Source organism: Sciurus carolinensis, chromosome 11, assembly GCF_902686445.1.
Source record: "Sciurus carolinensis chromosome 11, mSciCar1.2, whole genome shotgun sequence".
Taxonomy (NCBI): domain Eukaryota; kingdom Metazoa; phylum Chordata; class Mammalia; order Rodentia; family Sciuridae; genus Sciurus; species Sciurus carolinensis.
In genome coordinates, this window is record NC_062223.1 from 72,049,051 (window position 1) to 72,121,139 (window position 72,089).

The 72,089-nt window shown below is 36.9% G+C and overlaps 4 protein-coding genes across 4 annotated transcripts; 1 reads left to right on the top strand and 3 right to left on the bottom strand.

Annotated features, from left to right (window-relative positions):
• Window positions 1-900: 900 nt before the first annotated feature.
• On the bottom strand, window positions 901-1,866 carry LOC124960139 (olfactory receptor 52N4). The gene has a single exon (XM_047518704.1). It carries the CDS (start codon window positions 1,864-1,866, stop codon window positions 901-903), a length of 966 nt encoding a protein of 321 aa, XP_047374660.1.
• Window positions 1,867-14,163: 12,297 nt separating this feature from the next.
• On the bottom strand, window positions 14,164-15,123 carry LOC124960477 (olfactory receptor 56B1-like). Its single transcript, XM_047519263.1, has one exon. The coding sequence runs from the start codon at window positions 15,121-15,123 to the stop codon at window positions 14,164-14,166; it is 960 nt and encodes a 319-aa protein (XP_047375219.1).
• Window positions 15,124-37,820: 22,697 nt separating this feature from the next.
• On the top strand, window positions 37,821-38,756 carry LOC124959535 (putative olfactory receptor 52P1). The gene has a single exon (XM_047517951.1). It carries the CDS (start codon window positions 37,821-37,823, stop codon window positions 38,754-38,756), a length of 936 nt encoding a protein of 311 aa, XP_047373907.1.
• A 13,792-nt stretch (window positions 38,757-52,548) lies between these two features.
• On the bottom strand, window positions 52,549-54,206 carry LOC124959536 (putative olfactory receptor 52P1). Its single transcript, XM_047517952.1, is given in 3 exon segments — window positions 52,549-53,493; window positions 53,495-53,524; window positions 54,096-54,206. Coding segments are annotated over 3 exon segments (1,086 nt in total).
• Window positions 54,207-72,089: the final 17,883 nt, after the last annotated feature.

Consider the following 72,089-nt stretch of genomic DNA (forward strand, 5'->3'; position numbering starts at 1 on the left):
TAAAGTCTTCAAACTCATAATAGTAATGACTTCATGTGGTGTATTTCATCTTCTTCTTCAGTAAGAAGTCATTGAAGAAAGGCATTTAAAAAAACTATAAAAAATAGAAGAAAGATTGGTAGAGTAGATGTAAGTTTACAGGAGAAGGGAGGAGGTGAGGGAAGGAGAAGTACTGGGGATTGAATTTAGAGCAAATTATATTTCACGACCGTATAATCATGTCAAAATGAATCCTAATTTTTGTATAACTAAAAACAAATAATTAAAAAAAAAAAAAGAAATATGTAACTGGGTATGTTGGCACACACTTGTATTCTCAAAAGCTCAGGAGAGAGGCTGAGGCAGAAGGATTGTAAGTTGAAGGCCGGTCTCAGCAACTTAGCAAAGCCCTAAGCAACTTAGTGAGACCCTGTCTCAAAATAAAAAATTACAAAGGACTGGGGATGTGGCTCAGTGGCAAAGTGCCCTGAGTTCAACCCCATACACCCCCCAACCCACCAAAAAAAAAAAAAAAAAGAAAAGAAATATGTGGCACATATTTCCAGAAGAATGTAACTACTGGCCATCAATCTGGAAATTGCTATTTGAAAATAAGACTCAGATTATATTATTCCATTTTATTCATTTTTCCTTAGGCCATTTTAAGGGGACCTTGGTATACTTATTAGACTACTTCTTCACGGGTGTCAGAAGGTGAGAAATTCTTAGAAAGGCTGCTGGGAATGCCAGTGACATTAAAATTCTCAAGGCACTTTTGGAAAATGCACAATTCTACAAGCTGCACTTTTTTGTGTGTGGTCAAAACAGACATATTATTTTCTGGAGCTAAAGAATTTACCATTTCCTGCATAAACAGCAAATTTTAGATGCAGTTATTTTCTTCTCTTCCCCTTTCAGTGTTTATATGTTGTGAGATTTAGTGTCCTTAGAACCTGAAAGGATCCTCATGACACAGTCTCTTATCTGCTTGGTTTTCACCCCATAGACAACAGGGTTCATGGTGGGAGGCAAAAGCACATAAATATTGGCCATGATAATGTGACAAGATGGAGGGATTGTGTGGCCCCCAAAGCGGTGGGAAAAGAAGGAGAAGAAGGCAGGGCTGTAGGAGAAGACAATGGCACAGATGTGGGCGGTGCAGGTGCTGAAGGCCTTTTGCCGAGCATCTGCGGAGGAGAGGCTGACCACCGCCCGGAGGATCATGGTGTAGGAGACCGTGATGCACAGGATGTCGAAGCCTCCGATAAGGAGGGCAACCATCAAGCCATAGATGGCGTTGACCTTGACATTGCCACAGGATAATTTGGCTACAGACATGTGGTCACAGTAGGTATGAGGGATTACATTGCCTCTGCAATAGGGAAGGCGCTTAGTGAGGAAAGTGAAAGGAACAATGAGCAACACCCCTCTTAGGAAGGTGGTGAGCCCAACCTTCGCAATGACAGCATCGGTGAGGATGACTGAGTAGCGCAGGGGGTAGCAGATGGCCACGTAGCGGTCCAGGGCCATAAGCATGAGCACCCCAGACTCCATTCCTGTGAAGGTGTGGATGAAGAACATCTGGACCAGGCATTCATCAAATCCAATGTCCTGGAGGTTAAACCAGAAGATGCAGAGGGCTTTAGGTATGGTACTAGAGCACATGACAAGGTCAGTGAGAGAAAGCATAGCCAAGAAGTAGTACATGGGCCTGTGCAGGGAGTCCTCATAGCGGATGAGGTAGAGGAGTCCGCAGTTCCCAACCACCGCCACAACATACATGGAGCAGAATGGGAAGGAAATCCAGCAGTGCATGTCCTCCAGGCCCGGGATCCCATTAAGAATGAATGAGGTTGGGGTCTGATCTGTTTTGTTCAGGATCAGCATGATCAGGTGAGTATGGTTATGAAATGGCTGAAAGTTACATGCGTTTTCCTAAAGTAGGAAAAAAGAAGAGAAAGCATACCTTAAGGTTACTGTCTCTCCCCACACCCGCTTTCGAAAAGTACACAATACATTTTAATGATCAGACAACCAAATTTTTCTGAGTGCCAAGAAAAAGCTTTGTTTGCTTATTATTTGTTGTTAATTCATTGATTTGTTTCATAAATTCTTATTATGCAGAATGATTTTTGTCACCAACACTGAATCTACATCAATTATTTTAAAAGACTGATTTACATCCTCATAATTCATAATCAAGTACAATAAGGAATTACCTTATTTAACTATTAATTTTTATACACACTTACTGTGAATGTGGTCTTAAAGAAGAATGCTTTGATCCTATTACTGATGAGCCAACAAACACAACGACTGATACCAAGCATGATGTCAGTAATCCAGCTACTGGGGGAGGCAGGAAGATTGAAAGTTTGAGGCCAACCTCCTCAATTTATGGAGGCCCTAAACAACTTATTTAGACCCTGTCTCAAAATAAAATATAAAAAGGGCTTGGAATGTGACTCAGTGGTTAAGTGCTACAGGATTCAATCCCTAGTATCAAAATAAAATTAAAATTAATGACTGACATTTATTGTTGGTTACCAAGCACTGTTCAAAGCATTTTAGAATTATTAAATGACATTCCTCAAAGGATCCTAGGGTCTCACAAGTCAGTAATATTTTAGATTTAGTCTTCTCATTTTTTACGATGCATGGTTCTTGTCCTTTTTCAAATCTAGTCTAAGTGCATTTTAAGAAAACTTCTAAATTTTTTCTCAAATTAAACTTGTAGTCATAATTGAAAATTGACAATGGTGCTTAGGATGGTGAATCTATGAATGGTAACAAATTGTTTCTTTCATTCTTTCTGTAAATCTTCATGTATTATGGTCAGGCATTGACCACTGAGAATAATTTATTAAAAATAATGGGACTGGGTTGTGGCTCAGTGTCAGAAAGCTGGTCTAGCACATGTGAGTCACTGGGTTCAACCCTTAGCATCACATAACTATTAAAATAAAGGCATTCTGTCCATCTACAACTACAAAAATTTTTTTTAAATTAAAAATAAATAAAATCATAATGCTGAGGAAAATAAAAGACTTTGTTAAAACACACTGCCATCATTTAAGTGCTGAGGATGCATATTTGTATCTTCTTCTCCTCATAAAGCAACATCTGGAGGCTGAGTGAGACTTATCACAAGGTAACTTTTTTCAAAAATTGTGAAGAGGAGAGATCCAAGAAGGCGGGGTAAAGGGAGGCTGCCTTCCTTGTCACTCCATAACTGGGATTTCAAGCACAGGAAAATCTGCTTCTCTGTGGGGCAGTCTTTGATGCTCATTGATCCCCTGATGTTTACCCCATCTGTCCACCTGGATCAGCGGTAGTCTGCCAGCATATCGACTACTTTTGGAGTGCAGATTGCTCACTGATTGCCACATATCACCCACCATTTGCCGGTTTGCCTGCTTGCCTACCTCTTGCCTGCCCATTGCCTGCCTTTCACCTACCCATCACCCACCACCTGAGGTCCACCTGCAGGACACCAGATACCCACTGTTGCCTGGAAGTCCACTGTCACAGTACCCGCAGTTTTGGGTTACATGTAGCTGCTCCCATTTTGGGACAACAATCAGGACCGGCAGGACCCTTGGCCCAAGTGACTGAACCCCCACATGAACTCAGCACCCATGCCCAGAGCTGCAACTCCCCATTTGCCAACACATTTGGAAGCCAGTGCAGCCATCTTGGATTATCCTGGAAACAGAAGCAGCCATCTTTAGGTGGGGCCAATCCCATCCTGAGACACCTACTGGAGACTATTTCTCATGCATCAGGCTACTAAAGACTGAGATGTTTGAATACTATATGACTATTATAGTGTAGGTTTTTTTTTTCCTCCTTTCTGAAAAATTTTAAGTTTTTATTTCTTTATTTTTCTCTATTTTCCTTTTGTTTACCTGTTTCCTTAGAGTCTCTTTCTCCCTTTCCTCATACTAACAACTAACTTCTTTTGATTCCACTTTCATTCTTCCTGTGATCTAGTACTTCTATATACTCTTTTCTTATCCCATTAACAGTTACATCTTACACCCCTCCCCATCATCTTTGTCCACCATTAGAAACTGTAGACTTCATTGCAAATCTATTTGTTATACTGTATATAATAATTGAACTTATTCTCTCTGTTTATTATGACAATATTGCTAACATCTTCATAGGGACTATTGGGTTTAGGGCTACATTTTTCTGTACTGAGTGCTGCTAATACTGATCTCCCCCTTAAGAAAGGTTTTGGAAACCTTCAGGGTCACTATAAGCCAATAGGGGGGAAACTGCAATAACCCAGATCTGCACTGCTAGAGAGGAAGATACATGAACAACATGAAAAAAAAAAAAAAAAAAGAGAAGAAAGTGTTCCAAATTCCAAAGAAACCAAGATTCTATATTAATAGAATCCAATGACAGTATGGTAGAAGAAACATCAGTAAAGGAGATCGGAACATAATTAATTAAAATGATTCGTGAAGCAAAGGATGAGATAAGAGAGCAAATGCAGGCAGTGAACAATCACTCCAATTAACAGTTAAAAGAGCAAAAGATCATTTCAAAAAAGAGTTCAAGATTCTGGAAAAAAAAAAAAAAAAGAAACTCAATGGAAAGCATTTCCAACAGAATAGATCACTTGTAAGACAAAACCTCAGAAAATGAAGACAAAATATTTAATGTTGAAAATAAAGTTGACCAAACAGGGAAGATGGTAAGAAATCATGAACAGAACCTTCAAGAACTATGGGATATCATGAAAATACCAAATTTAAGAATTATCAGGATTGAGGAAGACACAGAGGTATAAACCAAAGGAATGAACAACCTCCTCAATAAACTAATATCAGAAAATTTCCCAAACCTGAAGAATGAAATGGAAAATCAACTACAGAGGCTTACAGAACACCATATGCACAATATTACAACAGATCCACACCAAGGCACATTATAATGAAAATGCCTAACATCCAAAATAAAGGTAGAATTTCAAAGTCTGCAAGAGAAAATGATCAGATTACATATAGGGGGAAACCAATACCAATACCAGCAGATTTCTCAGCCCAGATCCTGAAAGCTAGAAGGAACTGAAAGAATATATTTCAAGCTCAGAAAGAACATGGTTGCCAACCAAGAATCTTATACTGATCAAAACTAACCTTCAGATTTGAAAACAAAATAAAATTCTTCCATGATAAACAAAAGTTAAAAGAATTTACAAATAGAAAGCCTGCACTACAGAACATTCTCAGCAAAATATTCCATGAGGAGGAAATGAAAAACAACAAAGTAGGTCAGCAAACTACCCTAGGGAAAAGCCAATCAAAGGAGAAACCAAGTCAAGTTAAAAACCAAATTTCAGGAATCAAATATACCACAACACAATAATTCTAGGTGACTTTAACACACTGCTGTCAGAACACATGAGGAAAAGCTTTCCCCTCCAGAGTCCTATCAGTAGAGAATGTTAGCTAAACTTCAGACTTTTGTCAATGGAGAGAGAGAGAAAATGGTCTTTCATCCACAGTTTTAATTTACATTTCTCTTTTTTAATGAGTGAATTAAACTATCTTGTTTATTAATAGCAAATTATATTTCCTTTTTCTATGTTTTGAAAGTGTTATGGTTTTTGTCAATTTACATGTTAAGAAGGATAGTTCTTTGTAATATGAGTTGTAAATCTCTCCATTAGTTGTCTTTTTAAAAAAGTTTATGATGCTTCTTTCCATAAAAAAATGATTTTTATGTAACTAAAAGTACCTATGAAATAATTTATGACTTGGGAATTTTCAGTCAAAGGCTAGATAGTTCTTGCTAACTCCAGATTTGTAAAGAAAAAAAAGTCAAGTTTTCTTCTTATTGTTTAATGATTACGTTACTTTAAAAATATCATTGGTACATATGGAATTTATCATGGCGTATGAGGTAAGGCAAGAATGTTACTTTACTTATCCCTATAACATTTACTGACTACTTCTTTTTCCCAGTGATTTGAGATGATGTACTCTTTATATATTCAATTTCTATATGTATCTGAGTGTACTTACATCTGGGCATTCTTTTTGCTAATAGACAAGTATGATACTCTTAAATCATTTAGGCTTTAAAAAATGCCTTAATGATTTTAGCATTGGTCTCACTTCTATGTTTATTTTTTTAATAAATTTAGCATCAGGTGATATAGCTTAAAAATGTTAAATTTTCATTGAGAATTTGTTAATTTTACAAATTAATTTATACAATAATATGGTCCTTCTATTTGTAGAAAGATTTTTATTTTACTTCAGTGGTATTTTAATTTTTATTTTTAATAGGTTTCACATTTTTATTGACAAACATATTAATATATTTTTTGTTCCTGTTATATATGAAAACTTTTCTTCCATTAAATCTTCTAAAAGATTGTTTGACTATATGTAAACTACTAAAAAAAAGAAAGAATTTTATTAAGCAGGTGAAGAAAGGCAGTACTCACTCTTCAATAGCTTTTTTAGGTCAATTTCTCTGTCTCTCATTGATAAACCTTTGAGAATTATATGAATCATCACTTATGAAAAAAGAGAAGAAGAAGAAGAAGAAGAGAAGAAGAAGAAGGAGAAGGAGAAGGAGAAGAAGGAGAAGAAGGAGAGGGAGAGAGAGAAGACCACCAAGTTACTTGGTTGACAGAAGATCCAGAAGACTGACCACTGACATTGTGTAGAATTCTCAGCACAAGAAGACTGGGGACATAACCCAGTGTTAGAGAAGCATCTTTAGCATAGGCAATGCCCTGGGTTCAGTGGCTGGCATCCAAAATAAATAAGTAAATAGAATGACCAGCACTTGATAATAAAAGCAGAAGGACTTTTAAAAAAAATTGTGAAGAAACACAGGTTGTACACATTAATTAGCACACTCTTCAAGAGCTTAATTTTAAGCTATTACAAATTCTTAGAGCTATACTGGTGTCAAAGGAGCACTTGTGTATCTAAACTAGTCTCAGGAGAAGCTTTGAGTGAAATGTTTCTAGACCTGAAGCATTATGGCAATCCTGACATATCAAAATGGGAGGGATGGTATTTCCCTTTTGCTGTTTCCTACTTACATAAACTGGTATTCTTGGCTTTATGAAGGACAGTCCTCAATCTTTTGGTGTTCCCTTGCCCACCCTCCTCAAATGTGGCTCATTTGTACTTAGTATTCAAACAAAACCATCATCAGGAAGACTCAACTGTCCTTTGGACTTGATAGCAATTCATCCTCTAAATGCTCCAAAAATAATGTGGTTGCCAACAACCTGATTAGTGGTAACAAATTCATTGGTTCAAAAAATTATTCTCTTCAGTTCTATTTACCTTATGAATAAAAATTAATTCATATTTATGAATCCTTCACAGTTTGATAAAATCATTTATGTTAAGACAGTGTCCAACAAACCATCAGTGTCTAGCATATCAAATCACACATAGTACATACTCAATAAATGCATTTTTTAAATAAACAAATACACGTAGGTGAGTAATGAATGCACGACATGTCAAAGTTCACTTCGAGAATTACTAAACTATAATCTAAGTATTGTCACTTAAAGTGCATAAACGACACCAGTAGAAGGAAAAATGCAGATTATATTCTGTAAGATTATTGGGAAAGATAAATAAATAGAGCCTCACTGTCATAAAGTACAGAGACAAAGAAAATGCAAAGAAAGTGGAAAGAAAACATAAAAAGACAAAGTCAGGGCAAATATATTAGTTTGGAAAAGAAATAGTAATCTTTCAAACTTTCCATTACAAAACATAATTATTTTTCAATTACATATGCAGCATGAAAGAGTGTATAGAATAAAAACTGCACACAGGTTTAAAAATGTATACAGACGATTTTTTAGGTAAACAGTATCCCAAAGTATCAGGGTGGTTATATTAATGTTAGACAAAGAGAATTCAAAGCGAAAACATTTAGGTCAAGATTGCTTTGGGGAAATAAAATGCTTGCCAGTTTGCAATTAAAGTTAACTGTACCACATTATTTGATTTCCAGGCCTCATAAGATATTTTCATAATACAAATGATGAAGGACACATTCTTCTTTTGTGAATACAGAAAGAAAGTTAAAGTATGGACTTGTTATAAAATGACTCTCAATTTTCTATTTAAGATAAGTGGATTAGTCATATGCTAAAATGTTAGCCTTGGAATTTAAGGAGTATATTAAGTTTTATTTTAGAATAAAGCATAAAATTTGGCCTTTTCCATATAGGAAATACTTTTCCTTGAAAACAAAAATTACAAACAAGGTTTTGTCTTTAAACTTAGTAAATTTGTAAACTACATTTGTAGTCAACATATTTTCAGGTTTCATAAACATATATTATTAAGATAAGCCTATATAGTCTGTGCATGCATGTATATGTATACATACACACACAAACATATAAGTAATGTACATTTAATTAAGATTGCAATAGGAACTTAATAAAATCATGCTTCAATAATTTATAACTATTTAATATGAACTAGTCAATAAGGTCACTATTCTTTTCTCCCTCTACACCACTTTAATGCATTGAACAGTACCTCTTAATTGTAAAGTTCAGCACTTGCTACAAGCTGTACATTGCATTGTAAATATCAGTGCACAAAGCACATTCATAACTTCTCTTGGAGTTAAACCATTTTATGCAAAGAGTGGAAAATGTTAGATTAATGATAGTTGTGCAGAAAAAACAAATGCCTAGGGTGGAGAAAAAGATACTGTGGACATATACCTATATCCAAGTACAAGCAGGTAGTTCTATTACACTTAAAATATGTATCCATATATCAGAAACAGGTAAAAAAATTAAGGGAAAGTTCTGGTTGATGGTGAGACTCTCAGGAGGCTAAAGCAGGAGGATCACCAACTTAATGAGACCCCATCTCAAAATAAAAAAAAATAAAATAAAATTGGCAGAGGTGTGTAGCTAAGTGGTGCAATTGCTCCTGGGTTCAATCCCTAGTGCCACACACACACAAACACAGAAGGAATAATAAAATAATAAATACCTCCTAAACAGAAAATATTTTTTGATTACTTGTTCATTTTTCTGACATGCTTTTTAAATACTAGGTAATCATTTTCTCATATTTACTTGTTACATGAACAGCTTCATCACTAGAACTGACCTTAAGCTTCCGCAAGTTTGTCTGCTCTTCAATACATTCACGAAGCTCTCCAAGGTCTAAATTACAGACTCTAGTATTAAACTATAAATGTAAGCAGTTGCCTTTGCCAAACAGACATAAAACAATTTCAACACATCATCATTTCCTTTCTTTTGGAAAGAAATTTGATTTCAACTATGCTGGGCTGTGGGCAGAAAAACTGAATTAGTAATATTTATGCATGAGTCACCATTTGAAATATAAATTTGCTGTTATCTGCTATTTATTCTCATTCTTAAACTATAGGTAATACTTTTCTTCTTTCAAACCATCTTCAATTATTTATGTCATTCTTATTTTCATATGAAGTGGCTTGTTCTGTCTAGATATTGGTCCACAAAATGAAGGAAAGACATCCTTCATACTTTTCAGAAAATAACCAAGGAAAATTAGACTGTGATTTCAAGGAATAAGGGGACAAGAGGTAAAAAGTAAACCATGTAATGTAACTGTTCTCTAGATTTTCTTTCATTTCTTTGTTTCATGGGAATGATCCACACCTGACTTCCATCACTACCAAATAAGTGTGTCTTATTTGGACACAGAATTATCATAACCATCCAAAGTCCACTAAATTTTAGTGCTAGATTTGGGAAAACACTTTCCAAGAGAATCCAACCTCATGCAATATTTCTGCCTTCAAATTATGTGAATATCATCAGATTTATTTCTGGAGAAAGAATAAGCAATTTGTTATATATCCAATACTCCACTCCACTTTATCATACAACCTACAAAAACAATCTCATCATTATTGCCTCTTTTGTAGTTTTGAATACCTTAATTTTTGCTTAGGGCGACAGTGAGCAGAATATAATCTAGTCCAGGAGTTCAGGATCTTGGTTAAAGAAAAACGTAATCCTAGAGTAAATGTGCATGCACAGATGTTAAACTCTGACTTCCTTTATATCTGTGGCTATTGAATGGATCCTCAAGAGGAAAATGTGTGCCGTGTGTCCCTCAGAGGATATTTCAGCATATCAGAAACACAGATGATGCCATGGAAATCAAATTAAGCTCTATGGGGAGAGAAGAAAGAATGAGATTTTGAGTTCATAGTGCCCACATAATGATAAGAAAGGGAATAACCTTGTGTGTGTTGTGTGTGTTGTGTGTGTGTGTGTGTGTGTGTGTGTGTGTGTTAGGAAATATACAAGAGGAAGGAAGAAAATAAAAGTGTATAAGTTATTTTAGTGAAAAGATTTAATCCTATGACAGATGTTTCCTTTTTCACACTGCTCTACGTAAAATAGATCAAAAGTACTTAAGTAGAGAATGTTTCATGCCCTAATTCATTTATTAAATTTATTTCATTATTAAAGCAGCAGTTTATCCATTTAATTAATGTTTATAGAGAATTTTCTACTTTCTGAGCTAGGCTAGTAATTGTGTGAACGTGGTCCCTGGTTGAAAAGTTTTCTTTCAAGTAAGGGAAATGAAGGATGGATATTATAGTGCTCTTAAATATCATCAAAAGTTTATTTTACTTAGATATTAAATTAGGAAAAATTAGATAATATCCAAACCTTGAAATATTATGATGAGAGAAATATTTTTTAAAAACCTGATTCTAATTTTACACCTATTTACAAAAGATAATAAAAGTAATAACAACATGTGTTGAATCATTTAGAAAAATGGAAAAGTGTTTTAAAGAAGATTAAAAAGCACCCGTAGTTGTACAACTTAGTGTGAATTTGTGGTATATTTCTACATTAATAAGTATATGTGATTATTGATAGGCATTTAATATGTTTTCACAAAATATGATCATGCTGTTTTACAAAATAGTGACTATTATTTTAAGTTATGTAGTTAGTACATTCCAAAAAAGGATTGTTGTGATTGAATAAAAGTACATGGCAAATGTGTATAATTTAGTTACACATGGCATATATATATATATTACATATATATAAACATTTCGAGAAGAAATGCTATGATAAATGAGCATCAGTGTGAAACTTTGACATTTCTGATCTAATTATTTCTCAAAATAAATTCCTATTGCATATTAGATTCTCCATCCTTTCATGCCAATAGTTATCTGCCAATTCAAAAATAAACTATGGTCTACTTGTCATTTATTATGCTATTGATTTCTGAATAAAAATGCTGTTTCAAAATTTTATATTGCTAGCTGGGCTCAGTATCACATGTCCATAATCCCAGCAATTTGTGGGGATGAAGCAGGAAGATTAAAAGTTCAGAAGCAACTTAGAGATACTGTCTCCAAAATAAAATCTTAAAAAGGGCTGGGGATGTAGCTCAGTAGTAGAATACCCTGTGTCAAATCCCAGTACTGGAAAAAAATTATATCACCAAATTTAATGCATTGTGATGGAAGTTGCTTTTATTATTTCTCCTTTTGGGACTTGATGGTAATTGGGCAATTTCAGTAACAATATAATCTGATTTTCTTATTTTAGATATGCTTAAGAAGAGTATATCTTGTCTATACAGAGATAGAAATGTTAATCATTATGATCATGTGATCATTTCATAACTAATAAGTGAAACAAAATATCACATTGCATACCTTAAATATGTATAAGGGGTTTTTTCCTTCTTTTTAGTAGAATCTATTTTGATATACTGATAGAAGCATGAAATATCTCATTCTAATTAGGATTCCAGTCTTATGCATGAACACAATGTTGAGATTCACTATAGTATAGAAATGACAGTGGAATGAATCTGACAAAACTTTCCTATGTGAATATATAGAAGTTTTATTGATTAATCATACTTAATAAGGCTGGGGGAAAATCAAGATCAAAGATCATATTACAACAAGAAACGATAACTAAATGAAATGTTTGGTCTTGAATTGAATCTCAAGCATGGACATAATTGCCATAAAGGATATTATAGAGATGTTTGTAAAATACAAACATGTTCTATGGATTAGTTTATAATATAGTATCAGTGTAATTTCTGTAACTTTGTTCATTTTATGGTTATATCCATCATTGCTTGATTCTCGGAAAATACATAGTGAATCATTTATGAATGAACAGGCAGTGTCCATGACTTACTTTCAAACAATTCATAAAAATAGTGCCTAAACACATATACAGATGTACACATGGAAATGAAAAGAAAATCATAAAATAGTGGAGCAAATTGTAAATATTTGATGAATCTCTGTAAAGAATATTCATAATTTCTTTTTCTAGTCTTACATAACCATAAACTTAAAATAACATCAACATATAAACAATTTAAATTGTATTATAGATAATTTAGCAGACAAGTTATTTAAAATATTGTTCTTTTTTTTCAGGATTCCTTGATATCTCCTGGCAGCTTCTAAAGTTGTATTCTTTTTTCATTTAAAATAAATAGCTGGTTATTGTCAGTTTTGTATTTTCTTTAAGAGAACCCTTCAATTGGAATGTGCTTCAAACTCTAGAAAAACTGGGTCTGAACCTGGCAGCCTCCATGGACACAGAAAAAAACCAACCTGCATGAGAATAGAACAATCCTCCCCCTACCCCACCTCTCTCATATAAAGACACATGTATGCACATAGACACACACATACACACAGAGACCCACACACAAGAGAACAGAGACCATATAGCTTAAAGAAACAGCATATAATTTAGTTCTTATGAATTTCAAACTGCCAAATGAAGAAAATGAATTGTACTTCTCCCTTTCTCTATGATAAACCTCCATATCCGGTTTAGGTTGTAAACCTTTGACTGAGATGGGATGAAGTGAGATGGTGTTCCTTAAGTCAGAGAAGCTTCTTGATTTCCACACTTAGGATGGTGGTATAGAATGAGTGCTCCTCATTCTGCATCTCCAATAAACACTGGGGTACTCTTTACTTGCTTTTCTTTTCTGTGACAACATCATGGATTACTTTGAAAATCCATGGTTTATACTCCTTACCTCATCTCATGATTTGCAACATTTTATTGAGAAGTTCTTGCACATATTCATGACAGTTTTGATTCTGCTAGACTGTAGCGCTGTAGCATGTACACTGTTTCTGCTGGGATATTGTGCCATCGCTGGTTATAATGTGTGAATAAACAATATAGAGAAACTCTGTCATCTCTTTTGTATTTATTTCTCTTAGATCCCCCATTCATCATGGTAATACTTGTTTAGGAGCAACTGAAAATATCAAATACTTATTTTCTTAAATTATCTTAATGTCCTGAAATACATTGTCATTAAAGAAAATGGTTTCATGAATCCATAAAGCATCATGTCTTTCGCCTGAAAAATATTCAGGTCTAACAAAGAAAGAAATTAAGGCTAAATAAAGGAAACTCTTCACATTATTTTCATTATACCTGAGATCCAAATAGAACAACCTTTTAAATTTAACTGAAAGGAGAGTGACAATGCATAATGTATGATAGAATTTCTAGCTCCTGGTAGACCTGAACACCAAAGTAATATTCATATTTCAATATATACCCTATAAAATATCACAGCTACTTTATGATAGACTCTGAGTCTAGATCCAAAAGAAAGCAGCCTACATCAGAGTCCAAAGCAAAGAATCATGGATCAGATTGAACTACGAGACAAAATATGTTATGCCTTATTTCTTCTCTTCATTGGCTTTAAGATTATGAAAAATTGGTACAATAATGCTCTGAGAGGATGACGTATAATTCACGCACCTGTCACTTATTTCCTAGGCTGAATATGAGCAAATCTCCATATATGTACTTGTGATTTGATTTGTTCTTAAGGAAAGGATATCAATCACATTTGGTTTTTTTTTTTTTTTTTATCTAATTTGTTTTGTTTAGCAGGCAGCCCTTCCATAATCTTTCATACATTTAACTTTGGCCAATTTTGGAATGACTACAAAAGTTTTTCTTTCTTCCCTCTTCAGAAGCTTTCACAATTATTTATGTACAAATATGAAAAAAGGGATCTAAAGGCATGCACTCGCTCCCCTGTCATCTTTGAAATTCTTTTATACAGTTAGAAGCTAAAGTTCATGGACATTAAGGAGAAGATTTCTAGTGTCTTACTTCTTTCGTAAACCTAAGCAAAACACCTTTTGGAAGCCTTCCCTAAGCTCTTTGTTCCTAAGTGCATAAACAATAGGGTTGAGGGAAGGAGGGATGATGTTGTGCAGCACGTTGAGTAGAACTGGAATCAAAGCATTCTTAGTCTCTGCCAGGTGAGTTACTGAAACCACTACAATAGCCGTGTAGAAGAAGAAGATGAGGATGAGATGGGAGCTGCAAGTGCTCAGAGCCTTGGAGACGGCTTCAGCAGAGCTCAGCCTGAGGATGGAGCGCAGGATCAGGGCATAGGACAATATAATAAGACAGAGATCACTCCCCATTAAAAGCCATGCCAGGACCAATTGGAAAACACTATTGGGTCTCCTATCATCACAAGCCAGGCTTGTGACACCAAGATTAGAACACAGGCAATGTTCAATGTCATTCCTGGAACAATAATGACGCTGCGCTGCAAGAACAGGCACTGGAATGACACACAAGCCATTTCTAAGCACCATGAACAAGGTAGCTTTGATGATAAAGGAATCGGTGACAATCAAAGGGTAGCGAAGAGGATGACAAATAGCTACATATCTATCAAAAGCCATGCAGAGGAAGACACCAGACTCCATGCCTAGAAAGCAGTGAATGGCATAAATCTGAGCAAAGCACTCTGGGAGGCTAATGGCCTTGGCATCAAACCAGAAGATGGCCAGGATCTTGGGCACGATGGTGGTGGCCAGGCCCATGTCCACCACAGAGAGGATGCCCAGGAAAAGGTACATAGGCTGCTTCAGAGCAGGGTCCTGGTAGATGGTGGTGAGGACGAGGATGTTTGCACCAATTGTTGAGAGATAGAGCAGTGCCAAAGGCAAGGAGAGCCAGTGCTGCCAGCTGTGAATGCCTGGGAGGCCCATCAGAATGAACTCGGAGACCTGGAACTTGGAGCTATTGGAGCCTTTGAAAGATGCAGACATATTTTCCTATGAGAAAAAAAAAATTCAATGTTGCTATCTCTGAGCATAATTACTATTAAACATTCTTTTTGAGCTCTCTTCATATAGATTGGGGCTATAACAAAATGACTGTTGTAATCCATCTCTTATAGTAATTTAAGATGAACCATAAGAAAGTTCTAGGATTTTAGAAAAAGAAAGGAAACTTAAAAGTCACAATTTTGGACTGTGTGTGCACTTTGGTGTCAGAGTGCTTGCCTAGCATGCATGAGTCCCTGATTTCAATCCCCAACATTGCCAAGAAAAAAGAAAAGACAATTCTTATGTTGACTATCCAGAGAAATTTTAACAGAAATCTCAAATGTTCTTTTATACTCAATCATTCCAGCCTAGAATCACCACATAAATATGATTCTAGCCTTTTCAAACTTTTTTTTAGAAATTTTTGCAATCAAGTGGATGTGCTTGTTTTATTCATATTTATGCCACAGTTCCTTAACACAGATGTTTATTAACTAGTTACTAAATTTTTAGTGTGGAATTATGAGTGAGGGAATTTTTTACCCATTCCATTCCAAATTGATAGAAATATCCATTGATTTTTTATTCTGGCCTGCCAAAATTGTGTTATAATGAACTTCAAAGATTTGCAGAAATAAACAATGCCACAGATTGTAGTTACAAATATTTCTTCCATACTATTTTGTGTGTCCTTCTAAGGAGATCATAAAATAATTGCTTGACCAGAAATTAAGCGATGGTAGATGAATATTTCAAGTAAGAGTCATATAATGAACATAGATCTTAGCACTTTTTTCCCTATTTGAGTCCTAAAGAACTTCAGAAGTGGAATTTAGTGTAAGCAATGTGATTTTTAAAAAATTATTGTACTAAGAACACTGAATATGATTTCCACCATCTTAAAAATTTTAGTACATGACACAGTATTGTTAGTGATAGGTACCTTGTTGAACAGAAGGTCTCTGAAATTTGTAACCACTGAGTTTATCCTGTCTAACAAGTAAGAATGACTTATCTATCACATTGAGGGAAATGTCAGGGGATGCTCAGCATCACCTTCAAAATTAGAATTATTATGTTTCCTCAAAAATTTCTAGCTTTTCATGATGTCTTTATTCTGTAAGTTCAAACTGTCAAACTGTCAAACCCGAAACAAGTTTTGAGGTAAAGCAGTTTTGTTTTGTTTCAACTATTAGATGAGAACATCAAAAGAGAACTGGAATGGAATCAAAAATAGCAATATTTGCTACTTTGGGGAAACCCTCAATTATCACTTTATAGCCTCATATCACATAGCCTTTTCTCTTTGATGTATCCCTGTGTTCTTTCTTTTTAAGTTACATGTTTGATTTATTTACTTATATTGTTACATACAAATTGCATATTTGTGGGGCACAAAGTGGTGTTATAATTTTTAATACAATGTGAAAAGATTAAGTTTAGGAATGAATCTGAGCTTGCAGAAAAAGCATTGCTTGCCACTTTTTAATAATTAGATTCTAACAGGACATAAAATGTGATTCTGCTATGAAAGCATTTAATGCACTATTAATACTGAAGACAATATGAAAGTTATTTGACAGACAGGTAACTTCTCTTATGCCATGTGATCCTCATATATTCTCATTCCACTATTAGCCCCTTTTGCAGAGGATTTACAAGAATCTGTATCCTACTAGGGCAGAGAGCAAGGTCAATCTGTTTTGCAGGATGTTACCAAAACAGCACTCTGTTTAGACTGAGACATCAAATGATCTGAGGTTTAACCAGTGTGCCCTTGATTTGGTTTAGAACTTACTGTGGTTATGAGCAGAGACACAGTCTAATGTCTTCACACTGGAAGCAGTTTCTTACTGGACAAACAGAGCATTTTGAGAAAAGATTTATTCTGAGGTCAAGATGTATTCTCAAAAGAGATATGATACAAAAATTATGAACATCAAGAATTTATGGGAAGTAGTAAACAGCTAAGTGATCTAAAGGTAACAGGCCTCCTTTGGAGGCATGAGGAGAGAAAGGCCCACAGAGAAAGGGAATTCCTAAGATGTTAAATCCCAAAAGTGAAACAAAGTAATTAGCTCAGAGATGTGTTTTTATTAACGCAACCTGAGAACCTACACAAATAGAAAAATAGTTCCACTCATGAAACCAAGGTGTTCCTGTGATAGATGGGAAATTTTGAATTGTTCCTATGGATAAAAATTCAGAGGAATTAAAATTCCATGGTTAGGAGGTTTCTTTAAATCTTTCTAAAGAAGAAAGTATTAATTCATTCCAAAATGGAGGGAAAGTTTTTACTGTTGGAGAACATGGTTGAGTTTTGTAAAGTCATTGTTACTGATCTCCTGGAAATTGTGGTCTAGTAGGGAAGAAAGAAAAGTATTCTTCAATAGAAGAGTATTTTATACTCTACTAATAAAAACCCAAGCAATGGAGAATATAGACTGAGGTAGTGCTTTAAATGAAAGTGCCCTCTAATATGAAAGCACATAAGGAAGGGAATTTTAATCTCATTGTCAGAATTTCCTGAAGTAGTACCATCTTTATGGAAGGCCAAAGACTTGAGTAGGATTTCAGTATCATTAGGTTCGAGGGGTGAAAAGTGAAAGTATTCCAAGAACTTAGAAATGCTAAGTGAGAGGCTGCTTGTCACAGTCAATGCAACAAAAGACAATAAGTGTGGCTGGAACCCCCACGATGTGGGGGAAATGGGCTACAGTGTGAGATGATGTTCTTGAGGAAACAGGAGCCAGAGAATTTTAAACAACCTATGTCAAATAATAAGGTGCCACTGGAAGATTTCACATGTCAGTCAGGCATAGCAATACGGTGGAAACCACATTTCATGTGACAAGACTAAGGATGCGTTGGATAGGCAGCTGCAGGAGTAATCCAAGGAGAGAGGGGTACGTCTGGAACTGAGCAAAAGGGCAGTGAAAGACGAAAAATAAGGTGGATGGACTTAGAAGGCATGTACGGGTGAAATTGATAATCCTTATGACCTAAAAGTAATCCTAAGGTGCTGGAACATGCAGTGGGATGCAATGAGATGTTATTCATATGCCCAGGTGTGGTTAGAGAAGGACCAGGTGTAGAAGAGAGTATTGCAGATTAAGTTTTGATGAACATGGGATGTGTGACTTGAAGCATCCAAGTGAACAACTGGAACAAGCAGAAAGGTAGTTGTAAAGAGCAAGGAGCAAGCTGACAGAAAATGAGGTGATCAGTATCTTAGGTTGAAATCACTGGAGTTGATGCTATTGACACAGATCTCCTAGCAAGTGAGGACAGTGAGAAAAAGAAGGGGAAATAGCACCTGGTGCACCTGATTTCCTACATTTAAAATCTACGTAAATATGAGAGAGAAAAGGAAACCCAGATGTAACTGATTCAGAAAGAAATCACAGCAAGGAAATAGATTTCTAATGTTACTATGGTCACAAATCAATTAAGATGGGAAGAATTTTATATGGATTGTTTCTTGGAGGTTATAGCTATTTTTTTGGAAACAATAATTAACTTTTATTAGTTTATTCTTTTTTATTTAGATTCATTGTACACAAATGCAGTACAACTTCATTTCTCTGGTTGTACACAAAGTGGAGTCCCACCATTTGTGTAATCATACATGTTTATAGGGTAATGATGTTTGTCTCATTCTATTTCCTTCCTCACTGCCCCCTTCCCACAACTCATTTTCCTCTATACAATCCATCCTTCCTCCATTCTTGCCTCCCCCTTCCCATTATGTGTCATCATCCACTTATCAGAGAAGTCATTTGACCTTCGTTTTTGAGGGATTGGCTTATTTCTCTTAGCATGAAATTCTCCGACTCCATCCATTTACCTCCAAATGCCATAATTTTATTCTTCTTTTTACTGAATCATATTCCATTGTGTATATATACCACAGTTTCTTTGTCCATTCATCAATTGAAGGGCATCTAGGTTGATTCCATAATCCAGCTATTGTGAATGAAGCAACTATAAACATTGATGTAGCTGTGTCAATGTAGCATGCTGATTTCAGGTACTTTGGGTATAGGCCTAGGGGTGGGATAGCTGGGTCAAATGGTAATTGCATTCCAAGCTTTCTGAGGAATCTCCATACTGCTTTCCAGAGTGGCTGCACCAATATGCAATTCCACCAGCAATGCATGAGTGTACCTTTTTCCCCACATCCTCGCCAACACTGATTGTTGCTTATATTCTTGATAATAGACATTCTCATTGGGGTGAGATGAAACTTAGGGTACTTCTGATTTTCATTTCTATAATTACTAGAGATGTTGAACACTTTTTCATATATCTGGTGATTGCTTGTAAATCTTCTTCTGTGAAGTGTCTGCTCATTTCCTTAGCCTATTTATTGACTGGGTTATTTGTATTCTTGGTGTAAAGTTTTTTGAGTTCTTTATAGATTCTGGAGATTAATGCTCTATCTGACGTGCTTGTGGCAAAGACTTTCTCCCACTTTGTAGGCTCTCTCTTCACATTGTTGATTGTTTCCTATGCTGAGAAAAAGCTTTTTAGTTTGAATCTATCCAATTTATTGATTCCTGCTTTTATTTCTTTTGTTTTGTGAGTCATGTTAAGGAGTCTGATCCTAAGCTGACATGATGAAGGTTTGGACCTACTTTTTCTTCTATTAGGTGCAGGGTCTCTGGTCTAATTCCAAGGTCCTTGATCCATTTTGAGTTGAGTTTTGTGCAGGGTGAGAGATAAGGGTTTAGTTCCATTCTGCTGTATATGAATTGCCAGTTTTCCCATCACCATTCTTTGAAGAGGCTGTCTTTTCTCCATTGTATGTTTTTGGCACCTTTGTCTAGTATGAGGTAACTGTATTTATGTGGGTTTGTCTCTGTGTCCTCTATTTTGTACCATTTGTCTATATGCCTATTTTGGTACCAATACCATACCGTTTCTGTTACTACTTCTCTATAGTATATTTTAAGATCTGGTATTGTGATACCTCCTGCTTCACACTTTCGCTAAGAATTGCTTTGGCTATTCTTGGTCTCTTATTTTTTCAAATGAATTTCATGATTGCTTTCTCTATTTCTATGAGGTATATCATTGGGATTTTAATTGGAATTGCATTGAATCTATATAGGACTTTTGGTAGTATGGGCATTTAGACAATATTAATTTTGTCTATCCAAGAACATGGGAGATATTTCCATCTCCTATGGATTCCTTTAATTTCTTTCTTTAGTGTTCTGTAGTTCTCATTGTAGAGGTTTTCACCTCTTTTGTGAAATTGATTTCCAAGTATTTTTTTAGACTATTGTGAATAGAGTAGCTTTCCTAATTTTTCTTTCAGAGGATCCATCACTTATGAATAAAAATGCATTAGATTTATGAGTGTTGATTTTATATCCTGCTACTTTTCTGAATTCATTTATGAGTTCTAGAAGTCTTCTAGTGGAATTTTTTGAACCTCTATATATAGAATCATGTCTTTGGCATATAGTGATAGAGTTATTCTTTTTCTGTTTGTATCCATTTAATTTCTTTGGTGTAATTTCTCTGGCTAGAGTTTCAAGCACAATGTTGAATAGAAGTAGTGAAAGAGCATCCCTGCCTTGTTCCAGTTTTTAGGGAGAATGCTTTCAGTTTTTCTCCATTTAGAATGATGTTGGACATGGGCTTAGCATAGAGAGCCTTTACAACATTGAGGTATGTTCCTCCTATCCCTATTTTTTTTCTAGTGTTTTGAGCATAAAGAGGTGCTGTATTTTATCAAATGTTTTTTCTGCATCTATTGAATTAATCATATGATTCTTAACTTTATTCTGTTGATGTAGTGAACTACCTTTATTGATTTCCAGGTGTTGAACCAACCTTGCATCCCTGGGATGAAACTATCTTTTTAAAGTGCTCTTGTATGTGATTTGTTAAGAATTTTTGCATCTATGTTCATTAGGAATATTGGCCTGAAGTTTTCTTTCCTTGAGTGTCTTTGTCTGGTTTTGGTATCAGAGTTATATTAGCTTCACAGAGTGAGTTTGGGAGGGTTCCCTCCTTTTCTATTTCATGGAATACTTTGAGGAGTTTTGAATGAGTTCCTCTTTGAACTCAGCTGAGAATTCATCAGGTCCCAGACTTTTCTTTGTTGGTAGGCTTTTGATGGCTTCTTCTATTTTGTTGCTTGAAATTGATGTGTTTAAATTGTGTATGTTCTCCAGAATCACTTTGGGTGGATCATATGTCTCTAGAAACCTGTCCATGTCCTCAAGATTTTCTATTTTGTTGGAGTATAGATTCTTAAAATAGCTTCTAATTATATTTTGTATTTCAATAGTGTCTGTTGTGATATTTCCTTTTTCATTACCAATTTTAGAGATTTGAGTTTTCTCCTTCTATTTGTTAGCGTGGCTAAAGGTTTATCAATTTTGTTTATTTTTTCAAAGAACCAACTTTTTGTTTTGTCAGTTTTTGAATCGTTTCTTTTGTTTCAATATCATTGATTTCAGCTCTGATTTTAATTACTTCCAGTCTTCTATTACTTTTGGTGTTGATCTGTTCTTCTTTTTCTGGGGTTTTTAGCTATAATATTAGGTCTTTTATTCATTGACTTTTTCTTCTGTTATTGAATGTGCTCCATTCAATGAAATTTCATCTTAGTACTGCTTTTATATTGTCCCAGAGATTATATGTTGTATCATCAATCTCATTTACCTCTAAGAATTTTTTATCTCCTCCCTGATGTCTTCTGCTATATATGTATTGTTCAATAGCATATTATTTAGTCTCCATGTGTTGGAGTAGTTTCTGTTTTTTATTTTATCATTGATTTTTAATTTAATTCCATTATGATCTGATAGAATACAAGGCAGTATCACTTTTTTTTTTTTTTGTATTTGCTAAGAGTAGCTTTGTGGCATAACATGGTCTATTTTAGAGAAGGATTCATGTGCTGCTGAGAAGAAAGTGTATTCACTCATTGATGGGTAAATACTCTATATATGTCTGTTAAGTCTAAATATTGTGTTATTGAGTTATATAGTTTCTTTGTTCAATTTTGTTTGGAATATCTGTCCAATGGTGAGAAAGGTGTTTTAAAGTCACCTAGTATTATTGCATTGTGGTCTATTTGGTTCCTGGAGTGGAGAAGGATTTGTTTGACATACATGGACGCACTATTATTTGGGGCATTAATATTTATGATTGTTGTGTCTTGCTGATTTATGCTTCCCTTAAGCAGTATGAAATGTTCTTCTTTACTCTTTCTAACTTTGACTTGAAGTTTACTTTACCTGATATGAAGATGGAAATCCCGACTTTTTTACTGAGTTTGTGTGTGTGGTAAGTTTTTCCCATCCTTTTACCTTTAGTCTGTGGGTATCTTTTTCTATGAAATGAGTCTCTTGAAGGCAGCATATTGTTGGATCTTTCTTTTTATTCCAATCTTCCAGTCTACGTCTTTCGATTGATGAGTTTAGGTCATTAACATTCGGGTTATTATCGAGATATGACTTATATTCCTGGTCATTTTGGCTTACTTTTGGTTTATAACTTGACTTCGTTTTGCCTTTGATTGGCTATTCCTTTAGGGTAATTCCTCCCTTTGCTGATTTACATTGTTGTTTTTCATTTCTTCCTCATGCAATGTTTTGCTGAGAATGTTCTGTATTGCAGGTTTTCTATTCATAAATTCTTTTTTGTTCTTTATTATTTTTCTCTTTTGTGGTACCAGGGATCTGACTCAGGGCTTAGTGTGTGCTAGGGGACTGCTCCACCACTACGCTATATCTCCAGCCTCTGCATTCAAATTTAAATATCAACCAATCAGAAGTAAGGGCTTTCCTGGCTTGGATCGCTCATTTTCATAGAAGACCAGAGTGGGAATCTGGGCTGGAACATTCTCTGTATAAGCCAGCCCCTTTCTTTATTCCTTGGGAGCACACTTTTCTACTGAAGACAACTTCTTTCTTTTATTAAAATATATTTTATTTTTACAGACACATTTTGATTCATTGTACACAAATGGGGTACAACTTTTCATTTCTATGGTGGTACACAATGTATTCATGCCATTCATGTAATCATACATGTATATAGGGTAATACTGTCTGTTTCATGCTACTGTTTTTCCATTCCCACTCCCTCCCACTCCTTTTTCCTCTACACCATCCAAAGTTCCTTTATTCTTCTCTTCTTTCCGCCACTCCTCCATCATTATATATTGTCATGCACTTATCAGAGAAAACATTCAGGCTTTGGTTTTCTGGGCTTGGCCTATTTCACTTAGCATGATATTTTCCAACTTCATCCATTTACCTGCAAATGCCATAATTTTATTCTTCTTTATGACTGAGTAATATTCCATTATGTATATATACCACAGTTTCTTTATCCACTCATCTGTTGAAGGGCATCTAGGTTGGTTCCACAATCTAGCTATTGTGAGTTGAGCTGCTATGAACACTGATGTGGCTGCATCACTGTAATATGCTGATTTTAGGTCCTTTGGTTATAAACCGAGGAGTGGGATAGCTGGGTCAAATGGTGGGTCCATTCCAAGCTTTCTGAGGAATCTCCATACTGCTTTCCAGAGTGGCTGCACCAATTTGCAACTCCACCAGCAATGTATGAGTGTGCCTTTTTCCCCACATCCATGCCAACACTTATTATTGCTTGTGTTCTTGATAATAGCCATTCTAATTGGAGTTAGAGGAAATCTTAGGGTGATTTTAATTTGCATTTCTCTAATTACTAGGGATGATGAGCATTTTTTCATATATTTGTTGATCACCTGTATATATTCTTCTGTGAAGTGTCTGCCCATTTCCTTAGCCCATTTATTGATTGGGTTCTTTGTATTTTTGGTGTAAAGTTTTTTTAAGTTCTTTATAAACTTTGGAAATGAGTGCCCTGTCTGAAGTGTGTGTGGAAAAGATTTTTCTCCTACTCTGTAGGCTCTGTTTTCACATTATTGATTGTTTCCTGTGTTGAGAAAAAACCTTTTAGTTTGAACCTGTCCTATTTATTGATTCTTGCTTTTATTTCTTGCACTATGGGGGTCTTGTTAAGGAAGTCTTGCCCTAAGCCAACATGATGGAGATTCGAGCCTAATTTTTCTTCTATTTGGTGAAGGATCTCAGGTCTAATTCCTAGATCTTTGATCCATTTTGAGTTGAGTTTTGTGCAGGGTGAGAGATAGGGGTTTAATTTCATTTTACTGCATATGGATTTCCAGTTTTCCCAGCACTATTTGTTGAAGAGGCTATCTTTTCTCCATTGTAAGTTTTTGGCATCCTTGTCTAGTATGAGGTTACTGTACTTATGTGGGTATATCTCTGTGTCTTCTATCCTGTACCATTGATCTACCTGTCTATTTTGGTGCCAGTACCATGCTGTTTTTGTTACTATTGCTCTATAGTATAGTTTAAGATCTAGTATAGTGATACCTCCTGCATCACTCTTCCTGCCCAGGATTGTTTTGGCTATTGTGGGTCTTTTGTTCTTCCAGAACATAAATAAATTTTTTTAACTTTGATTTATCAAAAGAATTTTATCACATAAGGCCCTGGATTCAATCCACAGCACCGCAAAAAAAAAAAAAAAAAAGAAGGATTTTATCAAAAGGAAGGATTTTATTTATCAAATGGAAGGATTTTATTTTGTTGTCAAATCTGAAGGTAAATTTTGTTGAGTATAAGATTTTTGGTTGGCATCCATTTTCTTTCAGAGCTTGAAATATGTTATTCCAGACCCTTCTAGCTTTTATGGTCGGGGCTGAAAAATCTGCTGATATCCATATTGGTTTCCCCCTATATGTAATCTGATGCTTTTCTCTTGCAGCCTTTAAAATTCTACCGTTATTTTGGATGTTAGGTATTTTCATTATAACATGCCATGGTGTGGATCTGTTGTAATTTTGTTCATTTAGTGTTCTGTAAGTCTCTTGTATTTGATTTTCCATTTCACTCTTCAGGTTTGGGAAATTTTCTGATATTATTTCATTGAATAGATTGTCCATTCCTTTGGTTTGTATCTCTGTGCCTTCCTTTATCCTGATAATTCCTAAATTTTGTCTTTTCATGATATCCCATAGTTCTTGGAGTTTCCATTCATGATTTCTTGCCATCTTCTCTGTTTGGTCAACTTTATTTTCAAGATTAAACATTTTGTCTTCATTGCTGAGGTTCTGTCTTCCAAGTGATCTAGTCCATTGGTAATGCTTTCATTGAGTTTTTTATTTGGTTTATTGTTTCCTTCATTTCAAGGATTTCTGTTTGCTTTTTTTTATGATCTCTATCTCTTTTTTGAAGTAATCTTTTGCTTCCTGCAGTTGCGCTTTCAACTGCTTATTGGAGTGATCTTTCATTGCCTGCATTTGCTCTCTTATCTCATCCTTTGCTTCATGAATCATTTTAATTATGTATATTCTGAACTCCTTTTCTGACATTTCTTCTACCGCACTGTCATTGGATCTTTTAATATAGAATCTTGGTTTGTTTGAAACACTTTCCTCCCTTGTTTTTTCTGTTGTTCACCTATTCCTTTCTAGCAGTGCAGATCTGGGGTGTTACAGTTTCCCCACTATAGGCTTATAGTGACCCTGAAGGTTTCCATAACCTCTTCTTTAAGGGGGAGATCAGTATTAGCAGTACCCAGTATAGAAAATATCCAGCCATAAACCAAATAGTACCTGTGAAGATATTAACTGTATTATCTTAATAAACAGAGATGATGAGTTCACTTATTATTTACAGAATAAACAATAACTTCACAATAAGGACCAAAATTTCTAATGGTGGAGAAATAGGATGGAGAGGGGTGTAGGATATAATGTTAATGAAATAGCAAGTGAGTCTGTAGAGGTACTAGTTCATAGGAATAGTGAAACTGGAATTAACAGAAATTGTTTGTTAGCATGAGAAAAGGGAGAAATAGTCTCCAAGGAAACAGATATATAAGAGGAAAATATGAAGAGTGAGAAAAAAATAAATAAAAAGTAAAGTAGGAATAATAGTAGATATAATAGGAATATTTGTAATAATACTACTAATATAAAAAAAACTACAATAAAAGTATACTGTGCTGTTCAAACCTCCTAGTCTTCAGTAACTTAATGCCTGAGAGGTACTTGATATTGCGTTGTCCCCAGAAGGGAGCTTCCCCACGAGGGTTGGTGGCTTCTAGGTTGAGAATAATCCATGCTAGTGGGCAGAGATGACCCCAAGTGTTGATAGATGATCAGTGGTGCACTTGAGCGCTAGACCACAGTGGGTCATGTGGGCTAGACCACGGGTTGGGCCATGCCTCTCTCTGGAGACCACAGGTGGTGGGTCAGGCAGCAGTTGCTAGAAATGCATGCGGGAAGTGGCCCGAATAATTGACTTTTGTAGTGCATAAGCCAATGTCATATTAGGATGGGTTAAAGAGTAAGTTCAAAGTTATAAAAAAGAAAAATTGGCGCATATGGAAATTTGGGGAAAATCTACCCAAGCAAGACCATATAAAACCCAAGTTGGATAAGTTCTTAGGGTTTGAAGTTGTTTGAAGGGTAAGTAGAATAGTTTCCACAGGCAGTGGGGAAGAGTGGTGTGAGATGTGTACAGGTGTTGACAAAAGGGTTCCAAGTTTCAGTTGGACAGGAGGAATATGTTTTCTAGATCTATCATACAACACTGTGACCATGGTCATTAATCATATTTTGTATTTTTCAAAATTGCTGAAAGGATAGATTTTAAATGTTTTCACCATAAAAATAAACTATGTATATAAAATTATGAATATGTAAATTACGTGATGTAATCATTTTACAATATGCACATACATGAAAATATCGCATTCTAAAACAAACATAAACAATCAAGATTCAGCAATTAAAAATAAAAGTGTAAATTTATAAAGGAAAATCAAATTTCAAGAACATGACTTGTTTTATGATTGAAGAAAGAGATACACTCATAGAGGCTGAAATCAACAACTACAGATAAAGACTAGGGACAGTGATAGAACTGGATTAATGAGAACACATGCTTACTTAGTAAAGGAGGGGTGATGAGATGACCTTCCACAGGTCACATGTCCAGTCTACTGGGTAAGAAGAATGGAACCAGTCATCCAACATAAGACAAGAGGAAGAAGACATTTGCAAATGTAGGTGGTTTGATAGGTTTTGTTGTAGTTGGGTAGAACAAAATAAGAGTTAATATTTGTTTAATGTTTTTAGAGAATTTTTGGGTGAAGAGCAGGAAGAAAGTCTGACATTAGTAAGTTATTTTAATCACGTGGAAGATGAATGACTCACAACTCTGACATGTAGACAACAGTTTGGGAAGTTCAAAAAGTCTTTTTTCTCTATTATATCAAATAATGAAATTAAATCATTAACTGTTTCCTGCTGATTAGGGATGTAGGCCTAAAACATGGGATGTTCAATTCTTGCTATGTGTAAGTGAAATGCTTTGATTATGACAAGGCCTTTCTAAGGGGTCAAGGTAAATCTCTGATTCAGTAGAACCAGATTGAAACAAAGTATATAGGGAATGGATGTCTTATGAGCAAAGGAAGAAGGCAAAAATGTTTAAGATTAATGCAACATTAGACACAGAAACATGAATTCACCAATGAGTATGATAAGGATTATAGATACTAGCAAATTTTTCCACCAGGAAGAAGCAGAAAGTCATGACCTGGAAAGTTGTCCCCATAACCAAATCAGTGAAAACATAGCATCCATTTGGGAGTGCAGATCTTTGAAGTTCGAATCACATTATCAGGAATGTAAATATGACATCTAGTTTAAATGATGGCACAAGTACAATTCCAAGCTGGTGTGAGAACATCTGAAGCCATTTGCTTTGGTAAAACAGCTTTTCTCCTGAGTGTCACCTCTGCGTTAAGGACAGAAATAGATTTCACACTGTCGTTGAGAGTTCCTTAAGTATAATTTGTCAGAGCTTCCACATGCCAAATTGCACCCTCTTGACCAAATTTGTGGGATAAACAGTGAAGTTAAATGATCGTACCAATGAAAAACAGGTATCCCTATCTATACTTGAAATTGTGGAGGTTTGCAAGTTTTTGCTACTTTTTGTATTCACCTTGTTTGCATTCATGGGGACCCTATAATAAATCTTCCCATCCCGCCTGGTAAAAGTCAGGGCCATAAATTGGTCCCACATAACCATTATGACCCATTAACTGTGGGCCATCTAATTCCAGGCTAAAGGAACCAGTTAGATTAGCCTGTAAAATCACAATCATGGTGACATTAAGATTCTGTAAAGAAGAGATTCTGGATTCCATCCTTACTCCTTAACTGAATTGGTTCATTAATCATAAGTCTCTTACTGTGCTCCCAAAAGATTGGAGCTCTGTGATTTAGATGTCCTGTGGTGGATATAAGCCCTATGTATTCATCCCAAATTTGATAGTAAATATTTTCATCTTTGACATTCTGTGATTAACTATGGAAAATGAGGAGTAGATGAACTCAACTATGGCTCAATGTCTATGAAAACTTGAAAGGTAATTTGACTTAAGAGAAGCTTTTCCTATGACTTGGGTGTAATAAAGTCACAATTATAGGCCATCAGGTGACATCTTCAAGGGCAGTGTTTTGTAATGAGTACATCTCTTCCTTTTGTTCTAGCATGAAGTATTGTAATTCTATTCTATGCCGTCACTCCTACACTGGGGAATCACACATCAAGGTAGCATCAACCATCTTTTGTTCAACTTCTGACAACATCAAAAAAGAACTAGGATTTTCATGTCTGAATTTATTATTATTTATTATTATTAATATTAATACTTGCTATTATTTTGTCAGGAACTGTGGTTTGGAACTTCGGTTCCCTACTCTTGACCGTGATATCTAACATGGTGGCATGATTCCGATCAACACTGCCATCTGTAGGACAAGCACTTGAACTTCACCTTGTTCATCCAGCTTTGATTGAGATGGTATCTATTGTAGCTTCTGATATCTTTCCTTCTCTTTTGGACTTCTCTCTGTAATCTTCCCTCTGCTCAAATTTCCACCATATCTCACCCATGTTCTGTCTGCCTTCTGTCAGCTTGTTGCATTTGTTCAACTTTTCCTGCAGTCAATAATCACATAGGCACCATGGATTTTCTGACTGGCAGGTTTATAGTCTCTTTTTTTGGGTGTGTGTTTGTGGCATCTTTTTCAGCAAGGTTACTAAGGTCACTGCAGTGGCAATGACAACATCTCTAACATTGTGGCTTTTGTCTTATAACATATACCCAGCTCACATTAGAAAGGGCATTAGAACATCTCCTTTTAGAGGCTATATCCATAATTTGGAGGGAAATTAAGTCACCATCCTTGCCTACTTATGAATCAATTCACTGGGCACAGGTATTTAAGCTCTCTCAGAGATAATAAATTTTTTCTTAGTTGGTATTGTTGCCCTCACCAAAATTTAGTTTTTGTTGTAACTGTCTAGAGACTCCACTATGTCTCCTCATGTCTATCATTTAAAAGGAAAGCCGAACCATACTGTAGATCTTGTTCTTCTTTTTATGTCATTTATTCCATTGTTATTTTCAGACTTGCTGTTTCTAACATAGTGACACAAAATCCTGTGCTCCCCTTTACTTTTCAACATCAGGTTTATGCTATTCTTAAAATTATGTACAAAATAATTGAGGGTCACTTTCCCAGGTTATATCAATTTTCTGTCATAAAGATATTGAAGATGTTTCTTAAAGTAAATAATTAACTTGAACAACAACAGGTTTCAACAGATAAGTATTGAGCTGTGGAACTTGGACAATCATGATACAGTGGGTTCTCAGGAGCCATGTAAGGATGCCTCATTGTTCTGGGTCTAAAATGGAATGTATGCAAGGGATGCCTTCATACATTTATTATCCATAGACATCAGTACTGCTGAGGGACACTGGGGATATTGATAAACTCTGACTTAATTTGTTTTGTAAGTGGGAAATCAACTAATAGAAAAAATTACAAAAATGGGTGTCAGGCATTGGGACTTCTTTTGATGACCCAGTCCTGGTGACCTTCCAGGTCTTTTATCACTGAGACATGGAGGAGAGTTTAAGGTAGCAGTGAAAATAGATAAAGAGGGAAAGTATATTCCCCTCCCAGGAATATTACCTCACACTATCATACATAGCTTTAACAGTCATGGACTTTCCCTATCAAAGTGCCTCAAATTGAGGATTTTTTTTGCCTTACTTTTTTCAAAACTTTACAAAGAAATGTTAAATAATTAAATAATACATTCTATTTAGATCTCTCATACAATTTACCTTTATCTGTTTGCTACCATCCTATTTCCAGAGTTGAAGTTCTGACTTTTTCTTTTGTTTTCTGTTCTTTTTTTTCTTTTTTTATTGTAAACAAATGGGATACATGTTGTTTTTCTATTTGTACATGGAGTCAAGACATACCATTTGTGAAATCATAAATTTACATAGGGTAATGTTGTTTGATTCATTCTGCTATTTTTCCCTCCCCCCCCACCCCTCCCACCCCTCTTTTCCCTCTATACAGTCCTTCCTTCCTCCATTCTTACCACCATCCTTAACCCTAATCCTAAACCTAACCCTAACCCTAACGCTAACCCCTCCCACCCCCAATTATATGTCCTCATCTGCTTATCAGCGAGATCATTCGTCCTTTAGTTTTTTGAGATTGGCTTATCTCACTTAGCATGATATTCTCCAATTTCATCCATTTGCCTGCAAATGCCATAATTTTATCATTCTTTATGGCTGAGTAATATTCCATTGTGTATATATGCCACAGATTCTTTATCCATTCATCAATTGAAGGACTTCTAGTTTGGTTCCACAATCTGGCTATGGTGAATTGAGCAGCCATGAACATTGATGTGGCTGTATCTCTGTAGTATGCTGATTTTAAGTCCTTTGGGTATAGGCCAAGGAGTGGGATAGCTGGGTCAAATGGTGGTTCCATTCCACCATTTGATGAGGAATCTCCATACTGCTTTCCAGAGTTGCTGCACTAATTTGCAACCCCACCAGCAATGTATGAGTGTACCTTTTTCCCCACATCCTCGCCAATACCTATTGTTGCTTGTGTTCTTGATAATCACCATTCTAATTGGGGTGAGATGGAATCTTAGGTAGTTTTGATTTGCATTTCTCTTATTACTAGATATGTTGAACATTTTTTCATATATCTGTTGATTGCTTGTACATCTTCTTCTGTGAAGTGTCTGTTCATTTCCTTAGTCCATTTGTTGATTGGAATATTCATATTCTTGGTGTAGAGTTTTTTGAGTTCTTTATATATTCCAGAAATTAGTGCTCTATCTGAAGTATGAGAATGCTACTTGAGAGATCCTTTGTCTTTATTACATATATTATACAAATATATATGAGCATTATATTGCACATACATCTGTTAAATATATTGTGAAAAATTTTGTATTGCTCTTCTATGTTATACTTAGAATAGTATATAGATTTTTTGTCTAGTAGGAAGATTATGCATATATTTTCCTAATAAAGAACCACTTAAGCTAACACTGGATTTGAGAAGAGGAGAACCAATATACTAACACAAAGGAGCAAAATTCTATCAGAGTCATCTAGACTTTCACAAAAAATATAATCATCACATACCAATTAAAAATGAATATGAATGACAACATTATTTAGCATTTCGTCAAAGAGTAAGAAAGTTTAATGGCAAAATCCAGATTTTTATTAAAGGAACTTCAGACTTTGTAGGGTAAAAACATCACCCAAAAGCTGCTCTTATTATGACAAAAATGAAAAAAAAAATGCAACCACACAAGCATGAAAAGACTTAATTATTACATGAAAACTGGGAATAGTCAATGTATCCCTTTTCCTCTGGGAACTGCTTTTCAGGTCCTGTTGGCCATTGAATAAAAGGCCCAAAGGGATCTTCTAATGAAATCCTTCTTGGAACCTCCCTCTTTCCTTGGTCTCCAGAGAGTCAGCTGTGCCCAGAGATCTTAGAAGATGAAATCGTAGAGTTCAAAATTGCCTTCTACAGTGGGACAGCCCCCACCACTATTACAAGGAAACCTAAGTGCTATGTTGCAGGAGAGACTGGAGGAGCACCAGCGTGGGCAGAAAGCTCCCCCACTCCTGCTGTCCCAGCTCAGCAAAAAAGAGAAATGATGTTCTTTTATGAGATAGGCAGATCCAAGTGGTGACTTTCAAGTTATGGTGCTCTTGTTATCAGAAGCAAAAATGTTGCTAAACAGAATATAGTAGAACATTTCCAGGTGAGTTCTGATTTAAATAATTAAAACTACTCCCCTGCATTGCTTCTTTCTATCAGATTGCTTTCCCTCAATGTCCTTTCTCTGTAGCCCCCACTTATTCCCTAGCTGCCCAACAATCCTACTCCAGATACCTGAACCACTGCCTCTTGTCTGAAAGTTGAGCAAGGTTATAGAATTTTAAGGGATCAGGGAATGAAGATCCAAGAAAATAAGGCTTCAAAATAATGAAGAAAGAAGCCATGCCCAGTGGCACATGCCTGTACTGTAGTAATCCCAACTCCTGGGGAGGTTGAGGCAGCAGGGTTGCACCTGGGAGGCTACCTGGGCCATTCAGTGAGACCCTGTCTCAAAATAAAATAATAAAAGGGGCTGGAGATGTAACAAGAGGAAGAGTAGCCTGGGAACTGCTAAAATAATAATAATAATAAGAAGAAGAAGAAGAAGAAGAAGAAGAAGTAGTAGTTATGAGTTATGGCAAGTGGAGGTAGTTTACAAACCTGGCTCATAGGGAGCAGTTAATAAACACCAACTTAATGAGAGGAACTGCTTAAAGAAAGGAAACTTAGCCTAAGCACTAGACAACAGCAGAACAGCAGTATGGATACAGGAAAAGCCATGATGTGAGTCAGAATAAGAGTGAGGAAAAGATTGAGTCAAGGGATGAGGAAAGCATCATATTCAAAAGGAGATGGCAGTCAAGGGTCTGTTTCCAACCTTGCCCGAGGACTCTCCTTGATGGTGAATTTCTTACATTTCCTCCATTCACCTACATTTTCTACTATTGTATTGTTTTGCTTCTTTCCTCTATTGAAGATATTCTCCCTGCTTCTCCACTTGAATAAGTCTTGCTATTATTTCAGGTTACTACAAATTTGACTTCTTTAAAATTTTCTTTGCCCCTGAAGAAGGAAGAGTCCCTTCATGCTCCATAAACTCCTTTACATCTCTGTCGTCACCTTTAGTGAACTGTGCTGTAACTGCTGAGAATTTGTCTCTTGATCAAGCAGTGATGGAGGATGAGGAGCAAGGGGGCAAAAGGAGAAGGCAAAGGGAGTGAGGGGGCCCAGAGGCATGCACTGATGCAACTTTGACTTGTGTGGGGTTGGCCATTGTCAATGTGGCCACCAGGGAACCACTTCCAAGAAGCTGCTGGGCTCTGATTCTGTGCTTCCTGAATACACTGGAGGGGCCGGGTAATCAGAATTGTTAAACTCCTCAGTGCTTCTAGTGGACAACCACAGCTGAGAGTCACTTCTAGATTCCATGAAGGATAAAGGTGTTTGCAAACAAACGTCATTTTAAAAGATGATAAGTGGTTTAGTATGGCTAAAACAGAAATTTAAGAAGCAATGGAATTTTCACAGTCTAAAGGACAAACAGGGAGTCATGTGAAGTTTTGTGGGAACAGAACAGCAATGTCCAGCACTGTGAGGCAGGCAAAGCTTTCCTTCAAGAAGAGTAAAATAACCGAGAGTGAAGAAAGCCAGGGAAAGAGTGATAGATGCTGAAACTGAAGGGGAGTGCTGAAGCCAGATACTACCCTTCTCATCTTGAGTATCACAAGCATTCATGAATATCAAGTATTCAAGTATAACACAGGGCCTCATGCATCATGGTACAGGTCTGATTTTGTTCCATTATAACAGGAAGCCACTGAATGTTGTGATATTCTATTATTTGTATTTTTAAACATGTTAAAGATAATATTAGTGCTTCAGGGCAACAAACAGTGTGCAGCCAGAAGAGAGCAGAAAGACCACTGAGGAGGTGTATCAGTAGCCCATGAGAAAACTGAAGTGCACAGTGTAAAGAATTTGGAAGGCATGGGTAAGGAGAGAATTGAATACATTTAGAAAAATCTGTAACTCATAAGACCATTGATGATGTATTGGGGAAGGAGATTGTTCAAATAATGTTAGGTGCAGATACAAATATGGTATAATGAATCCCACTATTGTGTACAATTATAATTCACCAATTTTAAAAAAATTAAGAAAGAATATTCATGATAAACCTGACTGCAAACCTAGGTTTACTTTAAATGGAAACAGGAAATAAGGATGTGAGACAGGTGAGATTAATTCTGAAAGCATCTGAGGGGAAGACGGATGCCCAGACCTAACAATTGGTTCAAATCCAAATTGTATTTCTTGTGGTACCTCCAATAGGTAGGCTGTGGTGGCAAAAGGGACAGAGAGTATTGTGAGTCTACCGGGGAGAATGGGTAAAGTGGGGGGTGAGTCTGGGTTTAACAAAAGCATGAGGAGAGCTATGGGTCTCCTCCAGCTCCTGTTGTGCACTGTGCTTAGTTCAGGACATGGTCAGTCTTGTTGAGAACCTGACTTCTCTGGATGTGACTGAGGTTGGCATCAAGTTGTGGAATTACAGCAATCTTGCCAGGAAATAATATATCTTATAATTCATTCTTAGCCACAATTCAAGTTCTGACAATTTCATTTCTTTCAACAATTGAATTACTTTATCTATGTTTCTCTCTGACAAAAAATGCTGCTTTCTGAGAGCATTCATAAGTTAGATGTGGAATGATAACTTTTGTCCTTATGGAAGGTAATGACTTCTGAAATCAATGTTCATGAAAATAATTGTTGATATTTTAGAGCCTAATTCAGATGAACTATAAATAAATGATGCGATCTATTAAAATTGTGCACTATTTTGTAGATATTAAAATAGTCAGTGCACTGATTTAGGGATAAATAATATGAAGGACAGGAAGAAAGAGTTCTTGATCCCATAAAAAAAAATAGATATTTTAGTGGGAGGGTGAGTTTGAAAGTTGGAAGAATGTGGCAGTCTGCAGGGATGGTCATAGACACTGAAGGTTGAAATCACTTCATCTGCCTAAATATTTAACTGATCCAGAAGTGAGGCAGGACTGACAGGGCACAACAATATGACCTACAATGTTTCTGTCTCTTTAGTGCCTCTCATCTCCCTGTCCATATTTGCATTGCCATTCTGTGTTTGTGTCATTAAATCCAGAATCAATAAAGACACTAGTTAATGCTCCATCAAATATTTTCTTAGCTAAATGTTTAGCCTTAACCTAGTCCAGATACTTAATGAATGGAGATCAACTTTAAGAATGTGAAAGAATCTGGCAGCTCAGTCAGGCAGAGTGGTGAACCCCTATAATCCCAGTGATTTGGAAGGCTGAGCAGGAGGGTAGCAAGTTCAAGACCAGCCTCAGAAACTTGAGACTCTAAACAACTTGGTGAGACTCTACCTCAAAATAAAAAATAAAAAGGGGTGAAGATGTGACTCAGAGGTTAAGCATCCTTGGGTTAAATCCCCAGTTCTTCCCCATAAAAAGTATCTGGTAGTTTAAATTCTGTGTAATCTTATAGCAACTTTAAAAAAGGTATTAAATTTATGAATGGCAAATTTTAATTGTCTAAAAGAGTAATGTATAAAGTGTGCTGCTCACCAAGATTTTCAGTTTTTAATAGGGGGTTAAGGTCAGATCCCTATTTTATAAAAAGTCAGGGGACCTTTAACTGAAGAATGAATAAAAACAACAAGAGTGATTTTAAGAGTGAATTCAGATTCTAGAGTGTGAACTAGAATGTAGTATGACTTTTTAAAAAGACACAGAATATGCAGAAAATATTTGGTATAAATTTAATATTTATAATTCTACTACATGCATGCAATTTACCATGATTGTGGTGTGTGGTGCAGTTCATTCAAGTCAGAATTCATTTTAATAGCAGTAGAGATACCCCAATACAAATAGTTATGGAATTATTAGGTTCTAAAGGAGTAACTTAAATATACCAGTACCATCCCTATATTTTGTGGTAGTAATTATATTCTATGACAATGCTATTGAACTTAGTGATTCACAAAATTATGTCAACAAGTTATAAAAATATCATGTGTGTTCTTTACAGTGGGCTTCTCATATAACTAAGGAGATCCAGTCACGTGATTAGATAAATGTTTTCATCTTTAGCACTTCTCCTTGTGTTGTACAGGGTCTACGGATCCTCTTTGACAAACCCTAGTTTGGATGTTGTTTGCCTGCATAGAACTAATCATTCTTAGTGTCTTCTCGGGCCAGAGTGCAAGGTTCCTTCAAATTGCACCTTGCCTCACTTTTACAAGGAGGATTGTTCCCTCTAATTTGTCATTCAAAATGTTGGTGACAGTGTTTTTCATTTATTCAGGCAATGACTTTCCTCTATGTTATTGGTCCTTTTGCCCATATTTCACACTAAACTAAATCAGTTCTCTTCTAGAAAGATTAGCTTCTTTCTAGAAGTCCAAGTGTAATACATATTTCCCTTATTTTGCCTACATATAACACCTATTTCTTGTAAGAACCATCAGTCATCCTCATTACTGGACCAGCTAAAAGAATTTCTAAATATCATTTTAAATAACAACATTGTTTCCTAATATATTGATCCATAAGAAGAGGCTATTAGGCTTAAACTAAATATCCATGGCCTAATAATTGTAGATACAATGGACAGTGTGTAGATGATAGAAGACAGTGTAGCAGGGAGGGGTTTATTAGCAGAAAGCCTTTTTGATTTAATTGCAACATTCAGTGAACATATATCCCAGTAAGTAGAGAGAAATTCTGCTTGATGCATAAGAGGAAGTGAATAAAAATGAGTACTCCTAGGTAGCCCAGTGGAATAATTTGAAGTAAACACTTCATGATTAAAGGTAATACAATCTACACATGAAGGTCAGTAAGACCAGAACACAGAGAGATGCATAAATTAGGTTAAAACCTCAAAAGGCTGTCCAGAAAGTGCATATGTGCATAGCTGAGGAGATGATGGAAGACCTAATAGTGTCCTTATTTGGACATTGTCTCTTCCATGCTTTGTCATCAGAAACAGAGGACCCCACGGGAAAAAGGCATCACTATCAGAGAGTAGGTTCCTAAAAGGATATCACATGAGATTTAATAAGCTCAACAGCTAAGCAGCCCTGGAACAGGGAGTGAGAAAACATATTTTCTCTATTTGTATATGTTGGACGTTTCCAATGAAAATACCATGGTTCTTCTATTATGTTCTCCCTTATTTCCTCAAGGATCGTCTATAATTACTCAGAACTTCAGAAAAAAAGTTTAAAGTATAGGAGTGCTTAAATGGGAGGGATGAGAATCATGTCTAATGTAGAAAAGAAGCCAGATCTCCATAAAGAATTCACCTTTGGACACTAAATGTACTGAGAAATAGACCCAGGAGCTGAGAAATAGGCCCAGTGGCTGAGAAACAGACCCAGATGCTGAGAAACAGACCTGGGTGCTGAGAAATAGAACTGAAGCCACATTGTGACTTAAGAATTCCTACCATCTTTCTCTGGTCCCCAACTCAGCAAGTCATTAAAATCCAAACAAGTAAAAACAACCCACCACCCATATCTCATTGGCAGGTGTATAAAGCTTTTTGAAATGAACACCCACAAGTTTCTACCATGCTACGCTTCAACCATTCCAGCTTCGTGACCTTCACTCTGATGGGCATACCTGGCTTAGAGTCACAGCACTTGTGGCTATCTCTTCCTTTCTCCTCCATGTTTTTGGCTATCCTCATTGGCAACAGTGCTGTCCTCTTCCTGGTGGTGACAGAGCCCACACTTCACACACCAATGTACCTGTTCCTGGCCCTGCTAATGGTGACTGACCTCATATCTACTCTAGCTCTGATGCCCAAGCTCCTGTGCCTTTTCTGGTTCAATGATGGAGACATAGCTTCCAGTGCCTGCTTCACCCAGATGTTCTTCATCCATGGAGCATCAGTGGTTCGATCAGCCCTACTTGTTGCCATGGCTTTTGACCGCTTTGTGGCTGTGTGCGAACCATTACGCTACAACACAATTCTGAGCCATTCCCTAGTTGGACGTCTAGGACTGCTGGCTGTAGCCAAGGGTGTGATTCTCATCCTGCCCATGACTCTTCTACTTCAAAGGTTAACTTTCTGCCACAAAGTTATTCCTCACACATATTGTGACCACATGGCTGTGGTGAAAATGGCCTGTAACCACACCAGACCCAATCGAATTTATGGACTCTTTGTGATCTTGCTCGTGGTTGGACTTGATCTGCTGCTTATTGGTTTCTCTTATGCCCTGATCCTACAGGCTGTGGTACGCCTCAGCTCTCGAGATGCCACCTTCAAAGCCCTCAACACCTGCTCAGCCCACCTCTTTGTCATCCTTGTCACTTATGTGCCTGCCCTCTTTTCTTCTATCACCCACCGCTTTGGTCACAATGTCCCACCTCATGCCCATATTCTCCTTGCCAGTCTTTACCTTCTTCTACCCTCAGTGCTCAACCCCATCATATATGGGATGAAGATGAGGGAAATACGGGATAAGGCAACCAAATACCTGTGCAGAGAATCTGAATAGGATGTGGGTCCCAGAAAAAATCAAACCTGCTAGTAAATGAAGAAGGAGGAAAATTAACATTGCTTTTGCCCAACCATCTAAGACCCAGTTGTATCTCCAAATGAGTGGGAAGAACAGACCATGGAGGTCTTCCTTCTTTCCTCCCTCCCACCCTTCCTCCTGCCCTTCCTTCCTTCCTTCCTTCCTTCCTTCCTTCCTTCCTTCCTTCCTTCCTTCCTGATGAAATACATATTACAAAATATTTTATTGCAAGAAAACATGTATCCAGATGCCTAATTGAAGAGACTTCTGTGACTGGAACTACATATTTAAAAGAATATGTGAGAAGGAAGCCACCTGTATCTGAAATGATATACCTTTACTTGAAGTGACCCAGAGTGATGTGAATCATGCACAAAAAAAAAATCAACTTATATTGTTGTGATGAAGAATGCTTAATTGACATGTTGTTATTATTATTATTATTGTTATTATTATTACTATAATTTAATGGTTATACATAGTAGTTTGGAGTTCATACTGACAAACTCATACATGCATGGAATTTGATTTCAGTTCACGATCCCCCTTTTCTCTTCCCTTTTTCCCTTCTGTCCTCCTTCTCTTCTCCACTCCCCCTTTCTCTACTCTTTTAGATTTTCTTTCACTTGTCCGTTAATTGTTGACATGTTTTAAATCATTGTAATGAGTGAAATTCTATTTAATTATTTAAATATATAGTTATCAACAGATCAATTGCACAATGTAAAAAAGCAAATGCAAAATTGAGTAGGTAAATAGAAATGATCCCTTTCTAAAAGAGTTAAACAAAATGAAAATACGAAGCATAAGAAATATTGAGAAAATTATAATCACAGGTTTAACATATGTTAAAGTCAAATGTAATTATTGAATTTAAAATTATGAAAAAAGATGCTACATAACTAAACTCCCTCCAAGTCTGTTATTGTGCTCAAAATTGTTAAAAGGACAATGATATGGAGGATATGGCTCCTGATGAGTCCTAACTCACTCTTTACTTCAGTGAACTGAACAAAGTATAAATCCTGAGACTATCTCTAATGATCATGAACAAAAAAGACCTTCTGTATTGGATAGTCCTTGCCCTTGGATTTTATCTGGTCCTGCTCATCTTTAGAGTGAGAAGATGCCTACAAAGAGAATAATAATTAAAAGACCCTTCCTACTACAAATTGTATAAAAGAGGAGAAAAAACATCCACCCCAGTCTGTTTTTCTCTTCATTCTTTAGTAACAAAGTGTCCCAAGTCACCCTTAACTATTACATTGTTTTTGTGAAGTATTTATTAGGAAAACTTGGCACAGTGAGAAAAGTGACAGCGTCAGATCATGAATCTATGGTGGCTTCCTCAGGCCTTTTTCACCTGTTGGTGCTGAGAGGATGGAGAGGGGATTTATGCCTGATGCTGACATTTGGCCACCATCACGATCAGCATGGCCGCGTTCATAGAGAGACTGAGGGAATAAGTTACTAAAGAGTTTGCTGTCTTCAAAGTATGATCTTATTGATGGAGAATTGTAGTGTTAAAACTTTGGATAAGCAGAAGAATATAGGAAAATATAGAAAAATATAGAATATAGGAAATCCTAAGAAAAGTTCAGAGCATCAGCTAAGGTTGGAGTATTAATTTCCTAGAACAGGAGTGAATGGAAGGGTCCTACTTTATATGCCTCATATTCTATTATTTTCATCAGAAGTGTCATCTGTTGAGGCAGCTCTGCTAGTTCTGCTAGGAGTTTTTATATATAGTAGTTTATTGAATCATTTCAACTATAATTCAACTTGTGTAGTCACCTGTGTTGTATGTAAACTATGAAGGTGTGGTTTCTTTATGTGCCCTTCCCATAGTCACACAGGCAGTGAGTAGATATGCCTGATTCAAATCCTGATCTAGCTGATCATATCTTCCTTCTACTTTTCTATGTCCATGTTGCCTGGTTGACGACAACCAGGAAGGTCACAGAGTGGGACTAAGTGGAACACCTTATAGGAGTGACTCCAATCATAAAAATGTGGCAACTATTCTGTGAGTACCTCCTACCTAACATCAAAAAAGTAATTGAAGACGTATTTTTGTTAGAGTGTAAACAGTGACAAACTGTCTGGAGAATTGAAAACATCTTCCTTTACTGTTTATTTGTAATGTGCTGACCCACCTCCACCCAATCCCCACCTTTCTGAGATGTATGTTGTATTCCTACAAGTTGACTTTCATGGAACTCATCACCCCATCTGCACTCAGTTGGCTTCTGATTAGGCTTCCCAAAGAGAGCTATGTTAGTCTGGGTCCTCAAAGGAGATAAGACTAAATAAAATTAAATATACAATATATATATATATACATATGTGGCATATGTATATATACATATGTGTATATATATATATATATATATATATATATATTTAGTGGAAACGCCTACGTAAAAGAAATGTGATGGAGGGAGGTAAGAAGGGAAGGAGAGAGAGAATGAGAGCAAGAGAGAGAGAAACAGAGAGATACAGAGAGAGAGAGCAAGAGAGAGAGAGATATGCAGCATACACTGGAAAATCCACACTGGGAAATCATTATTGGTCTCTGCCACTGGGTATTTAGTGGGAATTCATGTAGTTGGATTCAGATGCACTTATTTTGCTTAACAGTACGATCTACACCAGTTCTACAGCGGCTGCTGATGAAGACGAAGACTGGCTAACATAAACTGACTAAGCCATTTTTGTCAGTGCATCTTTAGATTTAGATGAATTTTGGTATTTTGGTAGTAATTACTATGTGATATAAAGTCAGCAAATTTTGTGTCTATACCCAATTGCCAACCCATGTGCCTTTAACCTAGATCTCCTTGCCACTAATACTTATCCAACTTGACAGGTAGCCACTGGGCATTGCCCCAGCAATTATATCTCACCACAGGTCACTTCTCCCTTCTTTGAAAGTAGATGCTGTTGCACTGCTCACATTCTTCTCATTTGAAACATTATCCTTTTCCCCTGTCTCTCAGGACTAGGCCCAAATGTGGCTGCAATACAAACTCCTCCACTTTCTCCTTGCACCCACTGATCAAGATGGCCAGTCTATAAGCTGCACTAGACATTTCCCCCTCCTTAGTCAGTCATGACAGGTCGCCCAACTCATGCATACGTGCACATCCCAAAACGGCACTGGTGCAACTCTGGTGACTAACACGGGAGCCTGGACTTCTGGCTCCTGAAGTTTGCTTATACTCTCTGGTCTTGCTCAGGCTCAAGTCCCATCTACCATGATGGGCTGCTGATTTTTTAAATCCATCATTCGAATTCATAATGTAGCAGGTCTGGCAGAACCCAGATCATTATAGAAAGCTAATGGACAGATGGTCATACCTTATCTGTTGCTGCCAAACAAATGGTCCCAATTGGGCAAGGTGGCACTGGGTGTAGTAACTGTTCAAAGCCAAGGGACCTGGGAGGAGGGAGGCAGAGACTACTGATGTTCTTTGCCCCATGCTGTTCCATCTGTTCTGGGTGGCCCCTGTCAGCTTTGCCTCAGTTCTGATGATCTGGGGTTTCCAGAGTCATCACGTTTTGGGTGCTGGAAACTGACATTCGTCAAGACCCAGGTCATAGAGTGAAAGTGAAGTTAGCTGATGAAGTGCATATGCCTCTTCCCCTGAGGTGATATTTGGAGACAGTGTTTTAAGAGTCCAGCATGATTCTATCTTTGGGGTTTGTTTCCAAGCTGCAGATGGTTAAGATAGGTGAACAAGTAGGAGGGGATTTGCAAACTGAAGTGCTGAGGACGAGCTGGATAGCAGGACTGAGGGTGAAGACTCCACAGGGGTTGGTAAGCCCCATGATTGGACCTACGTGACAAATGGTACTGCAACAGTACTTGAAGAATCCTTAAATTAAAGGTGGTACCTATGACAGATTTGAGAGTCAGGGAAACTGCAAGCCAGATAAAGTTTTTTGATGAAGTTCTTTTTGAGGATGAACTTCATAATTGTTAAGTTCAAGTTCAAATGTGAAAATTAGAGGCATGACTTCTAGTTTTTGCTGCTGTGGCTACTTTTCTTGGCAGTTGGGGTGCTTATCAGAATATAGGACTTTACAAAATGGTCAAGGCGGCCTGTTATGCTGTATGGATTCACATCACAAGACAAAAGTGCTAATTTAATGCATGTTGCACTTTCCCTCTTCACAGGACCTAATGAAATGCACACAACATTTTAAAAATATATGTTCTCCTTATTTTAAATTGACTGAATTTTTTTAAAGTCAGATAAAAGACAATTTTGAGTAAATCACTCTCTCTTTCTTTCTCTCTCTCTCTCTCTCACTTTTTCTGACTCCTGTATTCCTTTATGGCAGCGGTCAGTAAATTTTCCCTGTGTAGTTTCAGATATTTAATATTTTTGAATTTGCAGGTAATGGTATCTAACTCACAACAAAGTCACATTATCACTATAGTGGAAAAGCAGCCATATATGATATATAAAGAAATAGATTTGACTGTTTACCAAAATAGGTGGCAGGTTGAAATTAGCCAACAGCCCATAATTTTTCAAGTTCTTCTCTATAGTCAATTCATTGTTTACAAAAACAAACATTTGTGATTAACCAAAATGTCTCTAATGTAGCATTACAGGAATCTATGAAATGGTTTTTGAAAAGTGACTCTACATATATTATCATGGGTTGATGTCAAATAATATTAGAGTAAATAGTGAATTATACTATTTCACTATTTATATAAAGTATAAATAGTGAATTACACTATTTATATATAAATAATATTAGAGAGGTTCAAGATGGCGGACTAGAGGGCGGCTGCATTTCATGTTGCTCCAGGACTCAAGATTCAAAAGAGGAGATAGTGACTTGGGACCAACTCAAAGCCGCCCGGGGAGTTTCTCCCATAGGGGAGGCGTCCCCGAAGGGGCAGTAGCCCTGGAACGCAGAGAACTTTGTGAAGTACAGTGACTCGGCGGGTCGCCCCTCCCCCGCCAGAGCGGTAAAAACGGACAGCGAAGCGGAGCGAAAAATGGCGGATTGAAGTTTCCAGGACCGCGGGCAGATTCTCTAACCTAAGGAGACTCGTCTGCGAAGGGTGAGGCTCTCAAGCCCAGGAGGGAGGTCCGGGCCCCTGGGAACGTTGCCTGCAAAGGCTGCCCCTGCCCAGGCGGCAAGACACACCTCCCCTGCTGGAGCAGTGAACTCGGAAAGCGGGGATCTTTGCAAGGGAGGTTGTGCGACACACTGCTTGGTTTTGAAGCGATCTGCCAGGGCTCCAGCGGCTGCCAGAGAAAGAGTGGGGCGGCGAGTTGTTTGGATCCAGCAACCGCCTGAGCAACGGGGAGGGGGCTGCCCAGAGGAGGTGGAGGTACGCAGTGAGTGCCTTGGTCTCCAAGCGCCCACACCTGGAGGAAGAGACGAGCGACGGGTCACTGGGGCTTGGAGCATATGTACGAGGCTCCAAGTGACTGCTCAGAGGGCGGGTCGCATAGCCAGGCGATTAGGTGCATAGCAAGGTCCGGTCCAGGGACCTAGGCACCTTTTCTTGAATGAACTACACAGAGACAAACTGAGGGGCGAAGTGAAGGTTCCAGGACTTCAGGCAGCGTCTCTGAGAAGGGACAACCTAAGGAGACTCGTCTACGAAGGGTGAGGCTCCCAGGCCCAGGAGGTAGGTCTGGGCCCCTGGGAAGGCTGCCCTGCCCAGGCAGCAAGACACATCTACCCTCATTGGAACAGTGAGCTCGGAAAGTGGGAGACCTTGCAGAGGAGGCCGAGCAGCACACCGCTTGGTTTTTTGGTTTTTTGGACCAATCTGCCAGGGCTCCGGGGGCTGCCAGAGAAAGAGTTGGGGGGCGAACTATTTGGATTCAGCAACTGCCTGAACAACGGGGAGGGGGCTGTCCTGAGGAGGTGGAGGTGCGCAGTGAGTGGCTTGGTCTCCAAGCGCCCACACAGAACACCTGCCTGGAGGAAGAGACGAGTGACGGGTCACTGGGGCTTGGAGCATATGTACGAGGCTCCAAGTGACTCTTCAGAGGAGGGGTCGCATAGCCAAGTGATTAGGTGCAAAGCACGGTCTGAGCCGGGGATCTAAGCACCTTTTCTTGAAAGAGCTACACAGAGACCAGCTGAGGGGTGGAGCGAAGGTTCCAGGACTGTGGGCAGCTTCTCTGAGGAGGGGCCACCAAAGGAGACTCGTCTGCGAAGGGCAGGGCTCCCAAGCCCAGGAGGTAGGTCCAGGCCCCTGGAAACGCTGCTTGGGAAGGCTGCCCTGCACAGGCGGTAGTTGTGGACTGAGGAGAACCTCTAGGAGGGGAACGGACTAGTGAGACCTCCCCACCGGGTGGGTCTTCCCCGCAGAGTGAGGTTTTCCCACAAAGACAGTAAAACCAGAGACACAGGCCCAAACAGGCATTGCCTTAGCCCGCAGTCTAGCTCCCCTTTGGATGACCATTGGTCAACAAGTAGAGGCACCTCTGCCCTCTAGCAGGGAATATACCCCACCTGAAGACCACCACCCCTAGAGAGGCAGCTACCTAGGGGAACACCGAAGTATCAACTTCCTCTAAGACTTCAGGCTACTGAAGGATAAGAGGGGATACACTAGCAATCTTCAGGGACATTATAAGTCAATAGAGGAAATCTGCAACATCTCTGCAGTCCACTGATACCTGAACAATATGAGAAAACAAGGGAAGAAAATGCCTCAAACAAATCTGGATGTTATATCAATAAAATCCAATGACAGCATGGCAGAAGAAATGTCAGAAAGGGAGTTCAGAATGTACATAATCAACATGATAAGGGAAGCAAACGATGAAATGAAAGAGCAAATGCAGGCATTGAATGAACGCACCAATAGACAGTTAAAAGAGCAAATACAGGAAGCAAAAGACCATTTCAATAAAGAGTTAGAGATATTGAAAAAAAACCAAACAGAAATCCTTGAAATGAAGGAAACAATAAACCAAATTAAGAACTCCATAGAAAGCACAACCAATTGGATAGAACACCTGGAAGACAGAACCTCAGATATTGAAGACAAAATATTTAACCTCGAAAACAAAGTCGAACAAACAGAGAAGATGGTAAGAAATCATGAACAGAATCTCCAAGAACTATGGGATATCATGAAAAGGCCAAATTTGAGAATTATTGGGATTGAGGAAGGCTTAGAGAAACAAACCAAAGGAATGAACAACCTATTCAATGAGATAATTTCAGAAAATTTCCCAAATCTGAAGAACGAAATGGAAAATCAAGTTCAAGAGGCTTACAGGACTCCAAATACACAAAATTACAACAGACCCACACCAAGGCACATTATAATGAAAATACCTAACATACAAAATAAAGACAGAATCTTAAAGGCTGTGAGAGAAAAGAACCAAATTACATTCAGGGGGAAGCCAATACGGATATCAGCAGATTTTTCAATCCAGACCCTAAAAGCTAGAAGGGCCTGGAATAACATTTTTCAAGCCCTAAAAGAAAATGGATGCCAACCAAGAATCTTATACCCAGCAAAACTTACCTTCAGATTTGACAACGAAATAAAATCCTTCCATGATAAACAAAAGCTAAAAGAATATACAAAAAGAAAGCCAGCATTACAGAACATTCTCAGCAAAATATTCCATGAAGAAGAAATGAAAAACAAAGAAGCAAATCAGCAAAGGGAGGAGATATCCTAAAGGAACTCTCAAATAAAGAGGAACCAAGTCGTGTCAAAAATAAGCAAATAAATGAATAAAATGAGTCAAATGACCGGGAATACAAATCATATCTCAATAATTACCCTGAATATTAACGGCCTGAATTCATCAATCAAAAGACATAGACTGGCAGATTGAATAAAAAAGAAAGATCCAACAATATGTTGCCTGCAAGAGACTCATCTCTTAGAAAGAGATACCCAAAGACTAAAGGTGAAAGGATGGGAAAAAACTTACCATGCACATGGACCCAGCAAAAAAGCTGGGGTATCCATCCTCATTTCAGATAAAGTGGACTTCAAGCCAAAGTTAATCAGAAGGGATAAAGAAGGACATTTCATAATGCTTAAGGGAACCATAAATCAGCAAGACATAACAATCATAAATATCTATGCCCCAAACAGTGGCTCACCCATGTATGTCAAACAAATCCTTCTCAATCTCAGAAACCAAATAGACCACAATACAATAATACTAGGTGATTTTAACACGCCTCTCTCTCCACTGGACAGATCTTCCAAACAAAAATTGAATAAAGAAACCTTAGATCTCAATAACACAATCAATAATTTAGACTTAACAGACATTTATAGAATATACCATCCAACGAAGAGTGAATACACTTTCTTCTCAGCAGCACATGGATCCTTCTCTAAAATAGACCATATATTATGCCACAAAGCTAATGTTAGCAAATACAAGAAGATAGAGACACTTCCTTGTATTTTATCAGACCATAATGGATTGAAACTAGAAATAAATGAAAGAGCAAAAAACAGAAATTACTCCAACACCTGGAGATTAAACAATATGCTATTATATGAGGAATGGATAACAGAAGATATTAGGAAGGAAATTAAAAAATTCTTAGAGGTAAACGAGAACAAAGAAACATCGTATCAAAATCTCTGGGACACTATGAAAGCCGTACTTAGAGGAAGATTTATTTCATGGAGCGCATTTAATAAAAGAAGTAAAACTCAAAAAATAAATGAACTAACACTACAGCTCAAAGCCCTAGAAAAAGAAGAACAGACCAACACCAGAAGTAGTAGAAGACAGGAAATAGTTAAACTCAGAGCTGAAATCAACGAAATTGAAACGAAAGAAACAATACAAAAAATTGACAAAATAAATAGTTGGTTCTTCGAAAAAATAAACAAAATTGATAAACCTTTAGCCACACTAACAAAGAGAAGACGAGAGAAAACCCAAATCACCAAAATTCGGAATGAACAAGGAAGTATCACAACAGACACGACTGAAATACAAAACATAATTAGAAGCTATTTTGAAAATCTATATTCCAACAAAATAGAAAATTTCGAAGATATCAACAAGTTTCTAGAGACCTATGAATTGCCTAAACTAAACGAGGAGGACATGCACAATTTAAATAGACCAATTTCAAGTAATGAAATAGAAGAAGTCATCAAAAGCCTACCAACAAAGAAAAGTCCAGGACCTGATGGTTTCTCAGCCGAGTTCTACAAAACCTTTAAAGAAGAGCTCATTCCAATACTTTTCAAAGTATTCCATGAAATAGAAGAGGAGGGAACCCTCCCAAACTCATTCTACGAAGCCAATATCACCCTGATACCTAAACCAGACAGAGACACATCGAGGAAAGAAAATTTCAGACCAATTTCCTTAATGAACATCGACGCAAAAATTCTCAACAAAATTTTAGCAAATCGCATACAAAAATGTATTAAAAAGATAGTGCATCATGATCAAGTGGGTTTCATCCCAGGGATGCAAGGTTGGTTCAACATCAGGAAATCAATAAATGTAATTCACCATATCAACAGACTTAAAGTCAAGAACCACATGATTATTTCAATAGATGCAGAAAAAGCATTTGATAAAATACAGCACCCCTTCATGCTCAAAACACTAGAAAAAATAGGGATAGTGGGAACGTTCCTTAACATTGTAAAGGCCATCTATGCTAAGCCCATGGCTAATATTATTCTTAATGGTGAAAAACTGAAAGCATTCCCCCTAAAATCTGGAACAAGGCAGGGATGCCCTCTCTCACCACTCCTATTCAATATCGTCCTTGAAACTCTAGTCAGAGCAATTAGACAGACCAAAGAAATTAAAGGGATACGAATTGGAAAAGAAGAACTCAAACTATCCCTGTTTGCTGATGATATGATTGTATACTTAGAGGAACCAGAAAATTCCACCAGAAAACTCTTAGAACTCATAAGTGAATTCAGTAAAGTAGCAGGATACAAGATCAATGCTCATAAATCCAATGCATTTTTATACATAAGTGATGAATCTTCAGAAAGAGAAGTTAGGAAAACTACTCCATTCACAATAGCCTCAAAAAAAATAAAATACTTGGGAATCAATCTCACAAAAGAGGTGAAAGACCTCTACAATGAGAACTACAGAACACTAAAGAAAGAAATTAAAGAACACCTTAGAAGATGGAAAGATCTCCCATGTTCCTGGATAGGCAGAATTAATATTGTCAAAATGGCCATACTACCAAAAGTGCTATACAGATTCAATGCAATTCCAATTAAAATCCCAATGATGTACCTTGCAGAAATAGAGCAAGCAATTATGAAATTCATCTGGAAGAATAAGAAACCCAGAATTGCTAAAGCAATCCTTCGCAGGAAAAATGAAGCAGGGGGTATTGCAATACCTGAACTTCAACTTTACTACAAAGCAATAGTAACAAAAACGGCATGGTATTGGTACCAAAATAGACAGGTAGATCAATGGTACAGAATAGAAGACACGGACACAAACCCAAACAAATATAATTTCCTCATACTAGACAAAGGGGCCAAAAATATGCAATGGAGAAAAGATAGCCTCTTCAACAAATGGTGCTGGGAGAATTGGAAATCCATATGCAACAAAATGAAAATAAACCCATATCTCTCACCGTGCACAAAACTAAACTCAAAATGGATTAAGGACCTCGGAATCAGACCAGAGACCCTGCATCTTATAGAAGAAAATGTAGGTCCAGATCTTCAACATGTCGGCTTAGGACCAGACTTTCTCAACAGGACTCCCATAGCACAAGAAATAAAAGTAAGAATCAACAACTGGGATAGATTCAAACTAAAAAGCTTTCTCTCAGCAAAGGAAACTATCAGCAATGTGAAGAAAGAGCCTACAGAGTGGGAGAAAATCTTTGCCAATCATACTTCAGATAGAGCACTAATCTCCAGAATCTATAAAGAACTCAAAAAACTCAACACCAAGACTACAAATAATCCAATCGACAAATGGTCTAAGGAAATGAACAGACACTTCACAGAAGAAGACCTACAAACAATCAACAAACATATGGAAAAATGTTCAACATCTCTAGTAATAAAAGAAATGCAAATCAAAACTACCCTAAGATTCCATCTCACCCCAATCAGAATGGCGATTATCAAGAACACAAGCAACAACAGGTGTTGGCGAGGATGTGGGGAAAAAGGTACACTCATACATTGCTGGTGGGGTTGCAAATTAGTGCAACCACTCTGGAAGGCAGTATGGAGATTCCTTAAAAAACTTGGAATGGAACTACCATTTGACCCAGCTATCCCACTCCTTGGCCTATACCCAAAGGACTTAAAATCAGCATACTACAGAGATACAGCCACATCAATGTTCATTGCTGCTCAATTCACCATAGCCAGATTGTGGAACCAACCTAGATGCCCTTCAGTTGATGAATGGATAAAGAAACTGTGGCATATATATACAATGGAATATTACTCAGCCATAAAGAATGATAAAATTATGGCATTTGCAAGCAAATGGACGAAATTGGAGAATATCATGCTAAGTGAGATAAGCCAATCTCAAAAAACCAAAGGAAGAATGATCTCGCTGATAAGTGGATGATGATACATAATGGGGTGTGGGAGGGGTTAGTTTTAGGGTTAGAGTGAGGGTTAGGGAGGGGGGCAAGAATGGGGGAAGGAAGGACTGTATAGAGGGAAAAGAGGGATGGGAGGGGTGGGGGGAAGGGGAAAAAAATAACAGAATGAATCAACCAACATCACCCTATGTAAACGTATGATTACACAAATGGTATGCCTTTACTCTATGTACAAACAGTGAAAGAACATGTATCCCATTTGTTCACAATAAAAAATTAAAAAAATAAATAAATAAATAAATAAATAATATTAGAGTAAATAGTGTATAAACATGCTATTTCCCTTTGTAATAATAATTGAGAATTTCTTTACAAAATAAATATGACTGAATGAACATGTGTTTTACTGGTTTGAATAATGTACCCTTCAAATGTCACATCTAAGTAGAATGTGACCTTGTTAGGAAATAAAGTCTTTGCAAGTGTAATAAAGTTCAAATGAAATTATACTGGGTTAGGGTGGGTCATAATTTAATGACTGGTGTCCTCGGAGTAGAGGGATCTATGGACACAGCAAGAAGAGGATGCTATGAAGAAGCACATGGGTAAGAGGCATGAGATGACAGGCAGGTGATAGAGTGATGTGTTCTCAAGGTAAGAAATGCTAAGGATTGACCAACCATCAGAAGCAGAAGAGAGGCAGAGAGATCCTCCCCTAGAGCCTTGAGAGAGAGTGTCCCTGCTGACAAATCTACTTTGGACTGTACCTCCAACTGTAAGAGAAAGAAAAAGTACCCAGTTTGTGGCAATTTGTTACACCAACTCTGAGAAAGGAATGCACGTGATAAAATGTTACATCTCACTATCTGGGGGCATGCTGACCTTCTACACAGTATATCTTAATGTTTACATTTTATTCTGTGAATTAGATTATCAGACCAAAATGGCTACAAGGGAAATTGGAAGTGCACATATCCTTTTGTGTGATAACTATTTTTATATATTTAGCTTTTAATAATATTTAGTTTGTGCAAAAAAAATGAATAAGCAGTCAACATGACAAGGTGCTCATGTAGTTTTTTTAAACAAAAGTCTAGAAATAAACAGAAGCTTGTGAATACTTCAATGAATGCTGACAAATATACAAAAGAAGATTATCAAGCTTTGACAAGTAACAAGATAAGCCTTTTTATGCTGATATAAAATAATTCCTAAGAGTATTAAATAAAGAAAAAACTCAAATAATGTGTTTGTACTTAAGTAAATTGTACACTATAATTCAATTTTACCCACAGATATATTTTGTTTATTTTCACTGTGTACGTTCTTACACTGATACATGAAAAGATGAATCTAATCCTAAGTTAGGAATGGATGTTTTCTAAGTTCACACTTAGTAAGTTGCTAAAAATTAAAATATGTAAACACCAAATTTATGTGACCCAATCTGTGTCATCTATCCACCTGTGACAAGCCCTGTTTGAGATTTTAGGAGTCGGGTTTATGTAAACAACAAAGTGTGGTAACCTTAATGGTGATAGACCTTGTTGTTTACATAACATCCAAAATGTTAAAAAGTGTTAAACAATTCATTAAAAATAAATTTGTATTAAAAACAAAATTATCTTTTCAAATCATGTAGAAACTATTAATTACCATCAATACTATGCTTAAGCAAGTGGCAGACAATTAAATAGAATGGGGTGGGAGGAGACCTGCTATCATTGGAAATCTTTTTCATTTTTCTTTTGTCAACCACTGCTCAAACATCTTCTAATTAAATTTTAGGTATATTTCAGCAATCCAAAGTGGGAATTTCCTTGAAATCACACTACCTTTGAGATAGCTCTGCTACATTGAAGCTGATATAAACAGACCACAGTTCCTGTGAAACTCCTCTATCCTCTGATGAGGATTTGGTTGCTCCTGATGAGATTTTCTTGCATTGCCATGAGACTTGACTACTCTCCATGCTCTTCTGCTATTAAGAAATTGAGTTCATCTCAACGTACGCGATTTCTATCCTCTACCTTACTCACATTTTAAAAAGAATCAAATTTTTAGTTTTCCTTAAGAACTATAAGATACAGCAATATGGATACAGCTACAAGGGAAATTGGAAGTGCACATATCCTTTTGTGTGATAAATTTGGTGTTTACATATTTTAATTTTTAGCAACTTACTAAGTGTGAACTTAGAAAACATCCATTCCTAACAACTGTATTTGGTTACTTTTTCCCGAAACTCCTTGGTTTTCACTGCATAAATAATAGGATTGAGCATTGGAGGTACAAGGAAGTAGAGGTTGCCAAGAATGGTGTTTACGTGGGGTGGGATGCCTGTGCCAAAGCGGTGAGTAAGAAAAGAGAAGAGGGAAGGGGTGTAAGAGATAAGCATGACGCAGATATGGGTGGTGCAGGTGTTGACTGCTTTGTGGTGGGCTTCCTTAGAAGAGAGGCGCAGTACAGCCCGGATGATGAGCACGTAAGACGAGGCGATTGCAGAGATGTCCATCCCAACAACCAGCAGGGCCACCACCAGACCATACATCCGGTTGACTGTGGTGTCCACACACACCATCTTGACCACAGCCATGTGCTCACAGTAGGTGGTGGGGATGACACGGTTGGCATGGAAGGGCATATGCTGGAGGAGGAGGGGCATGGGGATAATGAAGAGGACGGCTCTCACCAAACTCACTAGGCCAATGACCCCAATGCGACTGTTGGAAAGGATGGTGGCATAGTGCAGGGGCTTGCAGATGGCCACATAGCGGTCAAGAGCCATGGTCATCAGGACGGCCGACTGCACGACAGAAATGGAGTGGATGAAGAACAGTTGGACCAGGCAGCCTTCATAGCTGATATCACTCTGGCCAAACCAGAAGATGCACAGCACCTTTGGAATGGTGGTTGTAGACATGCCCAGGTCTGTGAGAGCCAAGAGGCATAGGAGCAAGAACATGGGCTTATGCAGGGAGCACTCTGTGGAAATGATGAAGAGGATGGTGCAGTTCCCCAGCACAGTGATGAAGTACATAGAGGAGAAGGGGATAGACATCCATTTGTGTTTGTCTTCCATCCCAGGAATGCCTTGGAGAATGAAGAAAGATGGGTGGCCGGTGACATTGCAAGTAGTCATGGTGGCACCCTGCTGAAGTACCTGAGGGGAGCAAGGAAGACACTACCTGAGCTTCAATAGCTCAAAATCAAGAGCTTCCAAGTGGAAAACAAAGACTAGAACGCTGAGATACACACCAATGATTCTGAAATTTTGACAGCATATATCGTGTGGCATAAGACTATGCCATAATATTATAGCAGTAATAATGTGGTATAACAGCATCAGTATCTAAGAGAATGCTTTTTGATAAATGTTTTATTAAGTATAGACTAATTAATTATTCCTTAATAAAATTTGTTAGTAAATGTGTGTGAATATAATAACAACTGAATCTATTTCAATTATATAGGGAAACAAAAATGGACATAAACACAAAACTAAATACATCAAATCTCCCCTCTCAGAAAGCAAAAATTAATCTAGTGAGAAAATTTTTAATTAGCATAACTTCAAAGTTTATTCTGCATCCAAATATTGAAAAATATACATCTTTCGCAGATAAGAGAACAGAGGTAGTGGGGATATTTCTGATGAAGACTTTCAGTGGTGATGAAGAATGGGGTCTCAGCAGTTGAGCTCAGGGAGCAGCAACTAGAATGTGAACTTGAACTCCACCCAGACCTGGAACTACTTACCTGAGAGTGAGGCAGTAAGAGAGTGGGCAGCTGGCCCAAGACACCTGCTGCAAGTGTGTTTGGGGGCTCATGCACATACGTGTGCTTGTGTGCTTTAGCAAACATCCACATGGTTTTTGGAAAGCACAGTCATGACCCTGCATTTCTCCACTCCTTACTTTCCTGCCCCCAGGATCCAAGGTGTGACCCATTAAATCACCTAAGCAAAGGCCCCCAGGGAGCCCAGAATTGGTTCCCCCCTCACACATAAAGGCACCACTACTATTATGTGTGAAATTGACCTTAGAGGTTGCCCTGAGCTCCCAGGAGATGAGACTGATTGATTTTAGGGATTCTGGGAATATGAGTCTTTGCCTGGTCTGGAGGAGCTTAAGGAGAGAGAAAGTAAAGTGAAAGCTGAATCAAAAGATGAACAGATTAAGAAAGTGATGAATGTAATATATGTGTGTATATTTGTGAACATTTTCAGCCTCAAGAAAAGCGATTCTGCCATTTGCTAACACGAATGGAATTTGAGGACATTATTCAAAGTGAAATAATCTAGAAACAGAAAAAAAGGACATTGCATGATCTCACTTATATGTAGAATCCTTTATAAAAAGTCAAAATAACAGTTGGTAGAGGGCTTGTCTTGTATGCACAAGGTCCTAGGTTCAATCCCCAGCAACACAAAAAGTAAAAAACAGTCAAAATACAGATACAGAAAATAAAATAATGATCACCAGGGTCAGGCTAGGGGGAGGAAATGAGGGGGCAGAGGTCAAAAGCTACAAAGTAGCAATAGGGATGAGCAAGTGGGTAAGCTCTAATGTGAACACTGAGGACTGCAGTGAATAGCACTGTGCTCTATGCAGGTTTTGTTGACTGAGTCAATAATAACTTCTCATGTAGCAGTGAGAGTGATGGGTGGCCCTATTGCATTAAGATAACCATTTAAATTATACACATTAAAATTTATTAAAAATGAAAAACTAAATCTGGAACTAGATTGAGGACTAGCACATTGAACTTTCCAAAGGCTCTTATTCCCATATATGTAAGTGTGGGAGTCAGGGAGCCAAATAATCCCTGACTGGTGGAATCATGCCAGGAATGCATCAGAGATTCAACCCTTCTTGAGGAATATCTTAGCAAAACACCATAGAAAACTCCAATTTTTCTGTCCCTAGCCTCTTCCTGATTTTCCCTCTCTATCCTTTGTCCCGGGTCAGTGTCTTTGTCCTAGACGTTCTCCAGGACGTCTTCTGCAGGGCATTACTCCCATCCATCCTTACATCTTTGGCACCAGCATGTGACCATCTTCTGGGTTCCCATGTGGCCAGGTATGTTTTTTTTTTTCCTTTAGTTGAGAGGAAGGAAGTTATTAAACTTTGTTTAAAACTTAATTTTCCAAGACCACTGGAAAACACACAAGATAAAACAAAGCAATTCAAAAATCGTGAAAAGCTCAAGAGAAGTAGGACTTATAGAACCAGCTTCTAAATCCTGATATAGCCTAAGTTCTGCCTACAAATTGGTCCTACAGATGGCTTTGGTGAGAGTTGAGTGTCAGCAAGAAGGAAGAGAAGTGAACAGCAAATGATAAATAGACAGGCCAGGTGCACTTGGTCATGGGAAAATTAGCCACCACCTACATCTTTTCTCTGCAGAAAGTGGGGCTTGAATAACATGCAGAGACCCTGGCCTCTCTGACTCACGATGGTCCTGATGGGTGATAATGACAGGTAGTGACCAAAAAGAATTCTTTCCTCCCACTCCTGTCTCTCATTTTTACATCCATATTCCTATCAAATTCCTGAATACAGTTTCTTAAAGAAGTGCTTCTTGCAGGATATCCTCCCAACACTCATCATAGGCCCAATCAAGAAATTTAACTTTGCCCTTTGGATAATGCACCAAGCTGGGAAAATAACTGGGTGTGATTTCTCTTCAAGTTCTGTATTCTTATCACTAGTGTCATGTGTGGTGCATAGCAGGCAAATGAATAGTATTGTTAAGTGGACAAACGCATGAATAAACAAATGAATTCATTTAAAATAAACTAAAAATGTATCCTAGCTCATATCTCTTACTCATTTTTGTTTTCTTACGTGGGTAAAAACTCAATACATTCCTATGTATAAAGTCTACTCCTTTGCCTTAAGTAAAATTATATATTCAGGCAAAGTAAAACAACTGTCAATGATTCACTTTAGTTAGAAGCTAGACAAAATAATAATTAAATTCAAGGTTAATTATTTAAACTTGATATTTTATTACCAAGTTTAACAACTGATGTAAGGTATAAAGCCCTTCTCTCCCGTTTCAGGAATTTCCCACCTCCCAACCACTTGTCAATCTGCGTTCTGCCCGCCTCTTCCATTACAGGAATTTCCGGCTTATGCTGCCATCATCTTCCTGCCTCCCACCTTATGTCCTAACATATTATTGGTCCATCAGTCAGTCTGCAAGAATTCTCCTCCGTGATTGGTTCCTCCCAGCCCGTGAAATTCCAATATCTGGGAGAAGCCATACACCATCTTTTCTCTTTCTTTTCTTTTTCCACCCCAAGCAGACCTTATCCATCCCCATAAATAAAGTCTTTTGCATGAGTTCTCTTATCTGTGGAGCATTTTTCTGGGAGCTACCAGCGAACCACAACTGAGCCAGTGACCCCTAACAAGTGAAGATAGTAGTATAACAAAGACCAGGCATGGTGGTATACACTGTAATCCCAGTAACTCAGGAGGCTGTAGCAGGAGGATTGCAAACTTGAGGGTAGCCTCAGCAATTCAGCAAGACCCTAAGTTGCTTACTGAGACCCTGTCTCAAAATAGATAGATGATAGAAAGATAGATAGATAGATAGATACAGTGCTGTGATGGTTAAGCTCAGTGGTTAAGCACCCCCAAGTTCAATCCCCAATACCAAAAAAAACAAAAACAAAAAACAAAAAGAATCAAAGGAATGCAAATAAAAATCTATTATAAAACAATTGTATTTAAACAATGAAGCTATGCTATAGGAATAAACAGATTATTTGAACAAAATGGCATTAATAAAAATTCCCAAGTATAAATATAGTATATCATAAAATGAAGATAATATCACAGAACCATGGCAAAAGATTATAGATAATTGTACAGAAGCAATTAAATAATCTATATATCTCACATTAGTTATATTTTCAGGACTACTAATACAAAATCTCATTTACATTCATATTTTAATCTATTTCAGTCACACAAAACTTATGAAAAATAACTTTAAAAAATAGATCATAATTTAGATACACAGAATTTAGATTAAGAAACAAAATGTTAAAGGAAAACATAAGAGCAACTGTGCAACTCATACACAGGACATTTGTTCTATTTTTCCTTCAAAAATCAGTTCAATAATTATCATCCCTATAACATTTTATAGTTTTTAATACTTCTAGTTTGTATTTATGATTTCTAAAAGAATACATGACTTTTTAAACTACATTTTTAAGATTTATGAAAATGATGTTATATCATGTCATTTATATGCATCTTGATTTTTGTTCAAAACAGATTTCTGAGAAACTTTCAAGTTTATGTGTACACTTATGCTTCACTATTTATTCTGGGTATAAAGTATATTTTCATGTTTTATGAATATATCTGAAATTGCAATTCATTACGATTATAAATTCAAAATAACATACATATGATTTTAACATATCATATAAGTGGTTATAGTTTTAAAACTACAGTTCTAAATTGATAATATTTTCATGAATTTGTATATTTCTGCATTCTCATTACATATATATTTACAACTGCATAAATGTATATTAAAATAATTTTATATTCATATTAACTATGAGGAAAGTACTCAATAAAATACTCAAAATAATATGGATCTTCAAATACTCAAATATTCTTTACTATATTGTAAATCTCAAAACTTACTTTTCTTTTAAAAATAAAAGTTTCAATATGGAATTTTCTTAAGATTTTGTTTTTAATATATTACCTGTAACATTTATTATCTTGAGATAGATATCTTATATGCATATCTAGTCTTTCCTTATTATTCATTTTTTTAAACTAGAGCGTTATAGCTATTCATAGAAGATGGGAGAGGGCTTCATTCTGGGAAAATAACTCAGGCATGGACTCTGATTCCATTTCATCCCCATTCCTCCTGCCCTTTTCCCTTTGCTCCTCTCCCCATTCTCATTTCTCTACTGATATTCTTTTGCTCATTTGTTTATTTATTTTTGATGTTGCTTTCTACATATACAAAAGATGAATTTCCTTGTGGTACATTTACATATGCACATAAGGGATTTTGTTAAATTCATTCCATATTTTCTCCCCTTTCCCATTCCTCCTACCTCCCTCTGCAACTCCTACTCCACTGATTTTTCCTATATTTTTATGATATCCAGTCGCCCACCCTTTGTGGTATTACCAGAGATCCCAAAAAACTAGACATCCTGCATAGACCAGCATCATCCCAGCAGTAGGAGCTGTGGATCAATTCTCAAACTCCCACACCCTGAGTTCCAAAGTTCAGTTGAGACTAACCCCCAAATATTGCAATCTCCAATTTCGAACTCTGCACCAGTCCACTACAGAAACACGCAATTTGTCAGCACTGTATACCACGTGACTGGAAGCTGAGATCTACTACATCTAGGTGTGCCTCCTAATCACAAAAGCTGGAAGATAAGCGAGGAACACAAATGTGATGGGCTTAACAACCTCAAACTTCAACCCAAGCTTTACAAAGCCACAACCAAAGGCAAAGAATGAAAATCTTTCCCTGCCAACAGTTTAGACCAACTCAGTGGAAATTAACACTTTATTTCCAGCAAGATCTTTCTGATCTTGAAGTCTAGGCGGGAACCAATCAGCTTCAAACTCAGCAAAGAGGGGTTCATGCAGGCGAGAGTCCCATAGGAATATATGGTAAGCACGAACTGATCACGTTCGAGGAAATGTTGTTAACCAATCCCTGATGTCATTAACTTTTTTTTTATTGTAAACAAATGGGATACATATTGTTTCTCTATTTGTACATGGAGTCAAGGCATGCCATTTGTGTAATCATAAATTTACATAGGGTAATGTTGTTTGATTCATTCTGTTATTTTTTTCCCTTCCCCACCACCCCTCCCACCACTCTTTTCCCTCTATACAGTCCTTCCTTCCTCCATTCTTACCACCTTCCTAAACCCTAATCCTAAACCTAACCCTAAACCTAAATCTAACACCTCCCACCCCCAATTATATGTACTCATCCGCTTATCAGCGATATCATTCGTCTTTTAGTTTTTTGAGTTTGGCTTATCTCACTTAGCATGATATTCTACAATTTCATCCATTTGCCTGCAAATGCATAATTTTATCATTCTTTATGGCTGAGTAATATTCCATTGTATATATATGCCACAGATTCTTTATCCATTCATCAATTGAAGGACTTCTAGGTTGGTTCCACATTCTGGCTATGGTGAATTCAGCAGCAATGAACACTGATGTGACTGTATCTCTGTAGTATGCTGATTTTAACTCCTTTGGGTATAGACCAAGGAGTGGGATAGTTGGGTCAAATGGTGATTCCATTCCAAGCTTTCTGAGGAATCTCCATACCGCTTTCCAGAGTGGCTGCACTAATTTGCAACCCCACCAGCAATGAGTGTACCTTTTTCCCCACATCCTCGCCAACACCTATTGTTGCTTGTATTCTTGATAATCGCCATTCTAATTGGGATGAGATGGAATCTTAAGGTAGTTTTGATTTGCATTTCTCATATTACTAAAGATGGTGAATATTTTTTCATATATCTGTTGATTTTTTGTACATCTTCTTCTGTGAAGTGTCTGTTCATTTCCTTAGACCATTTGTTGATTGGATTATATGTATTCTTGGTGTAGAGTTTTTTGTGTTCTTTATAGATTCTGGAAATTAGCGTTCTATCTGAAGTATGAGTGGCAAAGATATTCTCCCACTCTGTAGGCTCTCTCTTCACATTACTGATAGTTTCCTTTGCTGAGAGAAAGCTTTTTAGTTTGAGTCTATCCCAGTTGTTGATTCTTGCTTTTATTTCTTCTGCTATGGGAGTCATGTTAAGGAAGTCTGATCCTAAGCCAACAAGGTGAAGATTTGGACCTACTTTTTCTTCTATAAGATGCAGGGTCTCTGGTCTGATTCTGAGGTCCTTGATCTATTTTGAGTTGAGTTTTGTGCAGGGTGAGAGATAAGGGTATAATTTCATTCTGTTGCATATGGTTTTCCAGTTCCCAGCACCATTTGTTGAAGAGGCTATCTTTTCTCCATTGCATATTTTTGACCCCTTTATCTAGTATGAGAAAATTGTATTTATTTGGGTTTTGACCATGTCTTCTATTCTGTACCATTGATCTACCTTTCTATTTTGGTACCAATACCATGCCGTTTTTGTTACTATTGCTTTGTAATAGTGTTGAAGATCTGGTATTGCGATACCCCCTGCTTCGCTCTTGCTACTGAGGATTGCTTTAGCTATTCTGGGTTTTTTATTCTTCCAGATGAATTTCATAATTGCTTGCTCTATTTCTGCAAGGTACATCATTGGGATTTTAATTGGAATTGCATTGAATCTGTATAGTACTTTAGGTAGTATGGCCATTTTGACAATATTAATTCTGCCTATTCAAGAACATGGGAGATCTTTCCATATTCTAAGGTTTTCTTTAATTTCTTTCTTTAGTGTTCTGTAGTTCTCATTGTACAGGTCCTTCACCTCTTTTGTGAAATTGATTCCCAAGTATTTTATTTTTTTTCGATGCTATTGTGAATGGGGTAGTTTTCCTAATTTCTCTTTCTGAAGATTCATCACTTCTTATGTATAAAAATGCATGGGATTTATGAGTATTGCTCTTGTAACCTGCTACTTTACTGAATTCACTTATGAGTTCTAAAAGTTTTCTGGTGGAATTTCCAGGTTCCTCTAAATATATAATCATGTCATCAACAAACAGGGATAGTTTGAGTTCTTCTTTTCCTATTCGTATCCCTTTAATTTCTTTGGTCTGTCTAATTGCTCTGGCTAGAGTTTCAAGGACAATATTGAATAGAAGTGGTGAAAGAGGGCATCCCTGCCTTGTTCCAGTTTTTAGAGGGAATGCTTTCAGTTTTCACCATTTAGAAAGATATTGGTCATGGGCTTAGCGTAGATGGCCTTTACAATGTTAAGGAATGTTCCAACTATCCCTATTTCTTCTAGTTTTTTGAGTATGAAGCGATGCTGTATTTTACTGAATGCCTTTTCTGCATCTATTGAAATAATCATGTGATTCTTGACTTTAAGTCTATTGATGTGATGAATTACATTTATTGATTTCCTGATGTTGAACCAACCTTGCATCCCTGGGATGAAACCCACTTGATCATGGTGCACTATCTTTTTAATATGTTTTTGTATGCGATTTGCTAAAATTTTGTTGAGAATTTTTGCGTCGATGTTCATTAAGGATAATGGTCAGAAATTTTCATTCCTCGATGTGTCTCTGTCTGGTTTAGGTATGAGGGTAATATTGGCTTCATAGAATGAGTTTTGGAGGGTTCCCTCCTCTTCTATTTCATGGAATAGTTTGAGGAGTATCGGAATGACCTCTTCTTTAAAGGTTTTGTAGAACTCAGCTGAGAACCCATCTGGTCCTAGACTTTTCTTTGTTGGTAGGCTTTTGATGACCTCTTCTATTTCATTGCTTGAAATTGATTTATTTAAGTTGTGTATATCCTCCTTGTTAAGTTTAGGTAATTCATATGTCTCTAGAAACTTGTTGATGTCTTTGAGGTTTTCTGTTTTGTTGGAGTATAGATTTTCAAAATAGCTTCTAATTATGTTTTGTATTTCACTCGTGTCTGTTGTGATATTTCCTTGTTCATTCCGAATTTTGGTAATTTGAGTTTTCTCCCTCTTTCTCTTTGTTAGTGTGGCTAAGGGTTTATCAATTTTGTTTATTTTTTTCAAAGAACCAACTATTTATTTTGTTATTTTTTCCGATTGTTTCTTTTGTTTCAATTTTGCTGATTTCGGCTCTGATTTTAACTATTTCCTGTCTTGTACTACTTTTGGTGATGGTCTGCTCTTCTTCTTCTAGGGCTTTGAGCTGTAGTGGTAAGTTGTTCATTTCTTGATTTCTACTTCTTTTGTTTAATGCGCCCCATGATATAAATCTTCCTCTAAGTACTGCTTTCATAGTGTCCCAGAGATTTTGATATGATGTGTCTTTGTTCTTGTTTACTTCTAAGAATTTTTTTTTTATTTCCCTCCTGATGTCTTCTGGTATCCATTCATCATATAATAGCATATTATTTAATCTCCAGGTATTGGAGAGGTTTCTGTTTTTTATTCTGTCATTTATTTCTAATTTCAATCCATTATGATCTGATAGAATACAAGGTAGTATCTCTATCTTCTTGTATTTGCCAACAGTAGCTTTGTGGCATAAAATATGGTCTATTTTAGAGAAGGATCCATGTGCTGCTGAGAAGAAAGTGTATATGTTCTCTGTTGGATGGTATATTCTATATATGTCCGTTAAGTCTAAATTGTTGATTGTGTTGTTGAGATCTATGGTTTCTTTATTCAATTTTTGTTTGGAGGATCTATGCAGTGGTGAGTGAGGTGTGTTAAAATTGCCTAGTATTATTGTGTTGTGGTCTATTTGATTTCTGGAATTGGGAAGGATTTGTTTGATGTACATGGATGAGCCAATGTTCGGGGCATAGATATTTATGATTGTTATGTCTTGCTGATTTATGCTTCCCTGAAGCAGTATGTAATGTCCTTCTTTATCCCTTCTGACTAGTTTTGGCTTGTCGTCCACATTATCTGAAATGAGGATGGATACTCCGGCTTTTTTGCTGTGTCCATGTGCATGGTATGTTTTTTCCCATCCGTTCACCTTTAGTCTATGGGTATCTCTTTCTATGAGATGAGTCTCTTGCAGGCATATTGTTGATTTTTCTTTCTAATCCAATCTGCCAGTTTATGTCTTTTGATTGATGAATTCAGGCCATTAACATTCAGGGTTATTATTGAGATATGATTTGTATTCCCAGTCATTTGATTCCTTTTTTTTTTTTGACATGATTTGGTTTCTCCATTATTTGGCTATTCCTTTAGGCTAGTTCCTCCCGTTCCTTATTTGCATTGTTGTTTTTCATCTCTTCCTCATGGAATATTTTGCTGAGAATGGTCTGTAATGCCAGCTTTCTTTTTGTAAATTCCTTTTCTTTTGTTTATCATGGAAGGATCTTATTTTGTCATCAAATCTGAAAGTAAGTTTTGCTGGGTATAAGATTCTTCATTGGCATCTGTTTTATTTCAGGACTTGGTAAATGTTCCAGGCCCTTCTAGCTTTTAGGGTCTGGATTGAAAAATCTGCTGATATCCATATTGGTTTCCCCTGTAATGTGATTTGATTCTATTCTCTCACATCCTTTAAAATTCTGTCTTTATTTTGTCTGTTAGGTATTTTCATAATAATGTGCCTTGGTGTGGGTCTGTTGTAATTTTGTATATTTGGAGTCCTATAAGCCTCTTGTACTTGGTTTTCCATTTCATTCTTCAGATTTGGGAAATTTTCTGATATTATTTCATTGAATAAATTGTTCATTCCTTTGGTTTGTTTCTCTAAGCCTTCCTCAATCCCAATAATTCTTAAATTTGGCCTTTTCATGATATCCCATAATTCTCATAGATTGTGTTCATGATTTCTTACCATCTTCTCTTTGGTTGACTTTGTTTTCAAGATTAAATGCTTTGTCTTCAATGTCTGAAGTTCTGTCTTCCAGGTGTTCTATCCTATTGGTTATGTTTTCTATGGAGTTTTTAACTTGGTTTATTGTTTCCTTCATTTCAAGGATTTCTGTTTGTTTTTTGTTTTTTTTCAGTGTCTCTAACTCTTTATTGAAATGATCTCTTGCTTCCCGTATTTGCTCTTTTAACTGTTGATTTGTGTGATCATTTAATGCCTGCATTTGCTCTTTCATCTCCTCGTTTGCTTCTCTGATTGTATTAATTATGTACATTCTGACTGCCTTTCTGACATTTCTTCTGCTGTGCTGTCATTGAGTTTTATTAATGTAGTATCTAGGTTTGTTTGGGACATTTTCTTCCCTTGTTTTCTCATATTGGTCAGATGTCAGTGGGACTCTGAGATATTGCAGATTTCCTCTATTGGCTTATAGTGTCCCTATAGATTTCCAGTATATCACCTCCCAGCCTTCAGTAACCTGAAGTCTTGGAGGAACTTGATAAAGCAGTGCTTCTGAAGAAAGCTGCCCCTAGCCCGCTACTGGTTCACGGGCTTGGAACTGGCTCTGTGTGGAACAGCTCTCACTGGGCGGTCTGCTCCGCGAAGCTGGCCATGAAAGGAGACTGCCGCTGGAGGGAGCAGGGCTGCTTGGCGAAGTCCCTGGCTGCCCTGTCCTGGTCCCTGAAGCTGCCTGCTTCATAGAAAGCATAACCAATATGATAGAACACCTGGAAGACAGAATCTCAGATATTGAAGTCAAAATATTTAACCTTGAAAACAAAGTTGAACAAACAGAAGATGGTAAGAAATCATGAATAGAATCTACAAGATTTATGAGATAACATGAAAAGGCCATATTTAAGAATTATTGGGATTGAGGAAGGCTTAGAGAAACAAACCAAAGGAATGAACAATTTATTCAATGAAATAATATCAGAAAATTTCCCAAATCTGAAGAATGAAATGGAAAATCAAGTTCAAGAGGCTTATAGGACTCCAAATACACAAAATTACAACAGACCCACACCAAGGAACATTATTATTATAACATGCAAAATAAAGACAGAATATTAAAGATTGTGAGAGAAAAGAATCAAACCACATTACAGGGGAAACCAATACGGATATCAGCAGATTTTTCAATCCAGATCCTAAAAGCTAGAAGGGCCTGGAACAACATTTTTCAAGCCCTAAAAGAAAATGGATGCCAACCAAGAATCTTATACTCAGCAAAACTTACCTTCAAATTTGACGATGAAATAAAATCCTTCCATGATAAACAAAAGCTAAAAGAATTTACAAAAAGAAAGCCGACATTACAGAACATTCTCAGCAAAATATTCCATGAGGAAGAGATGAAAAACAAAGAAGCAAATCAGCAAAGGGAGGAATTATCCTAAAGGAATTGCCAAATAAAGGAGGAACCAAGTTGTGTCTAAAAAATAAATAAATAAATAAAATTAAAAAATGAACCAAATGACCGGGAATACAAATGATATCTCAATAATAACCCTCAATGTTAATGTCTGAATTCATCAATGTAAAGACATAGACGGCAGATTGGATTAAAAAGAAAGATCCAACAATATGTTGCCTGCAAGAGACTCACCTCATAGAAAGAGATACCCATAGGCTAAAGGTGAAAGGATGGGGAAAAACATACCATGCACATGGACTCAGCAAAAAAGCTGGAGTATCCATCCTCATTTCAGATAATGTGGACCTCAAGCCAAAGTTAGTCAGAAGGGATAAAGAAGGACATTTCATATTGCTCAAGGGAAGCATAAATCAGCAAGATATAACAATCATAAACATCTATGCCCCAAACAGTGGCTCATCCATGTATGTCAAATAAATCCTTCTCAATGTCAGAAAACAAATAGACCATAATAAAATAATACTAGGTGATTTTAACACACATCTCTCACCACTGGACAGATCTTCCAAACAGAAATTGAACAAAGAAACCATAGATCTCAATAACACAATCAATAATTTAGACTTAACAGACATATATAGAATACACCATCCAACAAAAGCGAATACACTTTCTTCTCAGCAGCACATGGATTCTTCTCTAAAATAGACCATATATTATGCCACAAAACTAATGTTAGCAAATACAAGAAGATAGAGATACTACCTTGTATTCTATCAGATCATAATGGATTGAAGTTAGACATAAATGAAAGAGTAAAAAACAGAAACTACTCCAACGCCTGGAGATTAATCAATACACTATTACATGATGAATGGATAACAAAAGATATTAGGAAGGAAATTATAAAATTCATAGAGGTAAATGAGAACAAAGAAACACCATATCAAAATCTCTGGGACACTATGAAAGCAGTACTTAGAGGAAAATTTATTTCATGGAGCACATTCAATAAAAGAAGTAAAACTCAACAAATGAACGACCTAACACTACAGCTCAAAGCCCTAGAAAAAGAAAAACACACCAACACCAAAAGTAGTAGAAGAACAGGAAATAGTTAAACTCAAAGCTGAAATCAACGAAATTGAAACAAAAGAAACAATACAAAATATTGACAAAATAAAGAGTTGGTTCTTCGAAAAAATAAACAAAATTGATAAACCTTTCACCACACTAACAAAGAGAAGACGAGAGAAAACCCAAATCACTAAAATTCGGAATGAGCAAGGAAATATCACAACAGACACGATTGAAATACAAAACATGATTAGAAGCTATTTTGAAAATCTATACTCCAACAAAATAGAATATTTCGAAGACATCAACAGGTTTCTAGAGACACATGAATTGCCTAAACTGAACAAGGAGGACATACACAATTTAAATAGACCAATTTCAAGCATTGAAATAGAAGAAGTCATCAAAAGCCTACCAACAAAGAAAAGTCCAGGACCAGATGGGTTCTCAGCCGAGTTCTACAAAACCTTTAAAGAAGAGCTCATTCCAATACTTCTCAAAGTATTCCATAAAATAGAAGAGGAGGGAACCCTCCAAAACTCATTCTATGAAGCCAATATTACCCTCATACCCAAACCAGATAGAGACACATTGAGGAAAGAAAATTTCAGACCAATATCCTTAATGAACATCGACGCAAAAATTCTCAACAAAATTTTAGCAAATCGCATACAAAAACATATTAAAAAGATAGTGCACCATGATCAAGTGGGTTTCATCCCAGGGATGCAAGGTTGGTTCAACATCAGGAAATCAATAAATGTCATTCACCATATCAATAGACTTAAAATCAAGAATCACATGATTATTTCGATAGATGCAGAAAAAGCATTTCATAAAATACAGCACCCCTTCATGCTCAAAACACTAGAAGAAATAGGGATAGTTGGAACATTCCTTAACATTGTAAAGGCCATCTACGCTAAGCCCATGGCTAATATCATTCTAAATGGTGAAAAACTGAAAGCATTCCCTCTAAAAACTGGAACAAGGCAGGGATGCCCTCTTTCACCACTTCTATTCAATATTGTCCATGAAACTCTAGCCAGAGCAATTAGACAGACCAAAGAAATTAAAGGGATACGAATAGGAAAAGAAGAACTCAAACTATCCCTATTTGCTGATGATATGATTGTATACTTAGAGGAACCAGGAAATTCCACCAGAAAACTTTCAGATCTCATAAGTGAATTCAGTAAAGTAGCGGTATATAAGATCAATGCACATAAATCTAAGGCATTTTTACACATAAGTGATGAATCTTCAGAAAGAGAAATCAGGAAAACGACCCCATTCACAATAGCTTCGAAAAAAATAAAATACTTGGGAATCAATCTCACAAAAGAGGTGAAAGACCTCTACAATGAGAACTACAGAACACTAAAGAAAGAAATTAAAGAAAACCTTAGAAGATGGAAAGATCTCCCATTTTCCTGGATAGGCAGAATTAATATTGTCAAAATGGCCATACTACCAAAAGTGCTATACAGATTCAATGCAATTCCAATTAAAATCCCAATGATGTACCTTACAGAAATAGAGCAAGCAATTATGAAATTCATCTGGAAGAATAAAAAACCCAGAATAGCTAAAGCAATCCTTGGTAGAAAGAGTGAAGCAGGGGTATCACAATACCAGATCTTCAACTCTACTACAAAGCAACAGTAACAAAAACGGCATGGTATTGGTACCAAAATAGAAAGGTGGATCAATAGTACAGAATAGAGGACACGGACACAAACCCAAATGAATACAATTTTCTCATACTAGACAAAGGGGCCAAAAATATGCAATGGAGAAAAGATAGCCTCTTCAACAAATCGTGCTGGGAGAATTGGAAATCCATATGCAACAGAATGAAACTAAACCCATATCTCTCACCATGCACAAAATAAACTCAAAATGGATTAAGGATCTCGGAATCAGACCAGAGACCTTGCATCTTATAGAAGAAAAAGTAGGTCCAGAGCTTCAACATGTCGGCTTAGGACCAGACTTCCTCAACAGGACTCCCGTAGCACAAGAAATAAAAGTAAGAATTAATAACTGGGATAGATTCAAACTAAAAAGCTTTCTCTCAGCAAAGGAAACTATCGGTAATGCGAAGAAAGAGCCTACAGGGTGGGAGAAAATCTTTGCCAATCATACTTCAGATAGAGCGCTAATCTCCAGAATCTATAAAGAATTCAAAAAACTCTACACCAAGAATACAAATAATCCAATCGACAAATGGGCTAAGGAAATGAATAGACACTTCACAGGAGAAGATCTACAAGCAATCAACAAACATATGGAAAAATGTTCAACATCTCTAGTAATAAGAGAAATGCAAATCAAAACCACCCTAAGATTCCATCTCACCCCAATTAGAATGGCGATTATCAAGAATACAAGCAACAACAGGTGTTGGCGAGGATGTGGGGAGAAAGGTACACTCATTCATTGCTGGTGGGGCTGCAAATTAGTGCAGCCACTCTGGAAAGCATTGTGGAGATTCCTTAGAAAACTTGGAATGGAACCACCATTTGACCCAGCTATCCCACTCCTTGGCCTATACCCAAAGGACTTAAAATCAGCATATTACAGAGATACAGTCACATCAATGTTCATACCTGCTCAATTCACAATAGCCAGATTGTGGAATCAACCTAGATGTCCTTCAATTGATGAATGGATAAAGAAATTGTGGTATATATATATATATACAATGGAATATTACTCAGCCATAAAGAATAATAAAATTATGGCATTTGCAGGCAAATGGATGAAATTGGAGAATATCATGCTAAGTGAGATAAGCCAATCTCAAAAAACCAAAGGACGATTGATCTTGCTGCTAAGTGGATGATGACACATAATGGGGGGGAGGGGTTAGTGTTAGGGTTAGAGTTAGGGTTAGGGAGGGGGGCAAGAATGGAGGAAGGAAGGACTGTATAGAGTGAAAAGAGGGCTGGGAGGGGTGGGGGGGAGGGAAAAAATAACAGAATTAATCAAACAACATTACCCTGTGTAAATTTATGATTACACAAATGGTTTGCCTTTACTCCATGTACAGAGAAACAACATGTATCCCATTTGTTTACAATAAAAAAATATATATATATATATTCTTATAATTTTACTTTCAAATAATTGCTTCTTTCTGTACTCATTTATTATTTAGCCTTGATTTGTCTGTCTTAGCTCGATTTTAATTACATGCAGGTTCAAGTTGTTTTGATCTTCCAGTTGTATGTTTATTTATACCTTGATTCCTTTTCCTCTTACCTCCCCTTCTTCCTCTCTTTCCCCACTAACGACCAAATTTTTCTCTTCTCACTTCCTCTTTATTTTATTTGTTTCAGTTAACCTTTTATTCCTTCTCCTGTATAACCTACATCTGCTACCTACCTCAGCCTCTCCCAATTGCTTTAAAAATAATTTCAATCTTTCCCACTTTTTCGTGTTATTTCCTCTTTACTAAAGAAAGTGTAATCCTGCTAAATAAAAATATTATGTGTAATTCATATACCATTCATGTTGATGTGATTATTAATACAGTGGATGTCACAGCAGACATCTAATGTTGAAGTCCTCATCTACTTCACTATTTTGTATTGCTGGTTCTGATGCTAAATGCTGACTTCACCTATATAGTTTGTTATTAATGTTATAGATGCCCAAGTAGACACCAAACATTTGTCTTAAAATTATACAACTTGTTTTAGTCAGTTTTTTTCACTACTGGGACCAAATGATTTGATCAGCACAATTATGGAGGAGGAAAGTTTTATTTGAGGGTTCATGATTTCAGAGGTCTTAGTCCAGAGAAGGCTGGTTCCATTCCTTGGTTTCCAGGTGAGGCAGAATATCATGGCAGAAGAGCATGGCAGAGGGAAGCAACTCACATCATCAGGAAGCAGAGGGAGAGAGAGACACTCCACTCTCCATATACAAAATATATACCCCATAGCCACGCCCTAACTCCTACCTCCTCCAGTCATACCCTACCACTTCAATTAATCCATCAGGAATTAATTCACTAATTGAATTAAGACTTTTACAATCCAATCATTTCTCCTCTGAACCTTCCTGTGCTGTCTCACATGTGAGCTTTTGCGGGACACCTCATATCCAAACCATAACACATCCGTTATAGACATTATTGCTATTCCTCCCTCTAAGAGGAGCTAGAGAGTGAGTGGAACACTTCTAGATTACACAATAGAGATCCTATTGTCAAGAAGTATTCACACTTCAGTTAAAGTCAAACAACAGTGAATCTCACCCCACACATGGTCCAGACCCACCGAAACCTAAAGAGCACTTCAACTCACGGAATTGGGGAGACGAAAAGTCCAAACCAAAAACCAGGCCCCAACAAAGAACAAAAGGGGAACCTCAGGTACCCCACCCCCATTACATCTACTCATATATCAAAAACAGAGAGAAATCCTAGATTAAAAAAGAACTACACACTTCAGAACACATATAAAAAAGGAAGGGGGAATTTACCTCAATTGATGCACAAATCCAGGACCTCTAAATATGTGAGGAAATAGGCAAACAAATCTTCCTCCAAATTCCCAATCCCTCAGCAAAGGATCCCACAGATATGTAAGGGGATGAAATTCAAGAGAAAGATTATAAAAAACTGATTATTAAATTATTAAATGAACTAAAGGAGATCTAAGAAATTAATTAAGGGAGCAAAAGCAGGAGATGAGAGATAATTTCAATAATGAAATAGAGATACTGAAAAGAAATCAATTAGAATTCCTGGAAATAAAAGACCCAATGAATCAAATTTAAAATTCACTTAAAATTCACCAAAAGATTAGATTGCAGAGAAAATAGAACTTTAGTCCTTGAATATAGAACCTCAGGCCTTGAAGACAAGATTCATGAACTTGAGTTCACAGAATACAATAAAGGGAAAAATAATAGAACTTGATTAGAATATCCTAGAATTCTGGGACATCATCAAGAGGGCACACTTGAGAATCATTGGTATATAAGAGAACATGAAATTAAAAACTTTAAGATCATTTTCAATGACATGGTAGCAACAAAAAAGTCCCCATATCAGAAATGAGACAGACATCAACAAACAGGATTCATATAGAACCCCAAATAGACCTGATCAGAAGAGAAGTTACCTAAGACATATCATAATCAAAGTGCCTAACAGAGAAAATAAGGAAAGAATATTAAGAACTGTAAGAGTGAAATATCAGGTCACATTTAGAGGAAAATCAGTAAGATTCACTTCTGACTTCTCAACTCAGATATTAAAGTCAAGGAGGGCTGGAAATGAGGTATTGCAAGTTCTAAAAGATAACATTCACCAACCAAGATTGCAATACCCAGAAAAGCTCTCTTTCAAATTTACTGGAGAAATAAAAATATTCCATGACAAGGATAAACTAAAAAATACATGGCAATCCAGCTAGCACGACAAAGACATATTGCAAACAAGGAACTCAAAAATAAATCCCAAAACTCCCAAATGGATGAAGATCAATAGAAGATTAATCATCTAAATGAGATTCAAGACAGATTAATATAAAAAATTAAAATGGCAGCAAATCACAAATGCATATCCATATTAACACTGAATATAACTAGACTGCACTCCCCAATTAAAAACACATTTTAGGAGAATGGATCAAAAAACATGTTCCAAATCTATTCTGTTTGCAAGAGACTCAAAGGCAAAGACACTCACAGACTAAAGGGAAAAAAAAAATGGGAAAAAAAATCGTCACTAATGGAATCGAAACCAAACTGGTATTG

Bases quoted from the DNA above. Each gene is read 5' to 3' on its own strand.
- LOC124959535 (XM_047517951.1), top strand. From the start codon at position 37,821: ATGCTACGCTTCAACCATTCCAGCTTCGTGACCTTCACTCTGATGGGC.
- LOC124960477 (XM_047519263.1), bottom strand. From the start codon at position 15,123: ATGTCTGCATCTTTCAAAGGCTCCAATAGCTCCAAGTTCCAGGTCTCC.
- LOC124960139 (XM_047518704.1), bottom strand. From the start codon at position 1,866: ATGCTGATCCTGAACAAAACAGATCAGACCCCAACCTCATTCATTCTT.